This window comes from Carassius gibelio, chromosome B5 (assembly GCF_023724105.1).
Source record: "Carassius gibelio isolate Cgi1373 ecotype wild population from Czech Republic chromosome B5, carGib1.2-hapl.c, whole genome shotgun sequence".
Lineage (NCBI taxonomy): Eukaryota > Metazoa > Chordata > Actinopteri > Cypriniformes > Cyprinidae > Carassius > Carassius gibelio.
This window is the reverse complement of record NC_068400.1, coordinates 1,147,309-1,219,397: the sequence shown is the minus strand read 5'-3', so window position 1 is coordinate 1,219,397 and position 72,089 is coordinate 1,147,309. Positions and strand designations below refer to the sequence as shown.

Below are 72,089 nucleotides of genomic sequence, written 5' to 3'. Positions count from 1 at the left end.
CAGGATGAATTACCTGGTCCATAACCTCTGCCAATCGATTTGCTAAGACCTTAGAGAGCAGCTTGTAGTCGCCACACAGGAGGGAGACCGGTCGCCAGCACCTGATGTCCGTCAGATCACCCTTCTTGGGTAGGAGAGTCAGGACCGCTCTGCGGCAACTCAATGGCAGAAACCCTCCGGCTAATCTGTCATTCAGTACCTCTAGCAAGTCCTCTCCAATCTCTGACCAAAGGGACTTATAAAAGTCAACAGGCAGACCATCAATCCCTGGTGCTTTTCCCAACGCCATACCTTGGAGGGCTTTAACCAGTTCCTCCATGGTCACAGCACCTGAGATCTTTGCGTTGACTTCCTCCGCCACTTGAGGAAGATTAAAAAAAAAAAGCACTGTCACACCTATAATCTGGACTCAGTTCATTTTTATATAAAGACTCAAAATTAGCTGCTCTCTTACGGATATCCTTAGGGTCAGTCAACAATGCTCCAGATTCAGAACGTAAGGCATGAATAACTCTATTCTGCCCATTTTTCTTTTCCAAGCTAAAGAAAAACCTTGATGGTACATCCATTTCATTTATGCTTAGAAAACGTGACCTGACCAGAGCACCCTGCGTTTTAAGCCCTAAAAGGTCAGATAGCTGAGTCGTCTTATTTATTTATAAGAGACTCCACCTCAGGCAAGTAATCCAATTCTTGCAATTTTAAAATATCAGTCTCTAAGGAGCTCAAACTCAGGGTTACCTCTCTAGTGACGTTCTGAGAGTATTGTTGACATAGTTGCTTTATCTGGACTTTCCCAAAGTCCCACCATTGCTGCAGTGTTCTAAAAGAATTCTTGTTAGTTTTAAACATGCTCCTAAAATATTTAAAACTTTCCCTAAAACACTTGTCATCCAATAAAGTGGTATTTAAGTGCCAATAGGCACTCTTTGGCTTGATAGAATTTAAACAGATACCACACTGCACCATACTATGATCTGAAAGACCCGATGGAATAATAAAACAGCTCTCAACAATACTCCCATGATGTTTAAAAACATAAAACTTATCCAGTCTTGCTAAAGAAATTGTGTTACCACGAACATGAGACCAAGTGTATTGCCTTTGTTCTCCATTAAGCTGCCTCCAAATATCAATTAATTCATGTGTTTTTTTTTAACTGAACAAGACGCTGATGTGAGGGTACATGAGGTTCCACATGATTTCTGTACAGATTAGACTCTGTGCAATTAAAATCACCACCCAAAATTAAATACTCGTCATCAGCAACATTTTGTAAGATAGAAGACAAAGAACTTAAAAAAAGCATTCTCTCAACAGCTGAAGTTGGTATATACACACAAATAAAAACAAAGACAACATTTTCAAAAGAGGCTCTTACTTTTAAAAGTCTACCTTTAATAACCTCTTCAACCTGATAAGAGTGTGGGCTGAAACCCCTTAGCGAAGAGAACAGCGACTCCACCACTAATTGTGGTATTGTGACTTAGAACAGCAACCCCATTCCATTCCACTGTCCAATCAGCAGCATTAATAACATCAGTATGTGTCTCTTGTAACAGCATAACATCAATTTTTTGTCTGATTAATTATTTCAAATAATGCTGCTCTTTTATACATATCTCTGGCACCATTCACATTCAGAGTAGCAACATTAACGTGACACATGCTTAAAGAAAAGAAAAAAAAGAAAAACAATGTCCACAAAAAAACCCCACTAAAAGCCATGGAATTAGGTTTCCCCCCTATCCTCATTATTACGCTCAGAGTTAAGTTTCCTCACAATTTTTTTTTACCTGTAGACCTCTTTATTTGTAAAGGATCCCTCCATCATGAAAGCCTTAGTATTCTCAACAAACTGCTCTGTATTAGGAAAAAAAATCATCAATGCACACACCCCTCTTATTCTTAGTAGCTCTAAGAAACAGTTTAATATCATCAACCTCGTAATGACCAGAAAAATCACTCTGAGAAAGACAAACACTTGAATCAGATGATGTACTATCACTTTCCGTATCTTCATACAACTCACTTTTATCAGATTTTTTTGCGTGTCTATCAATCCCAGTTCTACCAGGCTTCCTCCTCTTTAACAGGACTTTAAAATCTGCCTGCACTGTTTCCATTGGAATGACGTCACCTACGCTCTCCACAGCAGGCTGCAGCTCAACATCGAGAGCATCGTTTAAATGCTTCTCCGTCTCAATAACGGCTCCCCCCTCCTGAACATTAGACACAACTAATGTAACATCAGTAACTGTGCTTTCAGGCGCAGGTTCTTCAGTTACAGCGATCGCAGGAACACCATCACTTCTATCCTCTGAGACGTGTAAACCTGTCGCTGACCCACCCGGAGTCTCGTCAACTGGCTCCGTTTCAGCACTAACGACATCGCTTCTGACGTCACCACCACCTGACATATTGGTTAAATTTTTCCCGGGACAATCACGAATTAAATGATTAGTTTGTCCACAACTAAAACATCTCATGTTTCCCGATGTCACGTAAATGATGTAATCATAGTCATCCGCCCGAAAGTGCAAAGACAGATCCATATCAGCATCATCATTCACTACCATGTAGACGAACCGCCTAAATGAAACGACATGCTTCAATAAAGGCGATCCACCACCGATAGGGATCTTTTTAAATTCCATTGCGAGACAAAGCCTTACCTAGTATCTCATCACTTAAAAACGGCGGTACATTAGATAGCTTGACTTTCTTTGAAGGTGTTGACAGCGGAAGTACAGCATTAACCCAGCTAACAATTTTTGGTTCCCAGAACGTTAGTTTTTGGTTCCCAGAACGTTAGTTTTTGGTTCCCAGAAAGTTTTCTGAATGTTAGTGTTTGGTTCACAGAACGTTCTCAGAACGTTAGTTTTTGGTTCCCAGAATGTTCTCAGAATGTTAGTGTTTGATTCACAGAACGTTCTCAGAACGTTAGTTTTTGGTTCCCAGAACGTTATTTTTTATGGTTTGTTTTTGGTTTGCCAGGAAAGTTTTATTAATCCCAGAACGTTATTTCTAGCATTCAACTAACAATTTAATTTACTTTAATAACATATGACTGTATAGAAATAATCAACATATGACTGTATAGAAATAATCAATTGTTTTGTCATTTTTTAATTGTTGATTAAAAAATAATAATAAAAACAATCATGGGGTTGTAGGCTGAGCATCACATTCAAAACATGGCAGAAAGCGAAACAAAATCAAACTAACTACTTCAAACATTTTATTATTAGTGTAATTGTAGATCCTGCACTCTTCCATCTTCACCACAGTCATCTGTAAATATAACAAAGAATAGTAATAATATAACAAATAAAAGTGTTATTCTTGTTTCAATCAGTCATTGCCATTGCCTAGTACCTCAATTATAACGTAATAACAGTTTACCGCTAGATGTCACTGTTGAAGAGGGTATTCAAAGGGGAGTTTGTTGTAAAATATAGATGTCAGCGAGCAGCAAGATAAAAATTAGCGATAGATGCCATTTACACAAAGTAGGCTACATTAACTGCAAATAGCAATTGATTATTTACGCTAAAAGGGTTTTTGCAACAAAAAACCTGCCATTTTATTGGAACTTCTGGGAAACAGACCTAATATCAAGATCAATCGTACCGTTTTTACGCACTCTTACGATGCTTTTGTGAAACGCTGCATGTAGCCTTCGCTATTTGTGTTAGTCACAGTAATATCACTGGCATAGTTAATAGCAATTTCTAAATGCATTTAAATACTTGTCAGGGTTGTGACACAGGGTTGGGTCTAGTTTATTTCTTGGTTTTGTGACAGATCTTAATGTCTGGTGTTTGTGTGAGCGGACAGTCTCTTGGCTGCATGTCGTTTCATTTTGTGTGTTCTATCTTTAATTAACAAATACAGTGTTTTTAACATTTTAAATACCTATGTGGAGCGAATTTCAGGGCCTGTGATATAAGATCTTCCACTTCTGTTGACTTCATTGATTTGAAGTTCTTCTGTGTTGCTCCTAAAAATTAGATGAAATAATCTAATCAAACTACTTCAACAAATTGTCTCCGAATTGTAACTACTTTAATTGACAATCAATTTTTTTAAGGATTATGGAATTAAACTTTCCTATGATAAGAAAGCAAATCCTAAGCTCCTGGAATGCCATTTTAGTTTTCTTTCCTCTCATGCTGTAGGCACCCAGGTGTCACAAACGAGACAGGAGGCAGACAGGATGGACCGTTTGAGAGTTTTATTAGCAGAATGCTCCGAACCAGACGGGAATATCAGAGTGAGAGCGAGTATGGACCAATATCAATACAACTGAACGATCTCTGATCACAGTAAGTGGAAGTGGAATCACCGAAGGAGGACTGAAGGCAGAAGAAGACTGGCCGATCTTTGAGGGTTCTTAGAAGATTCGCGGATTCTCAGGCGAGTGTTGAGATAGAGTCTGTAAGCCATGTAATGACGAGATCAGACGGAGACTGAAGGTTGAGAGTGGGTATATAAGGGTGAGCAGTGATGAAGGATAGCAGGTGACGGTGATGAGGATGAAGAGATACAGGTGATGACAATTAATATTCAGGGGATGACGAGCGAGTGGGTGGAGGGAGTGATGATGATGGTGGTGGAATCCTGACACCAGGACTTCATTGGTGGCCACTTTACGTAGCATCTTGCGCACAGCCGCCCCTGGATTGATACCCCCGATGGAGCGTAGGTAGTTAGTCTAAAACAAACAAACAAAAAACATCACAGTTATGTACTATAAAAACATAGAAATTAACCTAAAGGGATATTTACCCCACAAATGAGTATTGGTGTTATTTACACACCCTCACGTTTCTTTAAACCTGCATGAAGTTTTTTTAATTTTTTTAATTTATATTTTTAACATGAAGGAAGATATTTTAAAGAGTGGTGGTAGCCGAACAGTTTATTTTCCCCATTGACTTCCATTTTCTACACTGTGGAAGTTAACGGGGAACAGCAACTGTTTGATTACCAGCACTCTTTAAAATATTTTCATGTAAAAAAAAAAAGAAAAAACTTCATGCAGGTTTAAAGAAACATCTGTGTGAGTAAGTAACAGTTCACCCACAAATGAACAATGATTTTAAGTAAAATCATTGTAACAGCTGAAAATTATGTAATGAGTGAGCATTTTATTGTCAATGAACATTGACAGCTTATGCAAATTGCTGTATTTATTACCATCTTTAGCCTAGTCTCTTTATTTTCTAGTGAGGTGTCAAACTCTTTAAGCTCCTCTACAGTTTGACAGGGCCCATTTTCTAGAGTTTCCTCCTCTGTCTCTACCACTGGCACAGTCGCAGCTAACAGTCTTCTCTGCAGTGTGAGGATGTCTTGCTGGTTCTCACAGAGCTCTTGTAACTTCTGCAAGACTTTTGTGCGGTAGTCTAAAAAAACAAACAAACAAACAAAAAAAAAAACATTATGGAATCCTTTCCTGAAATGTGCATGCATGTTTGTGACCGAGCTGTAAAGCTTACTCTTTGTTGCTTCTTCTGACGAGGTCTGTGGTTCTCCTAAGAGGAGGTCAGACATCTGATCTGCTGTGGCATAAAAAAATACCTATGCTTCAAAATTGACATTATACACATTCATGAATTTCAATGAATTTGTTACATAACTTGTTTGGGTGGTGACAAATTTTGCAGTGAGCATGGCAATGATGCCTCTGCTGTAAATAAATAAACTTTTATTGTACAATATATAGTTTAAATGTACAATAGGTATACATGGGCAATACATTGTTTATTAACATACAAAACTTCTTACAGAATAAGTTGGGAGATCTTGGCTTTTCCTGATTGCCTGTGGAGAAGAGAGAGAAACATATTACTTTAAGTCCATTTTGGATTAAATCTTGAAACACATTTTTTATATTTATATAAAACATATAGATTTCATTCTACTTACCTTTGTCTTGAGGATATGTTTTGGGCAGTTGCTGATCTGAAAATACAACAAAAATATAAAAAGATGTCTAGGTTGCTTTGAATTGTGCAAATAAAATGTAATATTACTATCTGTGTAAATTATGTAACAACTTACATTTAGGTGCAACAGGTTTCGACACCTTTTTCTTCTTTGTAATGTAATCATCTGAAATTAATGAATTTTTGTATGTTTAAATAAAAGGCAAAGTTAAAAAATGCCTTTAATTCCATGGTTCAGTCATAAAAGATAAAATATAGTTGTGAACAACTACCATCTGAAGAAATTTCTGTTTCAGATTGAAATCTCTTTGGCATTTTATGTGGCCTCTTTTTACTTGTTGTGTCCTCTGTTTCAATATGTGACGTTTCGGCAAAAAGCTGGCTTTTCTGGGAGGCTTTGTCATAAGAGTCTGTAAAATATACGTCAAATAATATTATAGCCCAGCCAACTTGTATATGTGGGCCCCACATGGTTTATGCTTGGGCTATGTGGTTAGGTCCCAAATATATGGTCCCAAAATGGTCATTTTATCTGGGGACAACACAACACAAATGGGGCCCATTTGGGTTTATCAAATGGGTTAGACATGGGCAAACACAATAAATCCCATGGACAGCAGGGGGAGGGAGGGAGAGGGAGGGAGGGAGAGAGAGAGAGAGAGAGAGAGAGAGAGAGAGAGACTTTGCTCCACCAACACCCCATTTCCATTCAAAATAAACAACATTATTATTATGTTGATAGTAAGTATATTCAATCACCACTCTTGACTCGACTAAAGACTTGAACAGAGTTACTATATTCACATTTTTTCCAGTATTTTTACACCGATGAGACTTTAAAATAACAAGTTTAGCTTGTCCTATTAAAAAAATAGCAAGTGTGCACTGTTGCTGCCAAGACCTTTTATATCTGCAACCCAAAATAAATAAACTGTTGGTAAATGTAAAACCCAATCTTACAATCATTTTTTCCAATATTGAAAACAGTGAGTTAAGTCTAACACACTCACGAAACATATGAAACACATTGTCAAGAGCATTACAAAAAGGACATACTGGCAAAACAGTCTCGTTAATTTTAAACACAAAAGAGTTTGTGGCTATGATACAATGTAGTATCCTCCACTGAATATCTCCACATCTCTTAGAGATAGGAGGCTTATACAGCAACCTCCATGATGGATAGATCTCATCTGAAAGAGAAAGGCACAACCTCCATTTTGTATCTGATCTATGCTTTAACTGGTCAAAATGTACAGTTTTAACACAAACATGATATAACATTTTTTCCCAATACAATGAAAAACCATAGCACTATAACCTTTCAGCAATTTGGTCTGACTGTTATAATCAGATTTCCAGTCTTTGGGAACTACCTTAAACTCAGGAAAGGTCTGAGAAATAAAACCATTCATAAAAACATTATTAATAAAGGAAATGAAAGTCTGAGGGAAAGATGACTTAAGATCCCCAATTAATCTCTCCACAATTCTTACTGAATTTATTCCAACTTGATCCGTAATTGCATGTACAGTTCTCCATTGGCCATTGTTTAAATCAATCAAGTCCATGACTTTTGTTACCCCAGCCTTCAAAAACTGATTGATTAAAGATGACGACACATTTGCAGATAACTGAAAAAGGGGATTAAAAAAAAGAGGTTCTGAAACACCATAATGCTCATCTTGGTGTCTCAATATCTTAAAACAATTCCAAGATTTAATCACTCCTAAATAAAAACTGAAAGGTAAAGAATGCACGTTCTCCACCAATGTCTTCTGCATTAAGAACAACTGTTTATCAAGACCAACTCCTCCAATATTCTTGAGTATATATAAACCAAACCCACCCCAAGACAAAGGATCTTGACTGTATAGAAGTTTTTGTATTGTTTGTAACCTCATTGCCAGGACTTTTGATTCCAAATGTATTAATCCCTGTCCTCCCTCTACCATAACATTGACGCAGCTAAATTGTTAATTACCAGGCATCTTCCCCTAAAAGAGAGATGTGGAAGAATCCATCGCCACTTCTGAATTCTGAGAATTACCTTGTCCGCTAATCCTTCCCAGTTCTTATCTGTATAGCTATTAGTCCCGAAATATAAACCAAGGATTCTAAAACCATCTCTGGCCCATCTGCATTGCTGCGGCAGCCTAGGGGGTCCTGTAGTCTGCCAGTCGCCCAGTAGCAAGGATGCAGATTTCTCCCAATTAATGCGTGCAGATGAAGCTAGCTGATATTTATTTAAGGAAGATATCAAACTTGTAACATCTTTTGATCCTTTTATAACTACTGTTATATCATCCGCATATGCTGTAAGTTTAACTGAACCTACACTGGGGTCACTAAGAATATTAAAACCAATTAGCTGCCTCCGAAGTGAGACTAATAAAGGCTCAATAGAAATAGCATACAGAAGTCCAGAGAGAGGACACCCTTGCCTTATTCCCCTGGACACAGAGAAAGGCCTGGATAAAGACCCATTGATCTTCAACATACTAAAAACTTCATTATATAACATTTTTAGAGCTGAAACAACGAACCGATTTAATCGATTAAAATCGATTATTAAAATAGTTGTCAACTAATTTAGTAATCGATTCGTCGCTAAATAAATTTTATTTGCCATAAGCGGCTCATTTCGTGCATATTTCAAATCTGCGGTGACCAAAGTGTGGCAGTAATGAGCCACCGGAGGTTTTACTCAGCCAGTACAGCAGGTGAAGTAGCGAATAGCCAATAGCTGGCCTCGTTTTATGTCACGTGCTTCCCGAACAGCGTCTCTGCAGCATTCAGCGGGAAGTGGGAGTACTTTACTTTGAGCCTTCAAAATGAAGAGTAACCTGTAAACTCTGCACTACTGAACTGTTTAAGGGGCCGTTCACATATCGTGTCTTTTGCGTGCTCAAGTTCGTTATTTCTTATGTAGGCGCGCAGTATGCACTCTCATTATGGAAGCGACGCGGTCGCGACACGCACGCGGTGCGATGCGCCCGTTTTTCCAGGCGTGTCCACACCGCATCCATTTATCCTTTGCTGAAATTTCCGGGTCTTCATGGAGAGGGCACGTCATGGAGAGAGCACGTCATGGTTGCTTAGCAAAGGCAGACGCCTCAGGGGCGCTTCTGCCCGAGCGCTTTGGAAAGAAGGAGAAAGCGGCGCGACTAGCGTTTTCCACGCTTTTTAAGGTGCGATATGTGAACGGCCCCTAATAATTTTATTTGTGCAGATTCTCCAGTACAAGGTTGTTTGCAAATGTTTAGTCGTAAAAGCTGATAACATTGCTTTTTAAGAGTTAACATTTAAAGCTTTACAAACATGTTATGTGATCAGTTTGTCGTTTACCAGTTCATAATTCAGACTTGCAGCCTAATTATGACTGAATGAGAGAGGTAAATGTTTGAGTATATTTAAAATGCACTTCTTTTCTAAGTATTCACTGCTCTTTTTCACACAGCAGGTTTTTTGTGTGTGTCCCAATTTTTTTTTTCTGGACAACCTTCTGATGGATTTTACTTTAAGCTTTGTTTGGGATGTTAAACTACTTTAGGAGCTCTAAGGACTGCCATGGTGAAAACAATATTTGAAATCTCCTTGTGAATTTTGCTAGAGTATGGGTCAGTGTTTTGATTGCAGAAGAGTTCGACAAAGGATTACTAACATAATAAAACAACTCCAGGTATATTTTAGATGAGGATATGACAATACAAAATGGTTAAAATCTCTTAAAATCTACGCTGAATGATAAAGACCCTTTATTAATAATTTACTTGGGGAAAAAATGGAAAAAACTAAAATATAAGTACATAAACCGATTAATCGATTAATCGTAAAAATAATCGACAGATTAATCGATTATCAAAATAATCGTTAGTTGCAGCCCTAAACATTTTGATAAGAGACACAAAATAAGGACCAAACCCAAAAGCTTGCAGTGTTTTAAATAAATACTGGTGATCGACCCTGTCAAACGCTTTTTCTTGATCCAATGAAAGCAACCCGATGTCTAAATTGTGCATTTTTGCCACTGTGATCATATCCCTCATCAAAAACAGGTTATCAAAAATTGTCCTTTTGGGGACACAAAAAGTTTGGTCCATATGAATGACTGATGCCATATATTTCTTAAGCCTGTTAGTCAATGCTTTGGATAAAATCTTAAAATCAACACATATCAGTGATACCGGCCGCCAGTTCCTTAGGCACCCAAGATCCCCCTTCTTCGGAATTAATGTAAGAATTGCCCTTCGAAAACTCAAAGGAAGGGTCCCTTGATTGATGCATTCAAGAAAAACTTCATACAAGTCTTGTCCTAGTAAGTTCCAGAAGGATTTTAAAAATTCTGCCGAGAGCCCGTCGAATCCAGGTGACTTCCCAGAACACATTTCCTGAACAGCTTGTGAAATCTCTCCAAAAGTCAAAGGCCTGTCCAACTCATTACTTGCTTTTTCAGTCAATTTGGATAGGTCATGTAAAAGTGCATCAGCTACTGCATCGTCACATAATTCCGAACGGTATAAATCCTCATAAAAAGAAAGAGCATAAGACTGAATTTCCCGTTGATCCGTTATAACTCCACCACCTGGTATTTTTAACTGATGAAAACTCTTCTGTTCCCTTGGCTTTTTTTTTTCAAGCCCAAAGAAGAATGATGCAGGAGCATCCATGTCATTCAGCTGTGCAAATCTGGTTCTTAGAAGGGCTGATCTTCCTCGCTCTTCCAATAAATTCTTCAAAAGGAGTTTATCATTCGCAACAGAGTCAATGAAAGTTGAATTATTATGGGTACAGTCGCTGCTGTGCCCAAGGATAGCTTGTTCAAGGGACTTCATTCTCTCTTTGAGCATCCCAGCATTATGTGCAGTATACTGCTGGCAAAAAGACTTGATTTGTGTCTTACCAACGTCCCACCATTGACTCAGTGACTTAAAATAACATCTCTCCTCTCTCCAAGCTTTCCAGAAAAGATTAAAAGAAAAAAGAAAATTGCTGTCCTGCAACAATCTATTATTAAATTGCCAATGAGAATTGTAAGATTTAGAAAGAGAAACAGATACTAAAATAGATACATAGTGATGATCTGACAGAAAAGATGGTGAAATCGAACTACTAAAAAACCTACCCCTATTGGCCTTTTCGACATAAAAACGGTCAAGCCTAGCTCCTGACATAATATTAGAATTAGCTTTTAACCATGTATACTGTCTGGCCATAGGAAAGGCCTCCCTCCACACATCAACTAAATTATGTTCATTATTTACTTTCTTTAAAATCTCAGCAGAAGCTTGGTGAGGTTCATCGTGATTCCTATCCAAATGTGAATTAACGGTACAATTAAAATCTCCACCAAGTATAACAATATTTCCCTGAGGACACTTAACTAAAGCATCAGAAAGTGTTTTGAAAAATGAGATGCGTTCTTTACCAACATTCGGCGCATACACATTAATAAAAGAAAAAGGAGTATCACCAAAAACAACATCAACTCTCAAAATCCTACCAGGTATTATTTCAAGGACATCTGGCTGTATACTAAGAGATGGAGAAAAAAGGATGACAATACCCGCACTAATGTTTGTGCCATGGCTCAATACAACACTGCCTTTCCAATCACCATACCACTGGGCTTGATTTTGATAATCTGTATGGGTTTCTTGCAACAAAATAACATCTGCCTGTTTTAACCGCAGATAATCAAACAAAGCAACTCTCTTCCTTGTACACCGACAACCATTAACATTAAAACTCCCAATGTTTAAGGTTGTCATAAGGAACATGTTGTTTCAAACCCGTAAGACATCAGAGGGTCATTTAGAATTTTTTGAAGCATCGAAAATACATTTTGGTCCAAAAATAGCAAAAACTACGACTTTATTCAGCATTGTATTCTCTTCCGTGTCTGTTGTAAGACAGTTAAAAACAAAGCAGTTTGTGATATCCGGTTCGCGAACGAATCATTCGATGTAACCGGATCTTTTTGAAACAGTCCACCAAATCGAACTGAATCGTTTTAAACAGTTCGCGTCTCCAATGCGCATTAATCCACAGATGAATTAAGCTGTTAACTTGTTTAATGTGTCTGACACTCCCTCTGAGTTAAAACAAACCAATATCCCGGAGTAATTCATTGACTCAAACAGTACACTGACTGAACTGATGTGAAGAGAGAACTGAAGATGAACACCGAGCCGAGCCAGATAATGACTCGTTCACGAGTCAAGAACCGTTTCTGTCAGACGCGTCCGATTCGTGAACCGAGGAGCTGATGATACTGCGCATGTGTGATTTAGCGTGAAGCAAACCGACACACAGAGCGTCTTGAACCGAACTGATTCTTTTGGTGATTGATTCTGAACTGATTCTGTGTTAATGTTATGAGCCCATGTGCAGTCAACGCCAATGACGCCATTGCATCGAGCGCAAAAGAATCGGTGAACTGTTTTCTTCAACTGGTTTATTGAATCGAACTGTCAGAAAGAACTAACGTTACTGGTCATCCGAAAACCGATGCAACCGGTTCTTGACTCGTGAACGAGTCATTATCTGGCTCGGCTCGGTGTTCATCTCTCTCTTCACAGCAGTTCAGTCAGCACGCGCAGTCTCGCTTGATTCGCTCAATGATGTGCCAGCTTCATCAAACCTGCCATCTACAGTTCTGGCAGTGTTTTGTAATGGAATGATTCGTAACATTATTATAATTGTAACGAGTAACGATGCAGGATATAAAAAAATATCGGAGTAAAAGTATTAAACTCAGCGAAAATATTTACCGAAGTAAAAGTGGAAGTAGGAGAAAAAAATAATACTCTAGTAAAGTACAGATACCGCCTTTTAGTACTTAAGTACAGTAGTGAAGTAGTTCTACTTCGTTACTATACATCTCTGCCGCACAGCGAACATCAACGCATTCATTAGCGTTCAGCGAACACTCTCCCGCATTCTCAGCATGACTGATCACTGCCTCTTTCGGATTGTTATCATATTTTGACAGTGAATCCGATTCAGCCCGCTGATCAGTTGTATCTTTGCCATCTGGATTACCACTTTCCATGGCAGGAGCCACTTGCTCCAGAGGTGTTTTAGGCTCAGTCTCATTTTGTTCAGTCACCTTTTTATTAGTACATTTCAATTTTGTATGTCCAAAGGCCCCACAGGAAAAGCATTTAAGTGATTCCGTGCTGATAAAAATCGTATAATCTTTACCTGCCAAAGTCAATTTCGCCGACACGTCCAAGCACTGAAAATCTGCATTCAAAATCATAGCAGTTTGACGTCTAAAAGACATAACGTGTTTTAAATCTGGGTTTTTAACACCAAGAGGGATCATTTTAATCAGCATCATCATTTTAACATAACGGCTAAGTAATCGCTCAAGTGAATCGTTAGAAATGAACGGAGGCACATTGGAAAGAGTTACCCTCTTTGAAGGACTCGACAGCGGTAAAACAGACAAGAAAACATCTCCAACAGATAAACCAACTTCCAATAAATGGTGGACCATAGATTCTTCCTTCACAAACACAACAACAGCTTTGTTCATTCTAGATGCCGACAGAATATTCCGGGCACCTATTTCGCTACTAATAGCAGACAAACAGTCTTCAACAGTGATTGTTTCATCCGGCAAACATTTACAACCGTGCCGGGCTGTTAAGGTAGCAAACCCATCAGAATCTGCCGGCATTTTCACAGCCCTCAACTACAGCAAACTAAACAAAAACTAACTTAAGAATAATAAAGAAAAAAGGAATGAAAACTCACTCAAACAAGCCGCCACTCGCTCAAACACCCACGCGCCTCTCAGGAGTTCCGTACTTGCGCACGCACACACACAGAGAGAGAGAGAGAGAGAGAGATTTTTTTTATTATTTTTCAATCATCTTTATTTATCAAAAATATTCACATAAAAACAATTGTAAATCTTGTTACAAATTTTTTTTTTTTTTTTTTTTAGTGGAGTGCAAAATGAAGTTCATTCTCAATGACAGAACACAATGCTCCTCTGTGACACCATATCCCGTCAAAAACATTTAAAGAATCCATTGCTTTGTAAAAACGGAAATCAATTACAATCCTTGATTTGATCATTGCTGCAAACACCTTTTCAACATTGTATTCACTTTTTTGCTCAATTTTATCTCTTCTACTGATATAAATCGCCATTTTGGCTTTACCCAAAATAAAATTCAACAAATGACACTCATGCTTTCGCCTTTGAACATATTTAAAACCTAAAATAAAAGTTTGTGCAGAAAACTCCTCATTAAAACAACTAAAAAGATTCTGTAAACAATCAAATAAAGGTTTTAGTCTTGAACAGTATAGAAAGGTGTGAAAAACAGTTTCTCTCTGGCAACAAAAAGGACATTCTTTGCCAACATCTGGATTTAAAACAGAAATAAAAGCATTAACGGCAATAATGCCGTGTAAAATTCGCCATTGTAAATCTCCATCTCTTTTAGCTAACGGTGGCTTGTACATTACTTCCACTCTGGTCTGACACCATCACTTATCTTTAGAACATTACGCCATGGTGTGTCAACTCTTTCATGTAGCTCTTTCTTGTTAAAAGATTTTACACAAGCTTTGTAAAACATTTTTCCATTGCTTTCACACAAATCTGTCAACTTTTCAGATTTTAGAAAAATTCCTGCATATTCACCTAAATTTGGCGAAAGAGACAGATTTGGAAACGGATCCCTCTCGTTAGGGATAACTTCCCCTTCACAGTAATCTTGAAGCATTGCTTTCTCTTCAGTTGTAAAGGCAGAGTACAGTTTTTTTAACACTTGTGCCACAATTCGAACAGATCTAACCCCCAATAAAACAGCTACCTCTTCAGCTTTTTCAAAGCTTGGACCAGACACTTTAATTAAACACCCAAGGGTTGTGATCTTAGATTTAATAAAGTCTGCTGATATTGTCCCACACGCTCCTAGAATGTCCAACCGCGATCCATAAATCAGAGGTTCCTTCAACAGCCAAAACAATGATGACGGAGAATCAGTTCTTTTGATTTGAAAGTAGTCCCAGACTTTAAAAAGATTCTTGTAAAACTGTGGTAATCTGGATGTGTTGATTTTTCCGGGATTTAACAAGAACAATGACTTGTCCAAACATAGTCCTCCAGCGGTCTTTAGAATCGCCCTGGTCATCGGCCTCCAGCTTAAAGTCTCTGGACCAGTGAGGAAACGCTGTATGAACTGTAGCCGGAAAGCTGCAGTCCTGCTCTGCAGATGTACAAGCCCTTGTCCTCCTTCCTCTTTTGGCAAATACAATACATTATGAGGTATCCAATGCATCTTTTCCCAAAAAAAGTCTACTAAAAGGGACTGAATTTTAACAATTATCGATACAGGTGGATCAATGCATGCCAGTCGGTGCCAAAGAGAAGAGGCTACTAAATTATTAATGATCAGAGTACGTCCTCTATATGATAAACTCTTAACGATCCATTTCCATTTCAATAGGCGACCTTTAATTTTTTCAACTGTTCCCTCCCAATTTTTTTGAACAGTTGTTTCATCTCCTAAAAACACTCCTAAATATCTTAAACCATCTTTTCTCCAACTTAATCCACTTGGGAGTGCTGGTACCCTTCTTTCCCACTTTCCTATTAGCACTGCTTCGCTTTTACCCCAATTAATTCTTGCTGAAGATATGGTTTCAAACTCTCTTAATGTTTTTAATAATAAATCCACGTCACTTTGCTTACTAAGTATAATGACCACATCATCAGCGTATGCTGACAAACACAAAGTGCTGTTACAGGCTGGTAAAGATACCCCTTCTAAAACTCTTCTCAACTTATTTAAAAGTGGTTCTATTGCCAAAGTGTATAGTATTCCTGACAGAGAACACCCCTGTCGTACACCACGACACACTTTAAAAGGAGCACATAAGCCACCGTTAACCTTCAGTAGACTCTCAATGTCATTATAAAGAATTTTAATATAACCTATAAAATCAGAGCTAAAACCAAATGCTTGCAAAGTTTTCCAAAGGTAATCGTGTTCTACACGATCGAACGCTTTCTCTTGATCCAAGGAAATCAAACCCATATCGATTCCCAATATTTTTGTCACATCAAATAAGTCTCTTATAAAATAGATATTATCAAAGATTGATCTTCCCGGTACGCAGTATGACTGACCAGAATGGATTACCTCTTCCAAAACCTTTCCTAGTCTAGTAGCTAGAACTTTTGAGAGCAATTTATAGTCACAGCACAATAATGACACAGGTCGCCAGTTTTTTATGTCTCTCACATCACCTTTTTTTGGCAGCAGGGTGAGGACCGCCCTTCTACAGCTCAGCGGCAGAAGTCCTCCGACTAGACTGTCACTGAGAACCGACAGCAGATCCTCCCCTATCACAGGCCAAAAGGCTTTATAGAACTCAACTGGGATTCCGTCGATCCCAGGAGCCTTGCCGTTCTCCATACTCTGGAGGGCTTCATGCAACTCTTCAAGGCTTATAGCTCTCTTGAGTTCTGCATTAGAGTCCTCAGAGACTTTTGGTAGCTCTTCATAAAAACACTGCTCAACCACATGATCTTCTCTGTGCTCACAACTATAAAGTTTTTCATAAAATCAGTTTGCTCTTTTCCGAATTTCAATAGGGTCTGATTCAAGAGAACCGGTCTCAGAAAACAAAGAATGTATAAAGCGTTTCTGACCGTTCTTTTTTTCTAGACTAAAGAAAAATTTTGATGGCACGTCCATCTGGTCTATATCATTAAAACGTGATCGCACTAGCGCCCCCTGTGCCTTTATTCTTTGTATGTCAGACAAAGCAGATTTCTTTAAAAAAAGGGATTCGATATGTGTTTGATTTCCACTTAACTGTGCTGTTTCTTGAAATTTAAGAATTTCCTCTTCTAATTGTTTCATGGATCTTATTATATCTTTTGTGACATTGTGAGTATACTGTTGACATAATTGTTTGGTTTGTATTTTGCCATACTCCCACCACTTTTGTAGCGACTGAAAATCATCTTTTTCTTTCCTAAAATTCTTCCAAAAACAATTGAAAGTTTCTCCAAAATTTGCATCACTTAATAAATTATTGTTAAAGTGCCAGTATGCACTTTTCGGTTTAACAGAGTGTAAAGTAACTGTACATATAACAAGACTATGATCGGAAAAACCAACTGGAATTATGAAACAATTTTTAAAAGTACTAAGATGGTGTTTAAAACAGTAGAATCTATCCAGACGTGCTAAAGACAACCTGTTATCACGAGCATGTGCCCATGTATACTGCTTTAGATTCCCATTTAGACTCCTCCACACGTCACATAAGTCATTTGTTTCAATCATCTCAATAAGTCGCTTGCGAGAAAGTAAATGTGGCTCTACATGATTTCTATCCAAACTACTTTCTGCACAATTAAAATCTCCACCTAAAAATAACTGCTCTTCACCATTACATTTGTTCAGCGTCTCACAAAGGGTGTATAAAAAGCTCATTCTTTCTGTTGGTAAAGTTGGAGCATATGCACATATAAAAATAAAAATGTGATTCTCAACCTTGGCTCGAATCTTTAACAATCTTCCTTTCACAACCTCTTCTATCTCAGTAGAGCAGGGAGTAAAACTATTGGAAAATAAAATAGCAACACCACCGCTAAGTGAGGATTTGTGACTAAAAAAAGAGAGACCTTTAAATTCTTTCGACCATTCATCTACATTTGCTGTGTCACTATGTGTTTCTTGTAAAAGTAAAACATCAAGTTGTTTCTGATTCATAGTGTTATATATTAATGTGCGTTTTATACATTCTCTTGCTCCATTCACATTTAGAGATGCAATGCGAATGTCATCCATTTGAAAAGTTTGAAGAAATAGACTTAAACTATAAAGAAGAAAACAGCCATAGAGGGCCAAAAAAAGAATCCTTTGTACTGCCATTAACTATTAAATTTTTAATTTGGTCACAAACTTTTTCAACCTATAGACTTCCTTATTTGTGAAACATCCCTCAGTCATGAAAGCCCTCGTATTTTCCACAAAACGTTTTATGTCTGGAAAATAGTCAGCAACCTGTACTCCCCTCACGTTTTTTGACACCTTTAAAAACTTCTTGATTTCACCAGCATCATACTCTAGACATGTCCATTCAGTCTGAGAACAACTAGAAGCACCGGAATCTGAGACATCGCTCTCATTACCCTCATCTCCATCAACTTCAAACTCGTTTTCATTTTCTTTTTTTCTAGTTTGCTTTGATTCAGAGACCTCATCAATCTTTTTCCTCTTTAAAGGGGTTTTGAAAACTGCCTGATCTATGTCCCTAAACATCATTAGATCGTCACTTAAGTTGACTTTCTCTGAAGGAGACTTTGAATCAGACACTTTATTATCATGTGAAACATCCATACTGTCAGCAGCCTTAGGCTCACCTTTTTCAAGCACAGGGATAGATGAATCATTCTCCCGATTATTCCCAGCCTTGTCCTGATTCACCTCAGTCTGTGAGTGAGGAAGTGTTTCAGTTTGGTCGCTAGTGGATGGCCCTGGATCAGAAACATTATCTGTGCTGACTTGGTCACAGGCTTCACCTGAAACATCTGGTTTATTTGTACCGTTGTTATCTGGGCAAACTCGTAATATGTGGCCCGTCTTCCCGCAGCCAAAACACCTCATCACATCCATACTAACGAAAACAGTATAATCAAAGTCATCGACTCTGAGTTTCAAATTCAGATTGAGTTCGTCTCGGTTATCTTTCAGGATCATGTAAGTGAACCTCCTGAAAGATACCACATGTTTGATTAAGTCTGATTTGCTGCCAAAAAACATCTTTTTCACTGGGCTGACTATCTTTCCGAAACGCGACAGTTCTTTTGTCAGCATTTTGTCTTTTATGAACGGCGGAACGTTAGACAAAGTGACTTTCTTAGCGGGGGTAGAGAGGGGAAGCACCGGGGTGAACAAACCGCTGATAACTATACCTCTCTCCACTACTTCGTTTGCTTTCTCAACAGAATTTAAAAACAAAACAATTGCATTATTCATCCTAGATGCCGCTAAAATACAGTCATGACCAACAATATTTCCGACGGCCAATATGCATTCCTCCACATTCACTGCGGACACCACTTTGACTCCGTGGCGCCGCGTGAGAGAATCTAAACTAGTGTTTGTGTTCTGGGCTGCCGTGCTTCCAGTGAATGGGTGATACACTGGTTGCTAACGACCAGCCCCTCCTCCAAGGGAGCCTTACTTCCCCACCCGATGCTCCACAAATATCAAATAAATAAAGAATTGAAAGAAGAAAAAGGAAATTTTCGCCACAGCGGGCATAAACCATTCACACTTACCACGCGCTCTCAACGCTCACCCAACAAACGCTCACGCAACAAACGCACACGCACGTGCACGAGAGAGAGAGAGAGAGAGAGAGAGAGAGAGAGAGAGATCTGAATTGCCCATAGAACTAATAATAAAAAAAAGAACAACATCACCTGTGGCTAAAAATACAAAAAGGAATGATATCAGCATCTAAGCCTGTTTTCCTTTGTGCAGTTTACATTCCACCCCTCGAGTCTCCGTATTTCCAAGAGGAAACTTTCCAGAACATAGAGAGAGAAATCAGCCATTTCCAGGCCCAGGGAAATGTGCTGCTTATGGGCGATCTAAACGCCAGAACAGGAGCAGAATTAGATTTCATCTAATCGCACGGTAGCAGATTCATCACAGGCAATAACCACTTATACTCTTCTCACCCCAGCAGACAAAACTGTGATGAAACAGAAACCAGTGCCAGTAATTACAGCACTGCCGTTGAATCTTCAGAAATACAATCCCTCATACATTCATTCCAAATACAGGAATACCCTAAAAACCAATTCGGCATCGATCAGGAAGTACAAGACCTAAACAACATATTCTACAAAACAGCACAAAAAAGTCATTTGGCAATTGCTAAACCAAAGAAAAAATATTTAGATACTGACAAATGGTTTGATTTGTACTGTAAGGCTCTGAGAAAAAAAACCTCAGTATAACAGTATAAAGCCACACTCCGGCGGAAAAAAGCACAGTTTTTGCAAAGCCAGTTTGAAGAAATTGAAAAATCTATAAACTCACACAAATTTTGGGATAAATGGAAATTGCTATACAAACCAAATCAAGAAGTTCTGGCAATCCAAGATGGGGAGAAGTGGAAAAACCACTTCCAGGAATTATACACCCCAACTGAAATTCAAAATTCTAATCAAAATGAAATAATTAATAAACTAGACAATTTGGAAAGATCAATTAAAACAAACCAACTTGAGTCCAAGAAAGCCTCTGGTGTAGACAGCATCCTGAACGAGATGCTGAAACACACAGACCAAAGCTTCAGACTGGCCATGCTCAAACTGTTCAATGATGTTCTGTTTGTAGGGTTCTTCCCTGAGATCTGGAACAAGGGCCTCATCAGCCCCATCCACAAGAGCGGAGACAAACTAGACCCCAACAACTACCGGGGCATCTGTGTGAACAGTAAATTGGGGAAGGTTCTCTGCAGCATCTTAAACGCCAGACTTTTACACTTCCTTATGAAGCACAATGCCTTGAGTAAATCCCAAATTGGCTTTCTTCCAAAATGTCGCACTTCCGATCACATTTTTACATTACAAACACTAATTGACAAATATTTACATCAAAACAAAGAACAAATTTTTGCTTGTTTCGTTGATTTCAAGAAAGCATTTGATTCAATCTGGCACGAAGGATTATACCTAAAGCCTATTGACAGTGGAGTAGGGGGGAAATTCTATGATTTGATCAAATCGATGTACACAGCCAGCCAATGCGCTGTCAAAATTGGAAACCAAAGAACCAAATCTTTCCCCCAGGGGCGCGGAGTGAGACAGGGATGCAGTTTAAGCCCCACCCTCTTCAACATTTACATCAACCAATTGGCCAATATGTTAGAACATGCTCCCTTTCAAGGACAGCCTGGATCTGCTGGAGGATTACTGTCAGTCCTGGGCCCTGACCGTCAACCTCCAGAAGACTAGAGTCATGACGTTCCAGAAACGCTCCAGATCTCAGGGACCAACACACACATTCACACTCTCACACAGAACCATTGAGAGCACAAAAGCATACACCTACTTCGGCCTGAAAATAACTCCAACTGGTAACTTTACTTTGGCTGTGAATGAACTCAAAGAGAAAGCTCAGAGGGCTTTCTATGCCATAAAACGATCAATCAAAATTGACATCCCAATCCAAATTTGGCTCAAACTTTTCAAATCAATAATTGAACCAATTGTTTTATATGGCAGTGAAGTGTGGGGTCCTTCTATAAAATTTGATTTTTTTAATTGGGAAAAACATCCGATTGAAACTCTACAATTAGATTTCTGTAAAAGAAAGTCCAAAGAAAAACACCAAACAACGGATGCAGGGCAGAATTAGGCCAATACCCTCTCCTCCTAAACATCCAAAAACGAGCCATCAAATTCTGGAAACAACTGAAAACAAGCGATCCCAACACGTACCATTATCAAGCCCTCAAACACCAAGAGCTGATCGTAACGAGGAGTCCCCTGTGCCAGCTTTTGCTGAGACTGACTGAGCTTTCTCCTGCAGAGATCAGCTCGCCTCAGCACACACACACACTCACACACATTCGGCCTGCACAAATTATCAACACAGAACAAGACAAGTACATCGCCCATTGGACAAACACCATTCAAAACCAACACAAACTGGAATGTTATTCGGCACTAAATCGAGAGTACACTGTTGTGAGCTACCTGAGCACAGTGAATGATGTGAAACTCAGGAAAACCCTGACGATGTACAGACTCAGCGAGCACAGCCTGGCCATCGAGACGGGCCGGCGCAGACAGACCTGGCTCTCCCGGGAGGACAGACTCTGCTCGCACTGCATTCTGGGAGTGCCGGAGACCGAGCTGCACTTCCTCACAGAATGCCCCAAATACGAACACATCAGAGACCAATATTACCCCAAAATGAATAAGATATTTCCCCAATTTAACACCTGTAATCCAACCCAAAAACTTAGATTCATCCTTGGCGAAGAAGCCAAATGCTCCAATTTAGCAGCAAGATTTGTAGCATCTCTCCACATCCTGAGGGACGAGCAGAGCAGCAAACACCCAATGAACACACACACACTCACAGCCTAACACACCCAATCACACACAAACACACTCACAGCCTAACACACCCAATCACACACACACACACACACATTCTTGCGCAGGCCCACTCATGGGGCCCACCAGTTTTTTTATGCGTTGTGGGATCCACCCTTTCCAGTGGTCCTACACTGCTATAAAAACAACATTAGATCTAAAAAAAAATCTCAATCATTAATATCACTTCAATTTGATAAATTTCTAAAGTTTTGTCGAAAAAGGTATTTGGCCCCTTGTGGGGAACGTTTCTAGGATTGCCGACTTGAGAGGTCCGCCCACATACACACATATATACCAAGTTTTTATATGTTAATGGGGCCCAAGGTCACTATCTGCAGCTGCTGACAACAGCCTTTATTATTACTCCCAGTTCCCTTATTTTGGACTAAAATAGTTATTTTTGTAATGAGTAACTATGTATATATGTGAAACTTTCCATCTGCCTTTACAGATTACAAGACATACGGCTTCAAAGACAGTTTTATAACAAAACTGAAATGACCAATTTTATTGTAATGACAAAGTTTATGCCACACAGTTGTCAGTCAATAAACTTTTTATGAAATGATTAAAACAAATTATTAATTTAATGTCTAGGTTTGTACAATCTGCACTCAATGTTTGAACAACATCAGCCTGAACTTTTATGTAAACCCAACAGTTTCTCTTATATAGGCATTGAAATTATATGTTATATTGGACTGCATCCATAATGTCATGTTAACACAAGTTGTTCTTTCCAGTGAAGCCTCAAATTTTGAAATAATGATACAGAGATATTTAAAGAAATGAAAAATCCTTTGAAATATTTAACATATGCCCCACACACTTTCAGTGTTTAGGCCCTAAAATAAATAAATGCATTAAAATAAATAAGAATATATCAATATCCATCCAACATCCACACATCCAACATCCATCCATATATCCAACATCTGTTCAACATCCATCCATCAAGCCATCATCTACCCTACATCCATTCAACATCCATCCATCCAACATCTACCCTACATCCATCCAACATCCATCCAGCCATCATCTACCCTACATCCATCCTACATCCATCCAACATCCATCCATCCAACATCTACCTTACATCCATCCAACATCCATCCAGCCATCATCTACCCTACATCCATCCAACATCCATCCATCCATCCAACATCTACCCTACATCCATCCATCCATCATCTACCCTACATTCATCCGACATTCATCCATCCAACATCCATCATCTATCCTACATCCACCCAGCTCTCGAACATCCATCCAACATCCATCCATCCATCCATCCATATGTCCAACATCTATTCAAGATCCATCCATATATCCAACATCTGTTCAACATCCATCCATCAAGCCATCATCTACCCTACATCCATCCATCCAAGATCTACCCTACATCCATCCAGCCATCATCTACCCTACATCCATCCATCCAACATCTACCCTACATCCATCCAACATCCATCCATCAAACATCTACCCTACATCCATCCAACATCCATCCATCCATCATCTACCCTACATCCATCCAACATCCATCCAGCCATCATCTACCCTACATCCATCCAACATTCATCCATCATCTATCCTACATCCACCCAGCTCTCGAACTTCCATCCAACATCCATCCATCCATCAAACATCTATTCAATATCCATCCAACATCCATCCTACATCCATCAAATAAAAAAATAAATTAAATAAGAACTGTATATTGTATAACTGTATATTTGTAGGCCACTGGACAGCCATAAAACCTGAGCAAACCCCTACAACAACAACAACAACAACAAGGTTACAACAGAACACAACCAAATACAAAACATTTTAAGATCCTACCTCTAATGTTTTGGTTTTACCTCAGTTCCATTAGGTACACTAGACTTTTCTTCTCAGGGCTGTAATGCGATTTTTAACATAATATTTAACTGCTTTCCAGTCCCTGTTTCTGAGAGCTTGAGGTTCTGCAGTAATACAGCGCTGACACTCTTCTTTACCAGGAACTTGATTCATTACAATAAATCTCCTCAAATGTGTGTCCACTGCAGCACACTCGTCTGGGGTCCAGCTTCTTTTGACGGCCGTTTGTTTTCCTATGTAGGCAAAAAAAAAACAAATAAAAACATTGTAGGTTTTCTTTTATGAATAAATTTTAATCTTACTTAACCCCGTAAGACCCACTGTTTCAGTATTACAACATTTGTGGTTACTCCCCAAAACCCCTTTTATCTTTTTTTTTATTGTTTGTTTGTTTATACAACCACATCAATATGATCTGTGGGTCCTACATTTTATTCCCACCATGTAATTGGATCCAGGATTTGTATACAAAGCCCACCCTTAAGTCAAGAAGTGGCACATCTTACAACTTTCTGATGAAGCAACATCCCTTTGATTTACTGGACTGGATTCATCTTCAAGTAAGTAAAATGCTTGGAATAATTTTTTCTGTTTATTACAGTGTCTATAACAAGGACATATACAGTAAATGTTGAAAATATACCCTACATTTTGTTTGGAGTTTGTTTTATAAATGTTGCAATATTACAATGTTGGATGAGAGTGGCAGTCATAATTGCCCTGTATTTAAGAGGAACATCTTGAGGGGAACTTAAATGAAAATATTCACAACAAATTATACATGATTTAAGCTTTATACCCTTTAGCTTTATATCGGATTACATATTCTATACTGTATTAGAGACTAAAGTTGAAAGATTTATTTCCATATCTAAACATTATAATTTGCTATCATATTCTGCATGACTTTCTAACAAAAAAATTCTGTTTGTGCAAATCTGCCCTTTCTTAGTCTACTGATAAACAAAATGTTCTTATCAATTTATATTCAAAGTGCTTATTATCATTAGGCCTATAACCTTTATTTAACCAGGTCTTTTGCAAGAGACACCTGGCCACACCTGGCCAATCCTCCAAGTTGTGCGGGATGCTCCTGGTGCTTTGTTCTGGCACAGGTGTAAATGTTCATCACTGTTAGATTTTGTTGTAAACTGGATGCTGAATGCATTCCTGTAAGGATTACAATCACAGTCTACTATAGGTGAGCCATTAGGTATAGTGTGACCGGTGAGATGTGTGAATAGGCTGCTTCAGTCCAAAGTGTGAACACGTCATAATGAGGCATGTGTGCTATTTGTTTATAGAATGTACATTTGTCTCAAATTTTATCTTTTCATTTCAGAATGCCACCAGCAAGGAGAAATCCTCGGTACAATGTGCACAATGTTAATGGCCATCATCCAAAAAGGAGAAAGTGATGTGGACATCGATTTTGACGACACTGATGCAAGTGATGAAGAATCAGATATTGATGTCTCATGTGGACAAAGAAAACCAAGAACCTACCGATTGTCCAGCTAATGTGAATATTGAGCCCGGGCAATCAAAGAAATACATCAAGCCATATGACAGACGTCACTGATTTCTCTGGTCAAGCTCTCACAGATGATGTCACCTCCCTCCACACACCACTGCAATACTTCCAAAAGTTTGTGTCAGAAGATTTGGTTCAAGCTCTGGCAACAAATACGAATGAGTACAGCATTCAAAATGACGAAAGATCAGTCAACACTAATACAAAAGAAATACAGGCAGCATTGGGTATGTACCTGAGGATGGAACATTACATTTTGTAAACAATTTAACCATGCCAGAGACTGAAAAGAGGGACAAACTCTGGAAACTCAGACCACGGCTTGATTCACTCAGAGAAAACTGCCTGCAGGTGGTACCAGAAGAGCACATTCCATGGACAAGATGATGATACCCTTCAACGGGAAGTTCAGCAGCATCAAGAAGTATATGCAAGGTAATCTACACTCATGAGGCTTTAAAGTATGGGTGAAAGCTGGAATCTCAGGGTGTCAGGTGATGACAGGTGAATTGTCAGGTGATGTTGTAATGAAGCTTGCCTCCACATTTCCAAAGGGTCAACACAACAAGATCTAGGCAGATAATTACTTCACCTCCGTTCCACTGGTAGTGAAGCTCCTTGAGCAAGGAATCCATTATGTGGGAAAGGCCAGGCAAGTGCATCTACCCATCTAACTGTAACATTTACATGTGAAGAGCTTGAAGAAGAAGGGCAGAGGAAGCTTTGACCACAGAGTGGAGGGGAAACAACATCTGTGCAGTAAAAATGGTACAACAACAGGGCGGTGACACTTGTGTCATCCTTCGCTGGACCAGAACCTGTTCAGGAGATTCAACACTGGGACAAAGCCGCCAAAACCTACATTGACGTTAGAAAGGCTTCCATTGTGGGCATCTACAATAAATACATGGGAGGTGTGGATTTGTTGGACTCATTTACAGCAAAACACAAGTATGCACTGAAATCCTGGCGGTGGTACATGTACATCTTCTGGCACACAATCACCCTTGCTGTAGTCAACGCCTGGCTCCTCTACAAGCAGCACAGCCTATGCTCTCAGAATGCCAAAGAAGGAGATACTGAACATGAGAAAGTTCGAAGCACAGCTGGCTTCCTCTCTCATTACGGTAATGATCTATTTGTGCCATTTACCTTGCTTGTGATAAATCAGACTGGTATTTGAGATGTACAGAAATTGATACATTTGTTCTTTATATTCTAATCTGGTGGACACAACACTGAAAATGCCTCTGTTTTTCAGAGGACAGGAACCATTTCTGGGATTACCACTATAAGTAAAGGTGGACTTCACGCTGAGCACACAGATTTCAGTGGAGAGTGAGAGAACACTGCAGACATTGCACTGTTAACAATGTAAATAAATAAAGTTCTTATTTGATGGAATAAACAACTCTTCATAATAACATGACTGAGATTATAATTCATTTTATACACTGGTTTGGTAAAAAAAAAAAAGCAAATTAATCCTTAATTATGCAGCTTGATGGGCACCTCTTCGGACCTGACGTGCTACCCAGCTACGCAAACGCAGCTAAGTGGATGTACTCTCTTGTGATTGGCCAGAGTGATCACGAGTCTACGGATGTTTGGGTCTCATTGCTGAAAGAGTGCATGAATCGGTGGAAAAACCCCAGCCCCCCTGTGCTGCCAGCTTCTCCAAGCCCCGTGCTCCCTCTTTTGCCAAAACCACCCTGAGAACGACCAACAACTGGCTGAAGGAAGAGCTGCAACAGGTTAACGAAAGGCAGAAAGCAACGAAGGAGTGCCTGCTCAGATGCATTCTGTTTAGTTTTGCTTTTTAACTTTATAGTTAACTGTTTTGATTGCATTCTTTTTCTTTGCGTGTTGTATTTATTAAACTGAGTGGTTTGCAGTGGCTCATTGTACTTCTGACGGCATTACATTATAATTCTGTAAAAGAAACTGCAACAGGATGCTTTTACCCTAAACTCGAGTATAAACACAGACTCTCTCACTTAAAGCAATTTTATTCTTTCTTGCATTTCACAAAATAATAATAATAATAATAATAATAATAATAAAAACAATAATAATGATAATATTTTCTATTTATAAGGCACTTTTAAAAGGTCATTGAATAAAGTCAGCTGCATGTGGAGGTTTGAGTTTTTCAACTGGTCTCTGTACACGTCTGTTGTTGGAGGAAATGCAAGCATTTTTCCCTGAGTAACTCCATAAAGTGTTAAAGATTTTTTTTTTTTTTTTAAATACAACAGACTTCTTATTGATATAAAGGTGATGATGCCAGTCTTTCCCCAACCCTAAAACCTGCGACAATGCAGGCTCACAAGGTCTCTTCCTGCAACAGCTTCTTTCAAGCCACTGTCAGGCTTGTGGCACCAGACAATAAGGAGGGACAGACATATTTCAAGTGTTGAGTCAAGGAAGCAAAGTAAAAGCCCTTAAAAATAAATGAGCAGCTCTGGCCCAAAAGAGAGTGCAAGCCCCAAAGCTTACCTCTCTTTTTTGCAGACACACTTCGGTTTTGGACTTGTGATGTGGAGGAACATTCTTGCAGGGATGACATGCTGACCTCATCTTCTGACCCCTCTTCTCTTGGCATACTGACATCTGGACAAAGAAATAACTTTATTGTAGTATACACTAGGGCTGAAAGATATGGACAAAATTTCATATCTCGATTATCCTGCCAGATATCTCGATACAATACGATATGACTACGTGTTATTTTGCTAAGCACGACCTGCACAACACGTCACTCTGGTTTACATCGTCTTTTCTGAAACCAAAATACTTCCAAATTATGGAAGATGATTTATGTTTTGGAACCAAGTCATATTCTGCACTGCCACCGGCCGCATTATCTCCCGCACTCATTTTCTTTCTTTCTAATTCATCCGCCGTCTCTGTACAGTTTGCATAGACGTTGGAACAGGGGAACTCTTATTTTTTGAAAATTACTCATTTTCACAGATTCTGCAAAGGGTGCCCAAACTTTTGAGCCCCAGTGTGTGTGTGTGTGTGTATGTATGTGTATATATATATATATATATATATATATATATATATATATATATATATATATATATATATAGAATCTGAATTAAAATGTGTTTGATTTAAGCCTACATTTCAAAAATTGTTGTTTTTAAGCCTTTCGCACATATGATCACACAGGTGTAATCAGTCTAGGCTGGTTCCTGGAGCGTACGATCAAGTGCATCACATAATCAACTGAGACAGGCGCGCTCAGAGCTGTCATATATCACAACTTTTCAGTGTTTTCAACCACATACTGTTTATTTTCGGTTTCAAACATATAAATTCACATAAGTACTAAAAAAACAATACATTTAGAGTTTTTAAAATACACACTGATGTCTATGGAAGAGGTAATAATAATCCTTTCCATTATAATTGGACACGTTTTATTCATATCAGAGACACATTGTGTAAGTAACTTCAGTGTTTACATATTCTATTCCCAGTTCACCAGCCACTTACTTTTTTAGTATTTCGGGAGAAGTGGATGAATTCACGTGTTGTAAACATAGAGGTTGTAAATCAAACAGATCCGATTCTCTGAACTGCGTCTGCGGCACAAACTAACACGGCGGTGCCCATCGCGCATACAGCTCAACTAACGCAATTGTAATAAAGGTGTTTAAACAACAATATACTTCCACTTGCATGTATTTGACCATCGGAATATCAGATATTTCATGCCATAGCTAACACATTTGTGAATATTCTGAATAAAAAAAGAAAAAATGACAAAAGCATATCATCATTCATTCAGCGCTGTTTTTGCTGCAGTGTGTCATGTGACAAGCAATGTCGCGTCACCATGGAAACGCCGTCCCCCCTCTCACAATATAGTTCCCACGTCCCTAGTGTGTGCGCGCTGACTTTAGCGCTGCAGTCAAGGGCACACGTAAAACTGATGTTTGTTGTGACTGCCAGAGTTGTATGCACACAGTGAGTGTGGAGAGGGGAAATCTATATCGTCTATATCGTTGCTTTTTTCGATAGTAATATCTTGAAAGCTCATATCTAGATATAGGTACGATAACGATATATCGTTTAGCCCTAGTATACACTACATGAAATATGTAATAGCCGTCAGTACAGTGGTTGTTTTATTTTATAAATAATTTAGTATATTCAATTCAATTTTCAATTCAGTTTATTTATATGGCGCCGATTCACAACAGATGCCATCTCAAGGCACTTAACAAGAAGTCAGTATATGGGATTTGTGTCTCTTAAAGAGAGACACAGTTTATTTCATCCCGTCTCCTATCGTCCTAAATTCTTTTCAAGTGACTAGTGATGTGAAAATATTAGTTGTCATGTTAGCCCAGGGATGGGCAACTCCAGTCCTCAAGGGCCCCTATTCTGCAGGTCTGAGATGTTTTGCTGCTTCAACACACCTGATTCAAATTAAATAGATCAAACAGCTTGTTGCCAAGCTCTGCACAATGAATCAGGTGTGCTGCAGCAGGGAAACATCTAAGACCTAAAGGATAGTGGCCCTCAAGCAGTATATTTCCTCATATAGTGTATGGACAACAGACTGTCCCACGCAGTCCACTATTGCTGAAGTAGCTGTGCGGCGAAAAGATTGTATGTTGGACAATATAAGATGAACTGATTTCATCAGACAGAAAGCAACTGTTTTTACTGACTTTACAAATAGCATTAACGTTTAGGTTAGTGTGCCCTCACCTACTGTTTATAGGTTGCTCCAATCTCACAGAGCAGACTTCACGCAGGGATTGCACGGCTACTCAAACATATTTCCTCCTCAACTGTGTACGAGTACACAGTTACAGCGAGTCGAGTATGAGTACACAGATGAGGAGGAAACATGTCAAAAAGACAAGGCTGTACGAGTTTATTTGATGTCATCTAACCCAATGGCATATGCGTTTGAGCCAGTGATGAGGAGGAGGGTTGAGACCTGTTTTTGCAGAAGTTGAGGGAGCTGCAGCGGCTCCGGACGGAGTTGACAGTGAGGAGAGGGTCGGCAACCCTTTGCAGTGCAAGTGTGGTCACTGCTCAGCAATGCGGACAACCGTGGAGTCTGTTTACTGCCATGAAGCAGACCAAGTCTGCAGACCTTATCGCGCACATTCCAGATGTTCTGTAGTGACAGGGACGTGTTGGAGTAGCTGTGCTATCCCTGTATGAAGTCCGTGCCGAGAGATTAGAGCAACCTATAAGCAACAGGTGGGTTCATGCTAACCTCAAAGTTAATGTTACTTGTAATTTCAGGCAGTACTGACTCAGTGTTCAGTTTTAAAACTGGGGTTGTGTTTGACTGATTGTGCAGCCTCTGCATCGGACAGGTCTCCTGACAGAGTTGCAGGAGAAAGAGGTGGGTGGGACAAAGGAGGGAGGTGGAGTTGTTGATTTTCAAATTTTTGCAATGTGCTGTGTGAAATGCATGAAAGGTAAGAATTGCGTTCAAGCTCACCGGTGGCAGACACTCCCTGGTTTTGACTTTGTGATGTGGAGGTACATTCTTGCGTGGATGACATGCTGACCTCATCATCTGACCCATCTTCTCCTAGCATACTGACATCTGGAGAGGGAAATAACTTAAGAATACAATACACAAAATATCTAAAACGGATCATTTATAATCAATTTAGGAACATTGTATACACATACCTTCAATGTCCTCTGCTAAAGGTCCCTCCATGTCGATGGTCTCTAAAATGATAATTGATAAAAAAAAAAATGAGTTTGGAAAGCTGAAACTATGGGCAATCTGCAAGAGTATACAACAGTAGTATTATATCTCATCCCGTCACCATTACTGCCCTATGTTTTACATGGTAAATAGTTGTTTTCTGAATGTGGAAGACTAAATGTCATATATTGTGCCTTCAAGAATATAAAGTTAATTACCATTTACATCGACTTGTATTTCATCGAGGCTCTTTCCTTTGTAATCTCCTAGGCGTCCTTGTTCCATTGCCAGAAGGACTTTACTTACTTTGGCTAATTGTAGGGTGCTTTCTGGGAGCCTGTAGTGTTTCCTGTGAACAGTGATATTATGACCAAGGAAGTCTGCCAACTGGTCGAGCTCGGTGGTTTTAAGGTTCAGAACAGTAGACAGGGTAGCAATATGTTTCCTCAGTTGAATTGATGTTAGCGCTTGAGGATTTTTTATGTCTGCACATTCACTGACAAATTGCCTCAAGCAGTCACAAGCCCTGAGGTAATGGTCAGATTGTGGCAATGCAAACAGATATTCATTGTCCTTCAGCACCCCACATTCTTCTCTGCTCTCAGTAAGAGCATCAAGTGATTCTCTCATTGATGGGGTTAGAAGAACAGGAACCTTCCTTCCTCTTTTTCCAACAATTGCTATTCGCACAAAATGCCTGCAGAGCTTCTGCTCAAGCGCTGTGAGGGCCAAATTTACATCTCCCTGTTCCTCTGATGTGTCCTTCGATAAGTATGCAGACAGGCGCATTCGGGACACTTCACCTGCTCTCCGCCGATTAAAAAGCATAACTTGTGTCAGCGTTACTTTTGCAAGTTCCTTCCAATTTGTGGATGAACGATGTTCTTTTAAATCTTTGAGATGTTGCTGCAGTTTTTCTTCTAGATAGCAATGTAGCCTTTGGATATCTTGTGTAAGAGGTAAAAGTTGCGGTGCATTCCATTTGGCCCGGTTAAGCTGGGTTAATGCCTGGCCTGCAATATCAAACCTCCAACTCTCTAAATACAACTGTGCAAACTCCTCAGCATCTTTAATGGTTTCTTTATCTTTCTTTTTCAGTCCTTCAGACTTGATAAACATAGCCAACGAATGCAGGCTGTGCCCTACCTTGCGTGCAAGAGAGGGACATTGGTATATGCCAGTTTCCTCACTGAATCCAGATAGGTTCTTTGCAGCTCTGACAACCTGGGAGTACTGTTCAGGTTTGATGAGTTCTTGAATGGTCTTCACATGTGTGATTTTTTTAGCTTCCAATAAAAGCCTGCCAAGTTCTCTCAGTTTTTGGCGTATATACTGGTGTTGACTGACTATCTTCTCATTCTTTTTGAACAACCTGAAACCATAATTGAGGATGCAGTTGTCTCCTTTAATTGCAACTGCAATCTTGTCCTGAATCATTACACTCAAGAACTTCCAATACGCGTCTGTATATTCCGATGGAGAAGGTTCAGCGAAAGCACACAATGCCTGAACTCTATTTTTACCTGGTTTAGTACTTTCGGGTTTGAAGCTGCAGACCTTGAAATGCCGCCACATCGCTCTTCTTGAGAACAGCCCATAGCAGTGAATGCAATGTGCAAATTTATGTCCCTCTGATTTTTTTCCTGGTTGTTTACATGGGATTAGTTTTCCTTTTTGTGTTTCCAAAACATGACTGTTGTGCTCGAAATTTCCCTTATTTCGTATGTAGTCCAATTGTAGTTTTCTTTCCTTTGAGTTTTTTGGAAAACTGAATGCTTTCGCAACATCCAATTCATCTTGGTGTTTACGCCACAAGTGTCTTGACATTTTCTGGACAAACTTCCTGCAATAAAAGCAGAAATGTTTCTTGTTATAGCTTCTGGATCCATCATCTTTCTTTAAAGTTGGACTGACAATGATATACTGCTCTTCTTCCAGGGGCACTGAAACGTTGTTTTCAGAATATGTTGCGATTTCCTTTTCATTCCCATCAACTCTGCTATTTGGAAATCTTTGTGTGGGATCATGACATCTTTCCAAAAGTCTTCTCTGGCTAAAGTCAAATTGGCTATGACTAGAGGATCTACTTCCACTTTCCCTGGGCTTAGACTTGCTCTGTCTGGAGGACTCGCTTCCACTCTCTCTGGAGGATCTACTTCCACTTTCCCTGGGCTTAGACTTGCTCTGTCTGGAGGACTCGCTTCCACTCTCTCTGGAGGATCTACTTCCACTTTCCCTGGGCTTAGACTTGCTCTGTCTGGAGGACTCGCTTCCACTCTCTCTGGAGGATCTACTTCCACTTTCCCTGGGCTTAGACTTGCTCTGTCTGGAGGACTCGCTTCCACTCTCTCTGGAGGATCTACTTCCACTTTCCCTGGGCTTAGACTTGCTCTGTCTGGAGGACTCGCTTCCACTCTCTCTGGAGGATCTACTTCCACTTTCCCTGGGCTTAGACTTGCTCTGTCTGGAGGACTCGCTTCTACTCTCTCTGGAGGATCTACTTCCACTTTCCCTGGGCTTAGACTTGCTCTGTCTGGAGGACTCGCTTCTACTCTCTCGGGAGGATCTACTTCTCTCTCTGGGCTTAAACTTGCTCTGACTGGATGATGCACCTTTTCTTTTTTTCCTTTCCCAGGGTTAATTCCATACTGCTATCACTTTCTGTGCTTTCATCTATGGGATTTGGAATATACTCCTCTTCGCTACCTAAGTTTGAGTCATCCGATTCCATGAGATTCATCTGAATCTTTAAAAACAAACACACATCTGTTAATAACTATTTTTGCAACATTAAATATAAAAAACCTGAATATACTGATTGAACAGGCTCAGGATACTAAATGAAGAAAAATCTGTATGGACCATTTTCAGTACAAGTAAATTTACAAATTATAAGAATCCCCATCAGACTCACTAGCAAGAGCAACAGACATTTTCACAATCATGAAAACACAAAAGAAACACAAAAGAAACACCCCCCCCCCCCCAAAAAAAAAGACTTACGGGACGGCAAGACCTTCTTCTCAGCTTCTGTGAATCCCTTTCAGGCTTAAAAAAAGTAGTCTCCTCTGGGCTGTCACTATCATAGAGACTGTGGGTAAAATCTTGTACTCTATCCATCTGCAAAAATGGAGACATGGAGATATTTTGCTGTATGATTGCTGTATTTTTACTTGATAGGGAGACCATTCAGAGGTTGTCAGGTGAGCTAGACACCTATGAAAATTATTGACCAATATTACCCCTCCATCCACCTGCTGAGGCCCATGTTCAAACTGCCTTCCAGGTGGGGTAAACGTTGACAACATTATTAAAAAAAGAGTAACGTTTCAGTTTTCATGCATTTGATTCTTAAATTTAATGACTTCACAGCAAATTATTCATCATAATGATATAGTGCCATTCCCGGCGGCAGTGGCTCAGTGGTTCATGTAGGTTGTCTACAAGCCGGAAGGTTGGTGGTTCAATCCCCGGCTCCACCTGACCAAGTGTGGAGGTGTCCTTGAGCAAGACACCTAACCCCAGCTGCTCCTGATGAGCTGGATGGAGCCTTGAATGGCTGACACTGCAGTTGGTGTGTGAATGAGTGTGTATGGGTGAATGTGAGGCAACTTGTAAAGCGCTTTGGATGGCCATGTGGTCTGTTGAAAGCGCTATATAAATGCAGTCCATTTACCATTTACCATAGACATGGAACTACTCAAGAGAGAGGGAGAGATTAGTCAGTAATTTACCGAAGTGTCTTCCTCACCTTACAAATGTCTCCCTATCAATTAAAAATCAGCAATCATTTAGAAAAGAAGAGTTGAGCTTCTCTAATAAATGATTACTGATTGATTGTTGGTGATCTCTATTTAATTGATAATTAATGCACCAGGCGAGGAGGAGGACTCGACCGGATTTTGGCAACAGAGACCGGCTGCGGCGTCTGGGAGTGATAGCGTCGGCCTACCAGGGTTTTTCCCGGTATGCTGGCTGACCAGTAGCCTACACCACTGGGCACGTTGTATCTTTTTTTTTTTTTAAGCACACACCTGAGCGCTGATCACTGGACATCACTCCTGCAGGTGTTTATGTCAATCCAATATTCAATTTCAAATGAGTCCATTTAGATTCAGATTTTAAAAGCAATCGTTCAAAACAATCGATTCAGGTTCAAAGTGAATGATTCCCATTCAAATATAAAATTATTCAAATTTGCTTACTAGTGGCACAAAATTTATCACATAAACAAGTTAATTATATTGTTAAAATGTGTTTTGGGGCTTACCATAATGCTTTTTGTGCGTCTCAGTGGTGGAACAAGTTCATCATCCGATTGATTGTTGGAATGGTTGCTTGGAGAAGCCTCATCACAAGTTTCTTTCACAACAGTTTCATCTGAATCGTACAAATGATTTGAAACATCTGGGCCAATATCATTCTGCCCTAAAATGACATCCAGGTGTGGGGTGGGAGGTTCGTTTTCCATACCATCCTCATCAGTTTCATCACTATATGGATAATCAACCAGTGAAAATCCTTGGACAGTAAATACCTAAAAATAAACAAATTCATTAAGTATTGAATTAGAAAGGTTGGCCAAAAAAACATGGCATGGTCTGACTAAAAATCTAAATCCAGAAATATAAACATCAGCCCTTTTAGACAGTCTACAATTATAAATGTTAAAATCAAGAGTACAGCGATACTTTAGTATTACAATACAATCATATAGTTGCCTAAGGAAGACCATTTGGATTGAAACGTTTGTTATTTAGTCAATAAAAAGGTAACTGTGAGCTTTAACCCAGTATGCAGATTTTCTTCTTTTTTCTCCCCAGATGTTACCATAATGCATTAAAAGGTGCCCCACAAGAATGGGACTGGAAAGATGCCAGTGTGTGTTACATTACCTGGCCATTATAACCCAATAAGGTTACCTGACTACTTTAAAGCCCCATGAGCATTGATCCATGGTCCAATTGACCATTACAGGGGATTTCAGTGCATCAAACCAAAATATTTAAAATCAAAATTAAAAAAAAAAGATTCTTTAAAACATCTAACAGCTCAGATACAGTATACAATTACGAATGTTAAAATCACAGTTGAGGTCATGTCAGGTGTTGCCATAGTGCATTAAAAACAATTACAGTAAGAACTGGACGGAAGGGCCCCACATGGGACAGACTACAGACATATGAGTGTGTAAAGGAGAGACTAGAGAAACAAATGTATTTGGAAGATGGAAGGACCCCATAAGAACATGACTGGAAACATGCCGGTGTGTGTGTGACATTATCTGGCTTTTAACAGCCAATATAAAGCCACTTTAGTAGTAGAACACCACCACATACATGTCAGCATAGATGAATGTGTTTGAATGTACTTTTACCTGTGTGCAGGTCTGATCTGGGTTTGGTTCATCATTTAGCATCTGAGGAACAGGGCTGGTCTCATTCTCTAATGCTGCGGCTGGAGTCTGAAGGCCTTTCACCTGAAATAGACAGACAAGAAGACACTTAGAACTGTATGAAGTAGGGCTGCACGGTATTGGGAAAAAATGACATTGCGATATTTTATTTTTCTGCGATATATATTGCGATATGAAATCGAATAAATTTTTTTCTTACAAACAAAAATGGGGTGAGCACACTTACATTCTCATTTTAAATTATTTAAAAATCAACACTATCGTCTCAAGTGATAAATATGCGTGAGGGAGAGAGAGCAAGACAGTGCTTGTGTTGTTTGAAGACTGTGAGGGTGCGGCCGGGGCTCTCTCTCTCTCTTGCGCTTTCTCTCTCTCGCACGCGCGCGCGCGCACGCACACTCTCTCTCTCTCTCGGGCGCGCGCACGCACACTATCACGCAAGCTCTTTCTTGCGCTCTCTCTTTCTGTCGCTCTGTCTCTCTCGCGCTCTCTCTCGCTCGCGCACGCACACTCTATCACGCAAGCTCTCTCTCTCACTCGCTCTCTCTTGCGCTCTCTCGCTCGCGCGCACACACACACACACTCTCTCTCTCTCTATCGCACACACTCTCTATCGCACACACTCTCTATCGCGCAAGCTCTCTCTTGCGCTCTCTCTCTCTCTCTCTCTCTCTCTCTCGGAGTGGATGCTGGGAACGATTGGGCGGAGCGTGTGTGAGCGGTAGCCGACTGTGGCTGGTGCGAATGTGCGAGCGTTTGCGGAGCGAGTGAGAAAAGTGCGTGGTGAGCGACACCTGAGTGTGTTTTCTAACCTTTTTTTGTGTTTGCTTGTTTGTTTATGTTTTGTGTGTGTTTTTTTTTTTTGTGTATGAGGAGTAGTTTCTTTTAGAGAAAGTTGTGGAAGTCTGCTCCCGGCGTGTTTTTGTTGCCGGTGTTACGGTTTAACTGGTTACCGTGTTATCTGGTGACCAACTTCCTGTTTAGGTCTCCGCTGCAGATGTGCTGGAACGACAGCAGCAGATTCGCCGATTCTGAAAACACAAACTGACGTGAAATTAAGTGTCTAATAAACGCACACTTGCTCAGTGCATGATTTTGATATTCTTGCAGAGATAATAAGTTATAGGTATGATCGCCCGTAGCGGCTGAAGTAAGTAGGATAAACAAAAAAATAAAATACAGTAAATCAGTGTTGGCACGGGTTTCGAACACGCGCTAAAATACGACGCGCTACGAGACGACACTCACGAACCACCGCGCCACCGATCTTCACGAAAACAACTCCAGATCTCTGGATTCAACACAGGACTCTCGGCGTCACATTTTGACACTGGCTGAATCAAGGAACTGTGACCGTGTTAACTTGTGACCTCTGTTTGCAAGACAAAATCCAATTTTACTGTTGCTATAAGTTAACAATTCCAGCCAAAGCGCTTTTAATGCTGCTAAATGATTTGATACGATCTGAAAATTACTCATCGTCAACAATTACGAATCTCATTAATGTAAACATGCACAACAACAGCCCAACGTTTAAGTAGCTTAGTTCCATTGGTTCATTGACAAAACACATTCTCACAGTGGCAGGCTGCCCACATACACTTATTGGCTATGAACTGCAAAACTAGATGTACAGAATGCATCATTTCACTTTGAGGAACAATATTTAATAATAATAGGATGCACTACTTTGCTGTAAAGTGTAATTTACTTTGTTTAAATAACTTTGCAACATATTTTTCTGCTTGAATGGTTGTGATTGTATGCATCTGAATTGAAATCAACTAGAAACAAAGCACAATTGACTACATAAAATTGTCATTACAGACTTACATGCAAAGACCATCAAAGTTTTTAATTGAACCCAAATGGCCATTTCCGTTACAACCATTAAAGCTCGTGAAAATGTTCTGTGTTGTTTTTATTCAGGTTTTTCAGCAGCATTTAGACAATATAATAGATAATATTTCACATAATCTTTATTAAACAAATTAGATGATAAACAAGTTAACACAGGCACATTGTCTTTAAAGTGCAACATGCATTCTTCACAGATTAATATCACATGTGACCTATGGTTTCACTGGAACTGTGTTGGTCAGCCTTTTGATTTGTCCTGCTTGTGTTTAAGTGTTTGTGTGGTAAAGCAGTGAAAAGTCCTCTAGAAGTGTTATATGAATTTGTTTTTTTACCTTTGTTTATATAGTGCTTTATACAAAACTGATTGTGTCAAAGCAGCTTTACAGTGTCAACAGGAAAACGGAGAACAACAGTCATTTTTCAGCTAAAGTCAGTTAATTGATTTAATGATGGCATTGTCAAACCAGTGAGCTTAATGATTGTGAACCATTGAAATGAACCACTTCTGTGTACACCGTCTTTTGTAGCATGATTGATTTGAGCATTAACATTTCTTTGATTCATTTTTTTTTCTTTGTATTTTTGACAAATGTCTAGTACACCTAGATAAATTCCTTGTACCTGTAAATCCATTGTATCTTACAATTAAAGGGATTGTGATGGTGAAAAATAACTTGTGGAGCACTGAAAGATTTTGGAAATTTGTCATTTACATATTTTGACATTGTGGCTGAGAGGTTGCATGGGAACAATGTCCCAACAGATATGGATCCATTTGTAAATCCTGATTTTTACTAGTAGTGTTTTTGACACTCTTTAAAAGTTGTTGTCATTTAGTAACACTTTAAATGTTGTCTTGGATAGATGACAGATATATCTTTTTTTTATGTTGTAAAACAAGAAGTGTATGTGGGCAGCCTGCCACTGTGAGAATGTGTTTTGTCAATGAACCAATGGAACTAAGCTACTTAAACGTTGGGCTGTTGTTGTGCATGTTTACATTAATGGGATTCCTAATTGTTGACGATGAGTAATTTTCAGATCGTATCAAATCATTTAGCAGCATTAGAAGCGCTTTGGCTGGAATTGTTAACTTATAGCAACAGTAAAATTGGATTTTGTCTTGCAAACAGAGGTCACAAGTTAACACGGTCACAGTTCCTTGATTCAGCCAGTGTCAAAATGTGACGCCGAGAGTCCTGTGTTGAATCCAGAGATCATCTGGAGCTGCTTACGTAAAGATCGGTGGCGCGGTGGTTCGTGAGTGTCGTCTCGCGGCGCGGCGTCTTTTAGCGCGTGTTCGAAACCCCTGCCAACACAGATTTACTTTATTTTATTTTTTGTTTATCCTACTTACTACAGCCGCTACGGGCGATCATACATATAACTTGTTATCTCTGCAAGAATATCAAAATCATACAAGGAGCAAGTCTGCGTTTATTAGACACTTAATATCACGTCAGTTTGTGCTTTCAGAATCGGCGAATCTGCCGCCGTCATTCCAGCACATCTGCATCGGAGACCTAAACAGGAAGTTGGTCACCAGATAACACGGTAACCAGTTAAACCGTAACACCGGGAAGCATGGCTGCTTCAGGTGTTGCGAGTAGTGATGGTCTAACTCGGCGTCATGGGATTAAGATTTTGTGTAATTTCAGTGTGGAGGAATGTGCTTTAGCGGTTGGCAATGTAGTTGGATGCAACGCTATTGTTTCTGCATCTAAAATAAACAACGCGGTTGTTTTATTTTTAAACACGATCGAAAAAGCTAATGAGCTTGTACAAACGGGAGTCGTGATTAATGATGCGTTTACGCATGTTCTGCCGCTAAGTAGCCCTTCTAGAAAGATTGTTGTGTCGAATGTTCCTCCTTTTGTTTCTGATGCAAGTATTGCTAAAGAATTGTCTTTCTTTGGTAAGATTGTTTCTCCCATTAGGAAAATTGCTTTTAGTTGCAAATCACCCTTGTTGAAACATGTAGTGTCATTTCGGAGACAGGTCTATATGATTTTGAAAAACAACGCTGATGAGCTGAACCTGTCCTTTAATGTTAAAGTTGAAGACTTTAACTATACAGTTTATGCAACATCTGAAAGTATAATGAAATGCTTTGGCTGTGGCAAAATTAACCATCTCATACGTGATTGTCCTGAAAAAATAGATGAAAATGCAACTGTACAGACTAACACTCAGAGTAATCCTTCTGAAGTTGTGTCTGTTACAGAGGATGTTGTGGACCCTGTTGCTGCTGTTGCGTCAGCTTCTGGTGGGTCAGTTGGGAATAAACCCACTATGGCTGAGGTTACTGCAGATCGTTTCTCTGTTTCTGATCTTATGATTTTTGACACTGTTAATTTGAGCAGTGACATCAATACAGATAAAACGACAACTACTGGTAAACAGGTCAGTGAGGGTGTTGTTGGAGAATTGGAGGTGGAAACAGAGTCAATCTTCAAAGTTCCAAATAAAAGGAAAAAAGTCCAACAGACCAAAGTCTTTAAACAAACCAAAAAAGACAAAAATGAGGTTGAAAGTTTAGTCCCAGAGAATGACAGTGATTCTTCAGATTCTAATATTTCTGATTGTTCTTATCTTTCATCGCAAAATGAGAATGATAATCAGACCACAGTATATAAAGTTGAGGACATTAGCAAATTTTTGAAAGAAACTAAAGGTTTACCTGGGGTTCAGGTTGAAGATTACTTCCCTGATCGATCAACTTTCATTAATGATGCAAAAATTCTTATGAAAGAAGGTGCTTTTGCAGACAAAGAAGTTTTCCGTCTTAGGAAAATTGTGGGTAAACTTAGAAAGCAAAATCTTAATGATGAAAAACAAGATATGGTGTAATTTCTTCTTACTGGTAGAAGTCTTTGCCTTGCTGACTGTTTCTTTTAATTATCTCTGTCTTTTTAAAACATCATTTTTTATGAGAGATTTTAAAATCGGAACTCTCAATTTAAATGGTGCCAGAGACGGTCAGAAGAGAATGTGTTTGTTTGAATTTATTAAACAAAAACATATTGATGTCACCTTTGTTCAGGAATCACATAGTGACTTGAATAATGAAGTAGACTGGAAAAAAGAATGGGATGGAGAAATATGTCTTCCAATAGTGGAGGAGTAGCTATTCTGTTTTCAAAGAAATCCCTGCCAATTTCCTGTGACATAGAAGAAATAGTTAAAGGCCGCTTTTTAAAAGTTAAAGCTAATTTTGAAAACACTACAATGACTTTTTTAAATATTTATGCCCCCACGAAAGGGGCTGAAAGAATTGCTTTCTTTGATACAATCAGTGTTGTTATGAAAGACCTTAGCTCAGAAGAATTATTTGTTCTCGGTGGAGATTTTAACTGTACTGAAAATGATAAATTAGACAGAAATCACTTAGAGCCACATATCGCCTCACAAAAAGCGCTTGTGCAATTGTTGAGAACATTTGATTTATGTGATGTTTGGAGGAATGTGCATCACAAGAATAGGCAATATACTTGGGCACATAGTAGAGATAATATTATTTCTATGGCAAGACTAGATAGGTTTTATGTGTCTAATCATCAAGTAAATCTTGCCAGAGAATGTAAAATAATTCCTGTAGGTTTTTCCGATCACTGTTCTGTTGTTTGTAATATTTTTATTAATTCTGGTTATTTAAAGAGCGCTTACTGGCATTTTAATACATCCCTTTTAAATGATAAAAAGTTTATTGAAATTTTTTATTTTTTTTGGGAAAATTTCAAGAAACAAAAAGAGTTTTACATTTCCTTACAACAATGGTGGGATTGTGGCAAGGTTCACATTAAACAATTATGTCAAGAGTACACTATTAATGCCACTAAAGATATGGCCCAGTCAATGAAGATTTTAGAAAATGAAATTATAGAACTTTTAAATACAACAGCTTCTACAAGTGATGGTGTTTGTTTTGAAAGCAGTAAATCCAAAAAGGAAATGCTTGCAGATTTGTTGGGTATCAAAGCTCAAGGAGCGTTAATACGTCTCACAAATGGATGCACCATCTAAATTTTTTTTCAATTTAGAAAGAAAAAACGGCCAGAGTCGTATCATTCATTCATTACGCTCGGACACAGGGAAAGAGCTTACTGAGCCTAGTGAGATACGCAGATATGCTGTCGGTTTTTATTCAAACTTATATAAATGTGAATTGTTTCAAAGAGAAGATAATGATTTTACTTTTCTTAATGATCTTCCAAAGATTGATGAAGAGTCTAATAGTATACTTGAACAAACTTTGTCACAAAATGAGTTATATACCGCTATGATGAGAATGGAAAATGGAAAGACTCCTGGCATTGACGGGATTCCTGTTGATTTTTATAAAATTCTATGGCCAGTGATTGGAGAAGATTTTTTTTTAGTTCTTAATGATAGTTTGAATAGAGGATTGTTACCTTTAAGCTGTAGAAGAGCTGTTATTACCCTTGTGCCCAAGAAGGGAGACCTCCAAAACATAAGCAATTGGAGACCGATATCTCTTTTATGTGCAGACTACAAAATATTATCAAAGGCTTTAGCTACAAGGTTAAGTCAAGTTCTGAGTCAAGTAATACATTCCGATCAGAATTATTGCATACCCAATAGGTCAATCTTCGATAACATCTCATTGGTTAGAGATGTTTTGGAGGTTGCAAGGCTATTTGGTGTAAATGGCGGTCTAATTTCGTTAGATCAAGAAAAAGCCTTTGACCGTGTAGAACATGCATATTTGAGAGAGGCTTTAGAAGCTTTTGGTTTTAGTCAAGTTTTTATAAATATGATTGAGGCCACGTACTGTGACATTGAAAGTGTTCTCAAAGTCAATGGTGGTTTGAGTGCTCCGTTTAGGATTCAGAGGGGAGTGAGACAGGGATGTGCCATGTCAGGCATGTTATATTCCCTGGCTATTGAACCTCTGCTTCATAAATTAAGAAATGAGTTGTGTGGTTTTACTATACCATACTGTAATGTCACATTGCACCTTTCTGCCTATGCAGATGATGTAGTCGTTTTTGTATCTGGTGCTGATGATATTAAAAAACTGAAGATTATTGTTAACAGTTTTAAAAAAATTTATTCTGCAAAAGTTAACTGGGGAAAAAGTGAGGCCCTTTTAATGGGCGATTGGGATAGGAGTCCTCCCAGTTTGCCTGAAGGTTTAATTTGGAAGAAAGACGGGTTTAAATATCTTGGCATTTTTCTAGGGAATGATGACTTTGGTACAAAAAATTGGGATTGTATGTTAGAAAAAATTAAAGGACGTTTGCAGAAATGGAATTGGCTACTTCCCAAACTGTCTTATCGAGGTCGTACGCTCATAATTAACAATTTGGTGGGCTCCTCTTTATGGCATAAACTTGCTTGTGTCGATCCGCCTCTGGGACTGTTACCAAAACTTCAAGCAGAAATGGTCAATTTTTTCTGGGACAATTTACACTGGACTCCTCAAAGTGTGCTTTTCCTGCCAAGGGATGAAGGAGGTCAAGGCTTGGTGAATCTGGTCAGCAGAGGAGCGACTTTTAGGTTGCAGTTCATTCAGCGACTGCTGATGGGTCCCCAAAATCTAGTATGGAGACCATTAGCACAAACCATTTTATCTGGGGTGAACGGAATGGGACTTCATGCTGCACTGTTTCTGTTGGACTATACTCTCCTGGATTTGTCTAGGCTACCTTCTTTTTATAAAAGTCTTTTTAAAGTGTGGAGACTTTTTAAACATGAATGGACAGAGTCAGCCACATCTCTTTTTTGGTTGCTTGAAGAGCCGGTGGTGTTTGGAAGTCGCCTTGATGTGTCAGGAGTTGACCTTCCAGGGCTAAAAAACTTGCTTGTGTCAAAGAAACTTTTGCAATTGAAAGATATTGTTGAAAAAGCCGGACCTGGATTAAAAGATGCAGGAACTGTTGCTATACATCTGGGTATAAGATCAGTGAGAGTTGTTAGTAGTTTTCTGAATAAACTGGATGGTGTTTTAAACTCCAAGGAAAAAGCTCTACTTGGGAGTTACAGTATGGGTGATATTGTCCCTGATGCTAACGACCTCTTCCCAGACATCAGAAGTACACCTGATCTTGAAGAATCCTCACATAATAGTCCTCTGTTGTGTTTGAATACAAATGAAAATGTTGATTTTTGTACAGTTAAAGGAAAGATCTTATACAAATGCATTGTTAAGGTAATAAATAAACATACATTAAAAGACAGAATTGACACAGTATGGAGAGACAAACTAGGAGTGGTAGAGGAAATAAAACCAGAGTGGAGAGTACTCTACAAACCACCATTGACTAAAAGAGCAGGCGATCTCCAGTGGAGAATACTGCATGGTGCAATCGCTGTAAATGCCTTTGTGACGAAACTGAATCCCACTGTAAATGATATTTGTCCTTTCTGTTTAGAGAGAGAAACAATATTCCATTGTTTTTTGAATTGTGGCAGACTTTCTCCACTCTTTGATCTTTTAGAATTTTTATTTTCTTTATTAGGGATTTCTTTTACGAAGCAATGTTTTATATTTGGCTTTAAGTATAGTAGACTACAGAAATATAAGTGTCAATTAATGAACTTTATTGTTGGTCAGGCCAAATTAGCAATTTATATTTCCAGAAGAAATGAAATAGAACAGAGAAATGGGCAACATATTGTATCAGTTTTTAAGAATATGTTTAAATCAAGAATTCTCGTTGATTTTAATTATTACAAGATGATGAATGCAATCAATGTTTTTGAGATTGAATGGTGTTGTGATGTTGGTATGTATTCTATACTTAATAATGAGTTGTTTTTTATATGTGATTTAAGGTAAAGTCATGTAGTGTTTTTGTTTAATAAAGTGTGTGTTAAAACTCAAACTCTCTCACTCGCTCTCTCTTGCGCTCTCTCTCTCTCTCGCTCGCGCGCATGCACACTCTCGACTGAGAGCATGGACTAAAAAGCAGCTCGCGTCTATTCCAGGAGTTTGCAGTGGATCAAATCAAAATATTGCTTTGAAACATCTAACAGCTCAGATACAGTATACAATTACGAATGTTAAAATCACAGTTGAGGCCATGTCAGGTGTTGCCATAGTGCATTAAAAACAATTACAGTAAGAACTGGACGGAAGGGCCCCACATGGGACAGACTACAGACATATGAGTGTGTAAAGGAGAGACTAGAGAAACAAATGTATTTGGAAGATGGAAGGACCCCATAAGAACATGACTGGAAACATGCCGGTGTGTGTGTGACATTATCTGGCTTTTAACAGCCAATATAAAGCCACTTTAGTAGTAGAACACCACCACATACATGTCAGCATAGATGAATGTGTTTGAATGTACTTTTACCTGTGTGCAGGTCTGATCTGGGTTTGGTCCATCATTTAGCATCTGAGGAACAGGGCTGGTCTCATTCTCTAATGCTGCGGCTGGAGTCTGAAGGCCTTTCACCTGAAATAGACAGACAAGAAGACACTTAGAACTGTATGAAGTAGGGCTGCACGGTATTGGGAAAAAATGACATTGCGATATTTTATTTTTCTGCGATATATATTGCGATATGAAATCGAATAAATGTTTTTCTTACAAACAAAAATGGGGTGAGTACACATTCTCATTTTAAATGATTTAAAAATCAACACTATCGTCTCAAGTGATTAATATGCGCGAGGGAGAGAGAGCAAGACAGTGCTTGTGTTGTTTGAAGACTGTGAGCGTGCGGCCGGGGCTCTCTCTCTCTCTCTCTCTATGACTCTCTCTCTCTCGCGCACGATCTCTCGCACTCTCTGTTTCTGTCACTCTGTCTCTCTCTCGCGCTCTCTCTATCGCACGCGCATGCACACACTCTCTCTCACGCACGCACACTCTATCGCGCAAGCTCTCTCTCTCTCACTCGCTCTCTTTCGCTCTCTCTCTCTCGCACGCACACGCTCTCTCTTGCGCTCTCTCTCTCGTGGTGGATGCTGGGAGGTTCTGGGCGAGAGTGGTGCTGGGTGGGAGTAAAGCTGTGATAGTTTCACCTGTTTGTTTTTTTTTCTCTCTCTTTCTTTTCTTTTTCTCTATTTTTTGTTGTGTTTATTTGTTTGTATGGTTTGTTATTAGTTTATTATTTCTCTCGTGGAAAAAGTGGGAGTCGTGTGAGAGGAGGATGGCGTTCCACGTGGAGACGCCATCCATCTCTCTGCGAAATGGCTTCAGGTGCGTGCCGGAGGACGGAGTGACGGTGGAGGATGTTTTAGTCGCTGTAGGAGAGAAGGTAGGACATGAGAATATTTCCTCTGCGTCTAGAATGAATAGAGCTGTTGTCGTTTTCTTAAAACAACAACAACTTGTAAATCAAGTGATCGAAAACGGGCTTATCATTAAAGATGAATTAGTGCAAGTAACACCGCTGCATAATGCATCTAGTAAAGTAGTGATTTCGAACGTGCCGCCGTTCATCTCTGATGACGTGTTAGAGCGTGAACTAGTGCGGTTTGGTAAGATTGCGAGTCCATTCAGAGCGATTTCGTTGGGATGTAAGAACCCTGCATTGAAGCATGTCATGTCTTTTAGGAGACAGGTTTACATGTTTTTAGAATCACCTGATCGTACACTTAATGTTTCTTTTCGTATAAAACATGAAGGGGGAGCATATATGATTTATGCAACTACCGGAAGTTTACGTTGCTTTGTATGCGGCGATGTTGGCCACAAACGGCAGATGTGTCCGCATAAAGATCGCGAACAGGAAAACGTTGGCCAAGTGGATGTGATAGAGACCGATGCTCAGGTTTCATCAATACAAACGGGACAGGAGGAGATTATAGGCGTCACGGAGGTAAGGCAGGCAGAGCTAAATATAGCTTTAAATGTAGCAGTGAATACGTCAGAGATGCCGGTGGTAGCGGCAACAAGTTCAAATAATGCTACTGCTGATGATGATGATGCGGTTAAGAGTAAAGCACGTTTAGTTGTTGAACAGGATGATAAATGTGACGAGAGTGTGTTTCAAAGTATTGCTTCTGCGCCGTGTGGTGCAGAGGAGAGTCGAACAGACTCGATGACAGCAGCAGAGGATGGTCTGTCAGATGAGTCTGCTTCTGTTCTGGAGATGGACTCTTGTTCACAGTGTGGGTTTGAAGAGAACTCTCAAGATCCCCAGAAGGAGCTCTCTCTATATACTTTAGAGGAAATTGATCAGTTTCTAGATAATACTTTTGGAAAACAAGTTGATGTGAAGGAATTTTTTCCTGATGTAGAAAAATTCGTAAAGTCAGTTACTTTTCTTCAGAAGAATGTGGGGGTTGATCTCCTGAGCGAAAAGAAGCGGTTTCGTTTAAAGAAGCATTTAACCACAGTTAGAAAGGATCGGAAAATGGAGAAAAAGAGAACGTTAAAAGTACTTTAGTTAATGTTCTTTTCATGCATCACATGGTGTCTTTCTCTTTATTTCTGCTTTTTTCTGCCTGTCTGCTCTTTCTTCCAGTATTTTTTATGGAAGTCTTGAGGGTTGGCTCACTTAACATTAATGGTGGAAGGAATGAATGTAAGCGAGCTCTTGTGTTTGAAACAATAGAGCAAAAAAAACTAAATGTTATTTTCCTTCAAGAAACTCATAGCGATATTGCTAATGAACTAGACTGGGGATTATGGTGGAAAGGCCAATACATACTTAGCCATAAAACTAATGTGAGTGCTGGGCTCGCAGTCTTATTTTCTCCAGATCTAAGAGTTAATCTTTTAAAAAAAGAGGAACCTGTAAATGGAAGATTAGTAATAGTAAAGGCTGATATTGATGGAGTTATTTTTTACTTTGTAAATGCTTATGCACCTAATGTGGGACATGAACGATTAATTTTTTTCAGTATTTTAAGAAGTGCTCTAAGTTCCTGTGCTGATGGAAATATAATCATGGGAGGCGATTGGAATTGTACTGAGAATTTCACTATTGATCGCACAAATGAAGAACCTCACCTTCAGTCTTCATCTCAATTATCAAGAATAGTTAGAGAAGTAGACCTTTTAGATATGTGGCGGATCAAACATCCACAAGCGAGACAATATACTTGGATAAAAATGGCAAATAATAAAGTCAGTGCTGCTCGACTAGATAGGATATATATGTCTAATTTTCTTAGCAGTCGGAGTATTGATTGTTTTATCACTCCAGTAGGGTACACAGATCATCATTTGGTTTCTCTTATTATAAATATGTCCAAGTGTACAAAGAATTCATCTTATTGGCATTTTAACACTAAATTACTTCAGGATCTTAATTTTTGTAAACATTTTGAGATTTTTTGGCAACAGTGGCGATTGTGTAAAGGCACTTTTGAGAATTTAAAACAGTGGTGGGAAATAGGGAAAACAAACATTAAAATGTTTTGTTTGCAACATACTGCTAATTCCACTATTAAACTAAGAGAAATGATCCAGTCAATTGAAAAGGACATATCAAATATGGAGGTGGATCTAATTAATAGATATGATTGTAATCTGTTTAACAATCTGCAAGAAAAAAAGAGAGAACTGGGTTTGTTTTTAAATGAAAGGGTGAAGGGAGCTCTTGTGAGGTCTCGGTTTGTCTCTGTTAATGACATGGATGCTCCTAGTGCTTTTTTTTTTAATTTGGAGCACAAAGTGGCACAACAGAAACAGATGTCATGTCTTCGCCTTCCTGATGGGAGGGTGACCAGTAATATTACAGAGATGAGGCATCATGCAGTTGATTTTTATTCCAGTCTCTATGCTGCTGAACAATGTGACACTGATTGTGTCGAACAGCTAATACAAGATTTGCCTCAAATAGACTCGGACTCTAAGACTGATTTGGACAGTGAACTTTCTCTTCAAGAGCTCACTACTGCAGTTGGTCAGCTTGGCATTGGACGATCTCCCGGTATTGATGGGTTGCCCTCCGAATTTTAAAAGCATTTTTGGAACTTTGTTGGACAAGACTTATATGAGGTTTTCTGTGAATGTAGAAAGGATGGTTGTTTGCCTATATCTTGTCAACGTGCTGTATTATCTTTATTACCGAAAAAGGGAGATTTATCTCTTTTAAAAAATTGGAGACCTGTTGCATTACTGACCACTGATTACAAAATTATGTCTAAGTGTCTTGCTAATAGATTAAAAAAATACCTAAACTTTATTGTACAAAAAGATCAAACTTATTGTATCCCAGAGAGAACAATAATGGATAATTTGTTTTTAATTCGGGATATTTTAGATATTTGTAAAAGTTTTGAATTGAAAGTTGGTTTATTTTCTCTAGACCAAGAGAAAGCCTTTGATCGGGTTGATCATGGCTATCTTTTTAATGTTTTAAAAGCTTTTGGTATTGGTGATTCTTTCCTAAATATGGTCAAATTGCTGTATTCCGGTGCTGCTTGTATTGTTAAAGTGGGAGGTGGGCTAAGCAGACCAATCCCAGTTTCAAGGGGTATCAGACAAGGTTGTCCTTTATCAGGGCAACTTTATAGCATTGCCATTGAGCCTCTTCTTTTTAACTTACGTAGAACTTTGTCTGGTTTTATTTTTCCTGGTTTATCTCAGAGTTCAAGTATTACTGTAAGTGCTTATGCTGATGATGTGACAGTGTTTGTTAATCATGAAAGAGACATCGAGGCCCTGGTTAGTGCACTTAATGTGTATGAAAAGGCCTCATCTGCGAAAGTGAACTGGGATAAAAGTGAGGCCTTTTGGGCAGGGCAGTTTTTTGATGAGAATCTTCCACAGTTGCCAGGGGGTCTTGCATGGAAAAAAGAGGGGTTAAAGATTTTAGGTATTTATTTTGGGACAAGTGAGTTTCAAAAGTTAAATTGGGAGGGTTTAGAGGAAAGAGTGTGTACCCGATTGTCTCGCTGGAAATGGTTGCTACCCCAGCTGTCCTATAGGGGAAGAGTTTTGGTCGCTAATAATTTAGTCGCTTCTATGCTTTGGCATAAGCTGTGCGTACTGCAGCCACCTGCAGGACTGATTCAAAGCACTCAAAGGAGTTTGGTGACCTTTTTCTGGTCAGGACAACACTGGATTCGAGCAGCCGCTTTGTATCTTCCAGTGCAAGAAGGCGGGCAGGGCTTGGTGGATATTAAATCCAGGATAATGACTTTTCGGCTCCAAACAGCCCAAAGATTCTTGTTCAATAAAAACTCTGCCTGGATGGACACTGCAACAGCTCTTTTAAGGAGAGCAGGTGGAATGGGGTTTGATAAACATTTGTTTTTAATGCAATTGCAAGAGAAAGAAATAGTGGATCTACCCCCCTTTTACAGATCTGTGCTAGAGGCCTGGAAGGTTTTTATCGTATCAAGATCACCTAATACACCTGCTGGTGATTGGTTGTTAGAGGAACCTTTGTTTTTCAACTCCTTTTTATCTTCAAGACAGTTGTCATCTGAAAATGTGCGAGCACGACTGTTAGCGGCTGGGTGCAGTAAGCTGGGACATATCCTGAAAAGTGATTTGAAAGACTTGAGCCAAAGAAGCGGTGTGAAGTCGATCCGTTTTTTACAACAGTGTACTGCAAATATTTTCAAGGATTTGAGGACAGATTATCAAGTTTTTTTGAAAGACCCAGATGTCCTAAATGAATGGGTTGAGGGGTATGGTCATCTTTTTCCCTTAATCAATGTAAGAGCAGCTGTGGACGACTGGGTAGAAGATGAAAGCTGTTTACTGACTCTGAAAACACCAGTTCTGGAAAGCTTTGATTCTGCTGGAAAGAAATCACTCTATTTGATATGTGTTAAAGTCTCCAACATGCAATTTTTGAATGGAGTTTCTTCAACAAGATGGACACAGTTCTTTGGATCAGATTTTTCTCCTAAAGGCAGTTGGCGTACCCTGTACAAATGTCCGATTGACAAGCGGACAGGAGACCTCCAGTGGAGGATTGTACATGGGGCAATAGCTACAAACAGACATGTGGTACACCTCAATCCTAGTGTTGGGGTGGGTTGCCCTTTTTGTTCTGAGACTGAGTCAATTTTTCATCTTTTTGTACAGTGTTCACGATTGGTCAATCTTTTTGATTTTTTAAGCATTTGTTTTTTATCCCTGGGTGTAGATTTTTCTTTTCAATTGTTCATTTTCGGGCCAAAGTATTCAGTTCAAAAGAAAAATGTGACTGTTTTAATTAATTTTTTATCTGGCACTGCAAAATTGGCTATTTGGAAGACAAGAAAAAACAGACTGCTGGGGCAAAGGTCAATAAGTGTTTTGCCTATGTTTTTAGGTTTGGTAGCTTCTCGAATTAGGGTGGAGTATGCATATTACAAGATGGTGGAATCTTTACCCAACTTTAGAGAACTATGGGGAATAAATGAAGTATTATGTACACTGTATGATAATGAATTGATCTTGAGGTTTTAAAAAAAAAAAAAAAAAGAGGGGGAAAGTAGTTACTTATCTTATTTTATTGTTTGTGTTTTTTGTAAATCTCCTGTAACAGGTTAATTGTAACAATAAATGTGAATTTAATCCTCTCTCTCTCTCTCTCTCTCGCTCTCTCGCACGCACACGCTCTCTCTTGCGCTCTCTCTCTCTCTCTCTCTCTCACTCGCTCTCTCTTGCGCTCTCTCTCTCTCGCTCGCGCGCATGCACACTCTCGACTGAGAGCATGGACTAAAAAGCAGCTCACGTCTATTCCAGGAGTTTGCAGTGGATCAAATCAAAATATTGCTTTAAAACATCTAACAGCTCAGATACAGTATACAATTACGAATGTTAAAATCACAGTTGAGGCCATGTCAGGTGTTGCCATAGTGCATTAAAAACAATTACAGTAAGAACTGGACGGAAGGGCCCCACATGGGACAGACTACAGACATATGAGTGTGTAAAGGAGAGACTAGAGAAACAAATGTTTTTGGAAGATGGAAGGACCCCATAAGAACATGACTGGAAACATGCCGGTGTGTGTGTGACATTATCTGGCTTTTAACAGCCAATATAAAGCCACTTTAGTAGTAGAACACCACCACATACATGTCAGCATAGATGAATGTGTTTGAATGTACTTTTACCTGTGTGCAGGTCTGATCTGGGTTTGGTCCATCATTTAGCATCTGAGGAACAGGGCTGGTCTCATTCTCTAATGCTGCGGCTGGAGCTTGGTTTTTTTTCAACTGGATTGCAGATAAAGAAGAACTCATTTTAACACACATCACAGATCAAAGATTAAACGCATTTCCATAGACAGTAAAGAGTAATATTGGAAACATGGCTAATATTGGAGAAATACAAAATTTGCTCTTGCAACAAAATTTTTTAAAAAAGAAATCTCTATACTTAATCTAACCAATTCACCTTACTGCGCCAAGGCCATTTTGAATCGCCATAGTTGTAATCAATTTCATCTCCTATTTCTATTTTCTTCAGAGAAAAAAGGCACAAATGTGGTTTGTCGTCAACTATGATTTTTTTCATAACGCAATTTGGATTTTTGTGGTTGTCATTGACCAATCTTCCGAGAGATCCATCTTCTTCAGATGCATCCAGGCTGAAAAGTATCAGAAAAATGGTAAGTTTTACATCTTTTTAAAAGTTTTATTGAAAGAGTTATTTTCAAAAGAATTTAAGAGTTTTTGTGCTTAATTCATTCATCAAGTATTAAACCCTTGTTTCAGGGTTAACTTGTAATTTCTCTAAATCAATACAAAACATCCATCTTTCAATGTTTACCATAAGTGATGATTCTGCCACTGAAAGTCAAAGAGAAATGTGCTTTCAATCTCTGAGTATTTTCTTGACTTGCATTCCACCTGTGTGAGGAGTTTACCCCTGTACTCCAACACGAAGTCCCCGGGTTCAATGGGGTGTGTGGCAAACACTCCTCTTCCTACAATAATATATAATAATTAAACATTTCATTCTGGGACTCAAAAAGAGATACTACAGTATTTTCAAAGTGAGGTTGAGGTTCTTGCGTCTAGTAAGTGTATTACCCGCAGACAATGCTCAGCACTCTCCCAGTTGTGATACTCTACAGGTAAAGTGCTTTTTTGAACAGACTTTATGTGGCCAAAGAATGTTTTTGATGCATACCCATCCACATCAATGCATCACTGAGGTCCTGTCTATGCTACATTCGGTTCCCTTAAAGGAGTCATGACCTGTAATATTCACTTTTCCACGAGAATCAATGTATGTTATGATTGCCTAACGATTATACACTGGCCGGGAAGCCGATATTTAAAAGTGAAGCATTTGTTTACCCCTGGGTTCGTAAACCAGCCCACGTGCACGCGCACTCAAATACGAGATTTTAATACCATATATGGACACCGCAGACCTATGGTGCAGGAAGCCCGCCCTGCCCCTCTCCCCCTCATATTCAGTCTCGAAAGATGCAGAAATGTAGTGCAAATGTGAGTTGCTCTGTTGTTGACTGTCAGAATCAGCATGTAACTTAAATGTGTATTCTCTCCCAAGAACGGACCAAGCTGTCAGGGACCAGTGGATTAAATTCATTTTTAATGACGCGGTTCCTACAACCCTTCCCACTGGCTTAAAGTTAGGTGTCTGTGCTAATCATTTTACGCTGGAATCGTTCACAAATTTGAATGTCTAAAAAAACCACAACTTGAAACAAGGCAAGAACACCACATGATAGCAAACGTTGATCTTAAATACCACTGTAAACTGATAAAAAAAAAGTAGACTAAAGCCCTATTCGGACGGGACTAGTTTTCTAAACTACGTTTGAGTTTCGATTCTTACCACCTGACGTCTGTGATTTTCATGTACCAATTCGGACGGGACTATCTCCGTGTTTATTACAGAGGTGGGAGGGTCTGATTTGTGCATCTGGGCGTCACAGAGATCACGCGCTCTGTATGCGTGAATTGCATTCATTCAGAATGATTGCCTTAGTATTATTACACAATAGATACTAAATGGCTAGTATAACAAAACCATGTTAATGTGTGGTTCCTTTAGTTTAACTTGGTTCCCTTTTTTTATTTTATTAAATGTAATTAAAACATTGTGTAACTGAGTACATAAATGAACGTGAGTAATCTTACCTGATGCTGATATTAACAATAGCCGGTATTAACAGTTTACGCGATCTTGCTCTTGATTTATTATTTTTTATTATTATTTATTTGCCGCTAAGCAAATATATCAAACATGCGCGCGTAAGAGCATCTACGGTAATTCACGTTGGCCAAAACACACAAGGACAGTGTTGTGAAATAAAATATCACCGGCAATCACAGACATTCGCATTCGGACGGGATTAGTTTTCGCAGAGGATCACTGAGTTTGCTGTAAAACGGTAGGTAATTTGCTCTGGAATTACCACAGAGGTTGTGTGAGAAAAACACAGACGTGGCAGATTCGGACGGGATTAAAATCACCAATTAAATCTCCGTTAATGTAATCTTTCATAAATAAAAGGTATAATGTATGTCTCAGTCAAACTGATTGTCTTTACCATTCAGAGAAATCTTGATGTAGACGTCCTTCCATCGACTTCCTTTACATCTTTAAGGGTCAGAGGAGCTCTGTGTTTATTTTTTTCCACTTTTCTTTTTTAGAAGGGCCTGAAAGACTATAATAGAGCATGGGTATCCAAGGTAATACTAGGTTATGACTGTTTTAAACTGAGAGTGCCGTGTACCATTTAGTGCAGGTAACACCAGTGAAGCGTAAGAACATCATGCAACTTACTCAAAACCGAAATTCATAACCTCTAATCGACGTAATTTTCCCATGTCGGTTATTTCGGTTTTTTTAATCCTGTTAACACTTCCCCCTTAAAAGCATACTAGCACGTGTGTAGACACATGACTCTGCCCCGTCCAGTCAGTGGCATAAAAGCAAAGCGATGTGAGCCTTGCGTCTTCACTAAACTTTGTCAGTTGTATTTGTTTTATGGTTTGGACATTCAAGTGATTAGATGATCGGATGTGTATTATATCGATCTACCATGTTACCATGTTACCATGCTTTTGAAATGCACAAGTTGTGTCAAGGAATCTTCTGCAACTTACCTTTGTAATGGTCAATGAATCTCGGCATAAACCCATCCTTGTCAGTGCAAGACAGAATGTATGTCTTTGCATCATCTATAGGCTTTTTCCTCATTCTCCTTGTGGACATAATGGCCCTGTGAAAATAATTGTAATTTGTATTTAGTCAAGGCAAATCTCACAAAAAGGTTTTTGAAAAATAGCAAGTCACAAAAAAAAAATTATTATGTAAAATAAATAAATAAACAGACATTCATACAAACACATAGACGCCGCAACAGCTGTGTAATGAGCTTTGCTATTGTTTAACATCAAACACGGGCTAATGAAATATGCAAATTCTGAAATGTGCACACTGAAAGCTGACTGAGCCTGTTGAAGCGGAGAAGTTAACTTGTTAGATGATAACCATGTTGTGCTGCACAGACACTCAGTAATCAATTTAAACTAGGGCTGTCAAACTTAACTTCTGGTACAGCAGCATGGCGGCGCTGCCACATGACCATTGACTGACATATGCAGCATCACATCCTTCCTCATACATAGGTGCTTGGATTGTTATGGGGGGTCCAGGGTAGGCCGGTACCACCCAGACAAAAAGCTTGGTGAAAACTTCCCTTAGAAGTATCTTGCTACATTTGTTGATCAGTTGATCAGTCACAGTGATGCTCTGAAATTTAAGAATGTGTTTTTATTTGTAAAAAATGTGTTTTCCCTCAACTGTCCTGCTCTAACAAACCAGCTGCGGGTAGTATGAGTAACTTAACTCCAAAACGGCACCGTAGCTTCAGTCCTGCCTTAGCTTCTGGCTAACCTCCATCTGCCCTGTCTTGCTCACAATTCACAACCGATTCCACCTTTAACGATACGACTTCACTGCACCCCGTCTCTGTCCCGCTGTCATGTCCGTGGTGACGTTATTAAGGTTATGCCAACTGCTAATAGTAATATTATGTCGCTAACGTTAGCTACATGGCAGCTAAACGAGGTATATAACGCCATCACGATATAACGCCAAAATATGAACTCACCATAAAAACCTCACAATTCACAACCAACTCCACTTTTAACAACAGGACTTCACTGCACCCCGTCTCTGCCCCGCTGTCATGTCCGTGGTGACATGCTATTAGGTTAAGCTAACTGCTAATAGTAATATTATGTCGCTAACGTTAGCTACAATGCAGCCAAAAGAGGTAGGAAAAATCACGATATACTGTAACGACAAAATAAACTCACCATGAAAACCATGCCTAGCTTACCTGTTGCATCAGAGGTCGGTATTTGTAAAAATATTCAGATTTTCAACCACTCCGTCTTCTTCTGTCTTCAATCTTCAATCCTTGAAGTCTTCTTCTTCTTCTACTTCTTCTTCTTGTGCAATTTCTGCAGTTTTCCTTACTTTCGCGCCTAATTATACAGTGCAGTAAATTCATTGGCCAAAGGTTTCAGATTCCCGCGGTGTGTATTTGAATTCGCGGGAAGTGTATATCCTGACTTCCGGTTAAAAAAAGGCTCGACCATACACACCTTCACACACTTACCCACTTTTTGCTACCTTACGGGCCACTTTTTAGAGATGAAAAAAAAAGCAATGGTAGCATCAGGGGAAGCTGCTGAGCTTATTTTAATTGAAATCGGATTGGGGCCCACCATTTTGGGCCCCACTCCGATTTTGGAACTCCTTAGGTGGATGTGCTCCCACCGATGGGAACCCACACCGACGTAAATGTTAGTACACACGCACACACACACACACACACACACTCACAGCCTAACACCCCATCAGACCTACACACAATTTTATCTAATATTGGTTGTAATCTTTCACAATTAAAGAATAAGTGGAAAACAGTTTCTTGAGTTCCACAAAAAGGACAGCCCTCCTGGACTTGTGGATCGAGGTGTGCTCTGTGTCTGTTTGTGGCTATTATACCATGCACAATCATCCATTGTAAGTATCCAGTTCTTTTCTCAATGGGAGGTTTGTACAAGGTCCTCCAGCAACCTTTAGGGGAAACACCTGACCCAAAAAACTCCTGCCACTTCGACTCCTTCACATTCTGAAGTTGAAGAAGATGAGATACCTTTACACACAATCCATAAAGATCTTTCTTTCCAGCAAGTGTAAAAAGTCCCGGCTGGGGTGTCTTAAAAGAAAGCAGACCATTTTCCATTTCTTCCCATGTTCTAAAATCAGCTGAAAAAATTAGGTCCGGGAAGACAGGAAATTCTTCCTTTTCAGCCGGTGTCTCTAATAACAGTCTATAATCGGGTGGTAAAAACTCAAAGATTTGATTCAACAGTCTGTCTGCCACTCTGACTGATCTCATACCCAGTTTTAAAGCCAAACGTTCAGCAGAAATCCATCCTTCTTCAGAAACAAAATGTCCAATTTTGGTCATATTTGCAGTCCACAGCATTTTTCTGAGGGATCCTGATTTAAAAGCATCTAAATCCAGTGATGCATTAAAAAACAGTGGTTCTTCTCTCAGCCATAGCCCCTTCACACCATTTGGTTCTCGAGAGAAACTGAAACAATTCCATATATTTAACATTGATCTGTAAAAAGGTGTCAATCCTGTCAGGTTTAGCTTTTCAGTGTCCATCAGAAACAGATGTCGGTCTAATCCCATATTTCCTGCTCTCTTCAAAAGGGCACATGCTGTCCCATTCCAGGTCACATCTTCTTCATACAGGAGTCTCTGAGCCGCCTGAGGTCTAAAAGCTCTGACTCTGGATTTAATGTCCACCAACCCTTGTCCTCCTTGCTGTGTTGGCAGATAGAGCACTGGTGCCTTCAGCCAATGTTGTCCTGACCAGAAGAAATCCACCAGGCACTTTTGAATTCTTCTTACCAGGTCTTCCGGAGGCTCTAAAATCATCATTTTATGCCACAACGATGATGCGATCAGGTTATTACAGACCAGGGTTCTCCCCCTATAGGACAGCTGGGGCAGCAACCATTTCCAGTGAGACAACCGAGCACACACTTTTTCCACCAGTCCTTCCCAATTTTTATTTTTATATTTATCTGTCCCTAGAAAAACACCTAAATATTTAAACCCTTCTCTCCCCCACTTCAATCCACCAGGTAATGATGGACTAATAAAATCTTGGCCACACCACAAAGCATCACATTTTTGCCAGTTAACTCTGGCTGAAGACGCATTCCCATATCATTCCAAAGCCAACTTTACACACTCAACATCATTTTGATTACTGATTAAAACTGTGACGTCATCCGCATATGCAGAGAGCTTAGGACACTTAAAATCCAATGGATTGACCTGTAAACCTGTCAGCTGTCTTCTCAGTCTGCATAGTAAAGGTTCAATGGCTATACTGTACAACTGACCGGAGATAGGACAGTCTTGCCGAATTCCTCGTTTTACTTTCACAGGAATACTGAGGCCACCAGCCATTTTAATCATGCATGTGGCTCCAGCATACAGTAGTTTTATTTTGGAGATAAAAATATCTCCAAAACCAAAAGCTTTTAAGGTATCAAAAAGAAAAAGATGATTAACTCTGTCAAAAGCTTTTTCTTGGTCTAAAGACAGAAAACCTATATTAGTTTTACTGTAAGAGGCAAAGTCAAAAATGTCCCGTACCAGATGTAAGTTATCTTGTATCGATCTATTTTTTATACAATATGACTGATCTTTATGTATTATTGTATGCAGTACATTATTTACCCTATTGGCCAAACATTTTGAAAAAATTTTATAATCGGAATCTAAAATTGCTACAGTTCTCCAGTTCTTTAAAAAAGTCAGGTCGCCCTTTTTAGGGAGAAGTGTAAGAACTGCCCGCTGACAACTCAGAGGAAACACAGCTTCTTTGATACATTTTTTGATTACCTCAAAATAATCAGCACCAAAAACATTCCAAAAAAACTTATAAAATTCAGCAGGTAGTCCATTCCAGACCTGGGGTACGTCCTGAGGAAAGTCCCATAACAGCATCAGTGATCTCTTCAAAAGTGATTTCAGTGTCTAAAGATTGTCTGTGTTCCAATGTTAAAACAGGAAGATCTTGAAACAGTTGATTTCTGCACTGTTCATCTGAGTCGTCATCATCATACAGATTAGAATAAAATTCCACAGCAAGTTTCCGCATCACTATAGGGTCTGAAGTATTATGTCCATTGTTGTCCTTTAAAATGTACATCTGCTTTTCTTGACCTGCTTTTCGATCTTGTGGATTCCCAGCATCATTATCATTCATTTTCTTTTCAATGTCCATTATTTCCTTTTCCAACCACTCCAAAGTCTTTTTCAGAACTAAAGAGGAATGAGATGTATATTGTTGACAGAACCCTCTAATGTGCACTTTGCCGACTTCCCACCATTGAATAACACTTTCATAGGTAAACTTTTCACTTTTCCAAGCCTCTCCAAAAACATTTAAAATTCTCACAAAAAAGCTTATCATCCAAGAGTTTAGCATTGAAATGCCATTAATAACTCCTATGCTTTCTTTCAGTTAGTATATACTCAACTGTAATAAGCTTATGATCAGAAAAAACTATTGGGGTGATGGCTGTATTAACAATCATATTTCTCATATTGTGTGATATATAAAATCTATCCAAACGTGCAGCAGAAACACTTCCATTACCGACTTTCATCCATGTATACTGTCGTACTGATGAATTTTGTTCTCTCCATACATCTGAGAATTAATTTTTTTTTATAATATTAGCTAAAGATATACTTGACTTTGCATGAGGTTCTTCTCCAATCCTATCTTGTGTAGAGTCTAAAGTGCAGTTCCAATCTCCACCTAGTACAATAACATCACCATCCTGCTGCTGTTTTAAAAAGTGCTCTAGTTTAATAAAAAACTGTCTTCTCCTATATTAGGAGCGTAGATGTTCACAAACAAAAATTGCAAATTTCTAATCTCAGCTCTTACAGCCAATAATCTCCCTGGTACCACTTCATGTTCTGATAATATTTTTGTTTTGAGAACAGGGGAAAAAAGCACAGCTACTCCTGCACTTACATTAGTCCCATGACTAAGAATTCTTCCCACCACAAACCCCAATCAGCCTCATTATTTTGATTACTATGGGTTTCTTGCAAAAAAACAACACTCAAATCTTTCAATCGAATTATTTCTGATAGTAAACTAATTTTCTTTCCATCCCTCATTCCATTTACATTAATTGATCCCAGCCGCAAGATCTCCATAAGCAAAGGGAAAAAGAAGAGGAAAGAACAGAAAGACATAGAAATGTTAAAAGCCATTAAGATTTTGTTTTTCCCCTCGCTTTCCCAGTCTTTTTGCCTTGTCTAAGGCCAGTAAGATGTTTTTTTAGACGATACCGCTTCTGTTGTGAGAGCTCATCAATGCTATTCACCTTCCTAGCCCACATCACCGAAGCAGTAAATTTCTCAATATCAGGAAAAGAATGACTTACTTCAACACCACACTGTAAAAAATTGTCCTGTAAATTAACGGTAGTATACTGGCAGCAGGGTTTCCAGCAGTGTACCGTTATTGTTACAGTTTTATTACCGTTTTCTGAATTACGGCTTTTTTGTAAATTAACGGTAGTATACTGGCAGCAGGGTTTCCAGCTGTGTACCGTTATTTTACAGTTTCCAGAATTACAGCTTTTCTGTAAATTAACAGTAATATACTGGCAGCAGGGTTTCCAGCTGTGTACCGTTATTTTACAGTTTTCTGAATTACAGCTTTTTTTGTAAATTAACAGTAATATACTGGCAGCAGGGTTTCCAGCGGTGTACTGTAATTTTTCAGGATCATTACTGTATTCTAGTTTTTTTTTTTTTTTTAAACCGTAGAACTGGCAATTTTGCCAATCATTAACTTTATTAAAAATATCTGTATTTTAACAAATTCACAAACTGGCATTTCATTTATACTAAAAAGTGGCAGCAAATAGACAGAAAAGAGAAGACCAAGGGGGTATTTCTTATAGAACACTATTTATTTAAGTGCCCAACCAATAATTCAAATGCTTTCTCAAAAAAAAAAAAAAAAAATAAGCAATCAAAATGGAAGAATCAGTCTTTGTATGTGTTAGAGAAGAAAATTAACCAATTTACAAAACAGACAATGTGCAAAATGAACCCTGCAGAAGTCTGTGGACATATTTAAACTAATTTAAGTTGACCATATAAAACACAAAACAAGCAGCCATTTTAGGTCTAGCTTTGTGCTTTGAGTATGACAATGCATGGGCATGGGCTTGGAGTGTACGTTCCCCTAAAAACAGCCTTTAAGAAATGGCAAACAACTTCTGAACAAGAATCTTATTTTGGTGTAATAAGTCAAAACCTGGCAAGGATTTGTAGAACAGTCCAAGAACGTTTCAGAAGCATAAAACTGTCACCAACTCTGATGCAAGTGTAGCCAGGGAGGGGTGTAGTCTGAAACATAAACATTGAGAAAAATGTTTTTAAGTTAAAATAACATCAGCAGAATTTTAATAGAACGTAACAAAAAACATGTATACTGTATAATAATATAAAACATTTCAGAAACTTAGGACCCTACGATTTCCACGATGTGAAAAACATGGAGGCAATCACGGAATCAAATCATGAAAACGGAATTAGGCAAATAATGTGGATTGTCACAGAATTTGTTCCAAAAATACTCCTTACGGTTTGTCACAAGTTTCGTAAAGTTTTTTTCAAGTATGGCTCTGTGTGACGTTAGATGGAGCGGAATTTCCTTATATGGGTCCTGAGGCACTTCTGCCGGAAGAGCGCGCTCCCGTATAGCAGAGCACAGCAGAGACATTCACTGATCAGAGCGAGAGCGTCGCGAAATGTCACAAAAGAAGTGTCTATTTGGTTGCCAGGGCAAGACAACCCTGCACAGATTGATCTGCATTAAGGGACCAGTGGATGGAGTTTATTTTTACAGAGCATCAACGGAGCTGTGCAAGTGTTTGTGTTTGTTCCCTGCATTTCGAAGAAGCTTGTTTTACAAACAAGGCCCAGTTTGACGCCGGGTTTGCATATCGTTTATTTCTTAAGGATGATGCAATCCCAACGAAAAAGGGTCACGATCGTGTGTTGGAACCGCAGGCGGTGAGTAAAACTGCTTAAAATATCTCTGCCTCCTTGTTAGTGCATCCGACTCCCATCGGAGACCCGGGTTCGAGCCCCACTCGGAGCGAGTCGTTGCTGCTGCTGCTCTCGTTCAGTTTCAGCCTCAGGATCTGATTCTGTATCATAAATAAACGGCTGAATCTGACTGTTAACCATGGTTTGTTTTAGATGATGGGTTTTTTTCCTCACGCTAATGTCACAACTTCCAAACGCTCTAAATGCAAAAGCCTACTGGCGCTCGTGATTCTTTAGCTCCGCCCACACGTCACAGTTTACAGAAAAGATAATCAATAGTTGCAGGTCTATCCCACATACACAAAAAAAAAAAAAAAAAAATCAAGCGTCTTCACATCAATCCTTCAAAATAAAGGTTCGGTCTAATGTGATGTGATTGTGACGGAAATATATCACTTTTGTACAGTAGAATATGTCATTTTCAAAGTAATATAATAATACAAATAAGAATTATAGTAATAAAAATAATAATAATCATTAAAAATGATGTTTAAGGAATAATTACACAATTGTTATTCCATGTTTTAATTGTAACAGGAATAAAAATGGAATTTGAGAATAAAACGTATTTCCTAAAAAAAAAAATACTGATAAATTGTTTAACTGAATCACTTTCAGGATTTCAGTTAATTGGACATGCTATTTGATTTCTAAAATGTATTTTAACCATTAAGATGTAATTTGAAAAAGATAAAACAAAACCAAAAAAATTATAAAACATATTTACTTAATTTCTTCATGAGTGTTAAGTTAAATATTAAGTAGATTTTACCTGAGAATGACAGGTGAGTTGCACTTTATATTAGAGCAGTCAAATTTACTTAAAATATATTTGTGCAAATTCTTTACTTTTCGCAAAGTAAATCTTATTTAATTTTTTTCAGAGTTGAGCGCTTGCATACAATTTTTTATAATTCATAGAAATGGAAAATGCTTCTTTTCTCTTTTTTTTCTCATTGTTTCCACACTATTAGTATGACCAGTACTTAATTTGTAAATTGCTAGGTCCCGGAATAAAGTGGGGTGACCGGTTAGAGGACAGAGAGGTAACGGTGCATTTGAGCAACATTAGTGGACCAACTAAACCGATTAATAGTGTGCATGTACTCAAAAAAAAAAAAAAAAAAAAAAACACAATTCATGGTTTTAATAAAATCATTATATTATTTCAACCTCAAAATTTTTGTTGTGTGTTTGGATAGTTTTTGTGTAACCTGGGACTGAACAGTCGCAACAACATAGGGGTTGTAATGAGTGCGGACTGTATCCTCTTCAGGGTAGTTCTCAGTGCCACTGACGACTTTTTTTTGGGTCAAATATAGGTTTGTGGATTTTATTTATAAAACCGTTTCTTTGCTGTAAATTATTTTATTTTATGCAATGCAAACTACAGGGACGCATTTAGTAACCAAAATGAGTCACACCAGTCTTTTTCAACTGACTACTTTTAAATGTTGATTTTTTTTTTGTTAAACAAGTTTAAATGTGAGAAATATTCTGTGTGTGTAAACTGTGAAAAAAGTTGTATTAAGAACTGTATTTAATGAAAATGTATGTGTAACTTCACTTGCCTAGATGAAGTCCCATTTGAAGTCCATTCGATTTTTTTGTAGAGTGGCAACCTTTGGATTGACTGTAGTGGACTTCTTATTCACCACCTTCCCCGTCTTCTTGGAGACTACCTTGTCTCGGCAGGTCTTTGAGCCTCTTTCTGGGTTTATTCCATAGAATCATCTAAGGAAAGTTGCATTACACATTACCGAAGTGTATAATAACCATTTTTCAAAATTCTGATTAATTAATTTGGTTTAGAATTTAGATTAATTTTGTAAAACTTTATAATAAGTATAAAGTAATAAAGCACTTATAAATCATTTGCAAACGATCTATATATATATATTCTGACTCGTTTGGATTTAATGTGGATCTACATGCCTTTCTCCTATTTTCTCCGTGTCTGGCATGCGAATAAAACCACATTTGACAGTGTTTCAGATGATGAACTGAAAAAACTGAAATGGAAGAACACAAGTAGAACACAGGAGAAAGGTTGAGGTAACTAGTTTGCAAATAATTTATTACTTTACTACTGTATACATATTATAAAGTGTTACCACAGATTCTAAGAGAGTGATAAAATGCAAAAAGGAAAACACTTACCTTTGAAAAAATTCTAACGTGCAACAAGCCTCCTCTTGATACTGCAGGTTGAAGATGTAGTGCACAGCAAACACTTGCAACTGCAGTCAAAAATGTTGACTGGACACTCACAAAGAAAAAAAAGAAGCAATTTTAACAATTGTGCACAACAGCAATGTTAACAATTTTATATCTCAGCCATCAGTAAATGTTTCTTCTTCATCATGTGCAATGACACACTAACCCAGCAAAATCAGATGAGGATTGGCAGGTAGATTGAGTGTCTTCTCAACCTCAGATGCAGATGCTGCAACCTGTAGAGAACACACAATACACAAATAATAATATTACATAATATAATGTGGTGAAGTGGAAAGAAGAAAATTAAATACTTACATCTGCATGCGAATCCAGTCCATCTTCATGTTCCTGGAAGTGGGACATTAACGTTAGAATCTTGACAAGCAGGTGTACCATATCTATGTTCTCATCCTGGGACATCCTCCAACTTTTCATTAAAAACACATAAAAATATTCTGTCTACTGCTCTCTCCTCTTCCTCTCTCTCTAACTCTCTCTCTCCCACACACACACACACACACACGCGCTCTCTCTCTCTCTCTCTCACACACACACACACACACACACACACACACACACACACTCTCTCTCTCTCTCTCACACACACACACACAAAACTGTATTTGAGTCTGAGGAACAAGTTAGAATGTAAGTGAATGAAGTAACGTTTCCTCTGTGATATAACGTTAGAGATTTGTGCCAATAAATCCAGTGCAAACTTAAAATTAAAATGTGCTCACATACAAAGCCCAATTTATTAACAATAAGTTAGAATATATTTAGATTACACTCTAACTAGTTTTAGATACGACTTATATTGAAAGACTAATGTGTCACTCCGAAAAAAAACAAACGTTTCTCACCATAACGTTAACGCTACTCTTTTCATCTATCCAGTCAAGTGCTCATGCAAAAGGCGATGAGTTTATGCTTCCTAAGTAAAATTAAGTTTACAGGCCTATTTTCGATTTCCCAATATATAAGGATAATATATAAGTTACCAACTTTATACGCACCTAACTTAGCAACATTAATGCAAATAAAACAAATCATCGATTTTAAACTACACTGGGTTGGCGCCAATGCAAAATGTAAATATAATTGTGCAAATAAGTGTTTCAGAAAATCAGGAAAACACACTTACTTCATATCCTCGTTATCTGCAATCTGTAATCGAGATTATATTTGAGATAATATCCGTTTTATTCACTGAGACTGATGAATATGATGCTTTTCTGTGGTATCAGACGCTAACCGCTGCTCCCCTCCCCCACCGATCACGTGCTCATCTTCTAAAGTTGCCGAATATGTTCAATTCATATCCAATTAAATAATCAGCGAACGCAAGTATATGTTCAATTCATATCCAATTAAATAATCAGCGAACGCAAGTATTTTATATTTAACTATTTACAAGTTTAACATTTACAGGATTTTACACCAGGAAAGAAAAAAAAAACGATGCAAATCCTTCACAAACACACACATACACACTTAACTTTCAGGAGAAATTTGTAAAAATTGCATACATGCTAGTTCACCGTCTTGGCAAGATTTGTCAAAGGTAAATTAAAATATTGTGCCCACATTAAAAAAAACGCTGCAATTTAAGATAAAAATGTATTCAGACTTTGATCTGCTTACCTGTAAATGAGCCTCAACTTGAGATGAAATCCATAAAACTTTGACTGAAACCATGCTCCTCCATGCGTCAGCTAGCGTTTGGTTCCCCCTCTCCCACCGATCACGTGTGCATTTACGGTAAGACACCGTAATTTTAGAAAACAGTTCAGTACTGTATATTTACGCTGTTAATATGCTGTAAATTTACAGAAATTTTTTACAGTGCAGCTTTACCTTTAGTTTTATCCAGAAATGCATTAATTTCTTCAACAGTGTTCAAATCTTGATCAGTTCCTCTCGAGCCCTCAGTCCACTGTTCCTCATCTACTCCATCATCCGTATACTGGGATAAACTATCCACCTCCTCAACCATATTTTCCTCTAAGTTGTCAGCCTGTGCCACATCCTTAACTTCACACACATTTTCCACACCACTCTGTGCCTCACTCTTTTCAATCCCATCTGTCACATCTCCATGTTTATCAGGGACAGAACTACATCCAGCTTGATCCACACTCACAGCACATACATTAATCTCACTCACCTCCTGTATCTTCCCCTCCTCTGTAGGCCCTTCATCCTGCTCTTCAGTTCCCTGTTCTTCACTTTCACTCTTTCGCTGATCTGTATCATTTACATCCTCATGAGAAGTAGATGCACGTTGGTCATCTTTATGCGGACATGCAAAACGTTTGTGACCCAAGACTCCGCATTCATAGCACTTTAGGTTCTCAGTGCTAGCGTAAACCATGTATGAATTCTCCCCGTGATTAACACGGAAAGAGACCTCTAACGTACGATCCGGTGAATTCAAAAACATAAAGACTTGGCGTCTAAACGAGAGGACGTGTTTAAGCGCATAATTTTTACATCCAAGCGGAATCATTCTTACAGGGCTTGTGATCTTTCCAAACCTCTGCAGTTCTTTCGTGATGGTCTCGTTAGTTATAAACGGCGGAACATTTGAAATGATGATCTTGGTTGCTGGAGCGGATCGCGGGGTTATTGTAACAAACGCTTCCCTTACCCATATTCCGCTCACAGTCAACTGGTTAACATGAGAGTCTGATTTTAAAAACACAACGACAGCCTTGTTCATCAGCGAAGCAGAAATTATATTATCAAACCCCACTTGCTCTCCTATAACCAAAAGCAGCTCTTCCACTGTCACCCCGGCCTCTGGTACACACTTGCAACCATTCCGGAGTGACAGAGTTGGCGTTCCTTGCACGGGGGCCATTCCGGCGTCTGAAAGACCGCACAACCAGAACAAAAACCTTTTGTTTTTACTATTTGTCAACTAACTAGCGAGGGGAAAAAAGAAAAAAATGGGAGAAAAAAAATAAGTTTGAAAACAAAGATTCCACAATCAATCTCACAGCCACGCTCCGCTCGCTCCGCTCGTTCCACAAACGCCCACGCATACGCACGAGAGAGAGAGAGAGAGAGAGAGAGAGAGAGAGAGAGAGAGAGAGAGAGAGTGTGTGTTAGAGTTGCAGACGCCAACTTGCCACATGGACTTCTTTTCTGCTTGTTCCAGATAGCTTCATCTTGTTATGTTGTGGAAATCTGTTAACTATTGGGGCAATTGTAGATATAGTTGGAGATTTATGGTTTTGTTTAGAACTTAAGATTTTCTTTTAAGGAAACCTGTAGGGAGGTGGGTGCCATTTTTGTTTGAATCTGCTTTTCTCCTGGTTATGGGTAGTTAGGGAGAAAGGGACATTTATTTATTTACTCTTTGTTTCAATGTTTAGGTAAGTTATGGTTAAAACTGAGTTAGAAACCTTTTTGTTTGTTTTGTTGGCCTTTGCCCCCTCCTGAAGTTTGTTTCCTCTTATCCTAATCTAAGTTTGCTAGTTTTGGGATGTGTGTTACTGGGACTAGAGATTAGGAGGACCTGTGCTCTCTCTCTCCAAAACTTTGTTACTGCTATGCCTAGTTCCCCTAGACTTTAAAGAAAAATAAAGCTAGCACGTAACAATACACACACACACATTCAAAAATGATTGTCCTTCCTACCACAACAGTGCCTTCATACCTGAAATTTGACTGCATACTCCAGACTCAATAATTTTGGAGGACCGAATACTCTCTGCCATGGCTGCACCTAGAACGCATAAGCATATACATTTAGATTCATCTATATCTTTACTATAAACATATATACAGTGATAATATATTACCTAAAAGTATCTTTCCATTGCAATCATATCATGGTTTCATCATGTTCAGGAAGTAGTTAGAGTTGCTCTGCTGTCTGACTGTTTATTTTTCCTGCAAGCTCCGGGACCAAGCCAATCTTCCTGAAGGAATCCTTAAGATCATTGCTATTGTTCTGATGGAACACATCACATAAAACATAATGGTCACATGAACCAGTAACAGGTTGACCATCTTGATCAGCTGGTTCTTTTCGGTGATTAAGTAATTTTCAGATGCCTTCTTGATGGATGCAGTAATCGACCTTGGAAAGGAAGGCCAGACCCCTTGTGTAGTCATACACCATAACATTTGGTACGTGTTTCCATGAAAGCAGGAAGTCGGCATAATCGCGAGGGCTCTCTACTCTGATGTTAAATTTAATGGAGTACACAACTCCACACGGGCAGGTTATAACAGCCCTGCCACCTAAAGTGAAAGCCATGTCAACTCAAAATCCATGAATACTCAATATGTTTGTATCTATACATTTCTATCACATTTTAGTGATTTTAAAAATCACATTTAAAAAATCACTTCACCTAAATTTGAAGCAATTTGTACAGCAAAATGATTATGTAAACAATAACTTATATTAATATTTTTATGCCACCCTAATTCTTCATTGTATAGTTTAACTTACCAGATGCACCCCACACTTTTTCAAAAATCTTGTTGTAGGTGACTCTATTTGACATCCTTTCTTTTAGTCGGATGATTAAATCCATCTTAGATCCATTGTTATCTATTCCAAACCCCTTACAAAGGGCCCTTATTTCCTCATTCTAGCCAAAAAGAAAAATGGCAACAAAATGATTATACATGACAGAACAACATATCTTAATATATTAGCAAGATGAAACCCTACCCGGAGATTCCTCAGCAAGCCTTTCTTCTGTAGGTGGCATGTCATCCTCAGTTGAGTCTTGTGAAACATGAAGCTTAGCATACTCTGTACTGATAACCTTGTTGGATGACCAATGCCAATCCATGGAGCCCAAAAGCTGTACCTTGGGTGCACAATGAAGGGGTTCTTTATCCCACCAAATGGTGAAAGGGAAAGAAGCTAAACTGCAGTAAAGAAATAAGTAAAAGTCTGTATATCTGAAAAGTGATGTTAGACATAGCCTACTTGTATAAAAACCTCGGCTTATCATCTCTACTGTCACTGCCTCCCAAAACTTCTCACTATGCACATGGCCATCATAATTTGGTGGAGGGGGGTCAATTTCACTCACTACAATTAATCAATAAATTGAAAAAAGTAGGATACATTTAGATTAGATTCACTTACATTGCAATTTATGAATTAATGCAATATATGTCCCTGAAATAAGGTTTATGTTAATATTTCTTAAAATATATATATATATGTAGCGGATCTGACCCGAATCAGACAAATTAAAGAGTCGATCAGGACAGTGGTTCAAACAAGAGCCAAATTCCTCAGAAAGGCAACAGGAAGTCATAAACCATTCTGTGCCACAAGTCCCAAGCAAGATAACCAACTAACCAACTCTTTCACAGAGCAGCTTTCAACATTAACACCCCTAGAACAATCATTGACAATTTAAATTCGGATAAGAGATTGTCAAATTTGGGGCAAGTAATTGAGATGCAACGCCGGACATCACGTGTAAACCCATGAGAGTAATAAACAAGAACCTTTGACTTCACCCACCTAGCAGAACCAGACTGAAATTCCTAAGGGGGGGTGGCTTTGAACCTCTGGTCTCCACATAAATCTTTGTCAGATAATGACAAAGAAACTGTAATGTAAATGTAAATGTAAACTGTCTTTTCTACATATATATGGACCAAAATGAACTCAAAAAGACTTATAAATGAATATAAGTCCATCGCTTCACTTCATATTCATTTATATTTAACCCACACATTTGACTATCATGTTATAATCACTTATTGTGTATGTCTTTTAATAACTATTGGATAGCTTAAGGATACATATTCATGTCTAGTATGTATGTGTTCGAATCTGTTAACTGAATCTGTTGAAACAGTACTGACCATCAGTTTGTCAAATGTATCATATTCTTGTTATAGGAATCATGTCCAAAATTATACCCTTCAAGAGCGGGAAAATTCAGACCACATGCTTGATAAGACAACATATGATTTATGATACCCCCGAGCCAAGACAATATCTGATTGGTCAAGACAACATTTGAGGTGTGGCAAACAGGACAGTTTAAATGATTAGGACACCATCAAATCTTGCTTTTAGCAATTTAGCTTGCGTTTAGCTTTTAGTTTCTAGCTTTGCTTCTGCTATTAGTCATGTATGCTTTTAGTTTGCTTTTAGCTTTGCTTCTTAGCTTTAGCTTTAAGCCATGCTGTTAGTCATCACTGTTCTTTGAGTGCGGTTACAGCGTGCGTCGGCCTGCACGCCAGCTGCTACTTAGCCACGATGAGAAGAAACACCACCTAGTCTCGTCAAACTTTACTTCTGTTCTTTTCTTTTCCGTTTGAGAGATTAGTGTTCGGAGTTAAGTTTTGTAATGCCGTGTCTGTCTGACCACGAGTGCCCGTTCAACTTCAACCAGCCCACACAACTCCACGTCTTCAGCCAACGCCCAACCACGGGCTTCCCAAGACGTCACTTCAACGACTACTGAACTTCCAGCCAATCAGCGACATCGGGAAACCCCCTTTCAACGACAACTTTACACAGGCAATGTACTTCCAGACTGTGACCTTTACTGGTGTATCTAATATAATTTTAACCTCATTGAGGAACTCAATGCGAAGGTTAATTAAGTGATTGATGGTTGTTCATATCTATGCAATTTCACATATTGCTGTAAACTTGGGATACCACATTTCCATTCTCTTAAACTCATATTTCCCTAACTTTCGATCTTCCTGCAACTTGTGTGAATGTGTGAGTGCATGCGTTCATGAGTTAGATTAGTTTATATGTCTTAGATTTATCTAATAAAGCCTTATTCTTACTGAAAAGAGAAGTATCTTGTGTTTTGTGCTTACAAGTTAATGTCTTAAACTGACGATCTTGTTACTTGTTACGGATCACTCAGGAGACAGAGGAGTAACAGATGAAGGGGTTTTATTTAGAGACACAAGCAGAGAAGCAGGAAGTGAGGAGTGGATGGGCGTTGGGATCCGTGCCGGGAAGGGAGTGACTTCGAGAAGGGTAGGTGAACCACACACACGCACTGTAGGGGAATCGGTATCTTCGGAGGCAATCCTTAGGGAGACGGTAGAAGAGGAGTTAGTCCTAATAGTTAGCATACAGGAATGATCTTGTCGCAAACGTGACCGGACGATGACTGGGTGCGTGTGTGTGGCTTTTATGGTGCAGCGCTGATGAGTGGATGATGAGGAGCAGGTGGTGATGACTAGAACTCAGGTGAGGGTGTGCGCTGTGATTGTGTGGAGGTGGAACCTGGCGTGTTTGTAACAGTATCTCCCTCCCCAGGGCCCGCTCCTGAGGGCCGGGGACCCTGACCACTAGGTATACC

At 38.9% G+C, this 72,089-nt stretch overlaps 1 protein-coding gene and 2 long non-coding RNA genes across 6 annotated transcripts; 2 read left to right on the top strand and 1 right to left on the bottom strand.

Annotated features, from left to right (window-relative positions):
- Positions 1 to 22,152: 22,152 nt before the first annotated feature.
- On the bottom strand, positions 22,153 to 55,542 carry LOC127957824 (uncharacterized). 4 transcript variants are annotated; one of them, XM_052556520.1, is made up of 13 exons: positions 55,457 to 55,542; positions 53,142 to 53,298; positions 52,767 to 52,959; positions 52,484 to 52,585; positions 45,822 to 45,923; positions 36,598 to 36,699; positions 35,491 to 35,757; positions 34,224 to 34,340; positions 31,439 to 33,063; positions 31,199 to 31,240; positions 31,002 to 31,109; positions 28,019 to 28,132; positions 22,153 to 24,218 (listed from the first exon to the last, which is right to left on the bottom strand). In XM_052556520.1, exons 1-9 carry the CDS (start codon positions 55,482 to 55,484, stop codon positions 33,025 to 33,027), a joined length of 1,107 nt encoding a protein of 368 aa, XP_052412480.1. In that variant the 5' UTR covers positions 55,485 to 55,542; the 3' UTR covers positions 22,153 to 24,218; positions 28,019 to 28,132; positions 31,002 to 31,109; positions 31,199 to 31,240; positions 31,439 to 33,024. The 4 variants fall into 4 exon arrangements, with proteins under 4 accessions (XP_052412480.1, XP_052412481.1, XP_052412483.1 ...); XM_052556521.1 differs by lacking the exon at positions 36,598 to 36,699; XM_052556523.1 differs by lacking the exon at positions 45,822 to 45,923.
- Positions 24,216 to 25,954, top strand: LOC127957843 (uncharacterized). Its single transcript, XR_008153864.1, has 3 exons — positions 24,216 to 24,545; positions 25,019 to 25,186; positions 25,328 to 25,954. It is a non-coding gene; the product is annotated as an uncharacterized LOC127957843 (long non-coding RNA).
- Positions 26,000 to 27,351, top strand: LOC127957845 (uncharacterized). Its single transcript, XR_008153866.1, has 3 exons — positions 26,000 to 26,646; positions 26,781 to 26,893; positions 27,020 to 27,351. It is a non-coding gene; the product is annotated as an uncharacterized LOC127957845 (long non-coding RNA).
- Positions 55,543 to 72,089: the final 16,547 nt, after the last annotated feature.

Bases quoted from the DNA above. Each gene is read 5' to 3' on its own strand.
- LOC127957824 (XM_052556520.1), bottom strand. From the start codon at position 55,484: ATGCCGAGATTCATTGACCATTACAAAG. The intron at 35,758-36,597 runs GTAAAAGTACAT...GTTTATTTTTAG, and splicing joins CAGATCAGACCTGCACACAG to GTATTTACTGTCCAAGGATT. The intron at 33,064-34,223 runs GTAAGTCTTTTT...CTTTTATTGCAG, and splicing joins GAAGAAGGTCTTGCCGTCCC to GAAGTTTGTCCAGAAAATGT.